Consider the following 72,089-nt stretch of genomic DNA (forward strand, 5'->3'; position numbering starts at 1 on the left):
TTGTCTGGCGACCTTGGATGGCTAGGATTTGCATCTAGGATTGAAGGGTGGCCGTTGATAGTCTCACGCCTTCGTTTTGGTAGCCGCATAGGGAAGGCCGGCATGGTATGGCGCGGCAAGGTGGTTGGCATGCCATTGGCACATGTGGCATGGCATTCCTTGGCGCGGTTTGGCGTGGACAAACTAGGGTTTTGGGTCAAAGGTTACCATGAGTTGTCTGGCGACCTTGTACGGCTAGGATTTGCATCTAGGATTGAAGGGTGGTCATTGATCGTCGCACGCCTTCGTTTTGGTAGCCGTGTAGGGAAGGCCGGCACAGTATGGCGCGGCAAGGTGGTTGGCATGCCATTGGCACATGTGGCATGGCATGCCTTGGCGCGGTTTGGCGTGGTCAAAACTAGGGTTTTGGGCCAAAGGTTACCATGCGTTGTTTGGCGACCTTGGACGGCTAGGATTTGCATCTAGGATGTAAGGTTGTCCCTTGATCGTCGCACGCCTTCGTTTTGGTAGCCGCACAGGGAAATCCATCATGGTGGGGCCAAGGCAAATGGCGCGGATGGCTTGGCATAGTGGGGCCAAGGATTTGGCACGGACGGCTTGGCATGGTGGGGCCAAGGAAAGGTGCGGTTGGCTTGGCATGGTAGGGCCAAGGGTTTGGCATGTCATTGGCGCATGGTGCGGCTAGCATGGTTGGGGCCAAGGTAAGGTGCGGTTGGCTTGGAATCGTGGGCCAAGGGTTTAGCATGATGTGGCTAGCATGGTTTGCCATTGGCACAGTGGTACGGCTGGCATGGTTAGCATGCCTTGGCGCGGAGATGTGGCTGGCATGGTTTTCCATTGGCACAGTGGTGCGGCTAGCATGGTTGGCATGCCTTGGCGCGGAGATGTGGCTGGCATGATTTGCCATAGTGGTGCGGCTGGCATGGTTGGCATGCCTTGGCGCGGAGATGTGGATGGCATGGTTTTCCATTGGCACAGTGGTGCGGCTGGCATGGTTGGCATGCCTTGGCGCGGAGATGTGGCTGGCATGGTTTTCCATTGGCACAGTGGTGCGGCTGGCATGGTTGGCATGCCTTGGCACGGTAGCATGAGAATTAGGGTTTGGCATAGATGATGTCGGTCAATGTTAAGGGTTCTGACGTGGAACATGACACATAAAAAAAAGGTACCCTCGTAATTCTTACGTAGGCATGCTGATCGATTCAATAAATGTGCTAATGGTCATAATGACATCATTTCATATGTGCGGTTTTACGAATTTAACCCTAAGCTAAAAACCACCATCAACATTAAGACCCCTGCTTAGCTCGGAATGGGAGCATCGTTGCGAGGTAAGCATTAGATGGTGAAAGGCAATGACAAAAATCGAAACAACAAGTCGTGAAAAGATCGTCAGGAAGGTCCGACTAACCTTTTTCGAGAGGTAAAGAGAGTTTGTGCTTCCCGTGTTGGCAGCCTTGCATAAATTGTACTGGTGGTTCAGACCGTGGAGTGGTGAGATGAAAATCGTCGGCTTAGTCTGGCCATGCATCACCTTGGCTGGGTTAGGGAACATCGTGATGTTGGTTTGGCGAGTTTGTTAGTGTTGGCGCGGCAAGGCATGGCACGAAATGATGGTGCAAGGCATGACGCGGTTTGGCGAGGAAAGCATGGCGCGGACGGTGGTGCAAGGCATGACACGGTTTGGTGAAGCAAAGAATGCGCGAACGGCTTGGACCAGTAGTGGCTTGTCTTTGCGGGCATGGTTGTCTCTTTTCCTTACGTGACTCACATAGGAAGTTCTTTCCTTATTCAAAACCCCTCAAGTGTTACGCCCGTAGAAAGGGGGCGTTATTCCTTCTCTTCATGTCACCTTCTCGGTTTTTTTTTTTCAAGTCTCGGTGCTGGTGGCAGAGAAGTAACAATGCGGGTAAGCGTGTATTAAACATGTACTTCCGCGTTTTCTCACCAAACCCTAATTTACCTCACGTGGCCAGGCATTCCCTTATGTTCGCTAGTAGAAAATGGTTTCATTAGAATCTGATATCACGCCTCAATCCACGGCTGGTAGGAGGCTTTCCTTATCGGGACCTCATCGCTCTGCTGGTTATAAGAGATGATCTTGAATCTTTCATTTGCACAGGTCGTGCTGAAATCGTGTATATCCTCTATTTTTTCTCTGGTTTTGTAGCGCATAATGGTATCTTCCAATGACATACATGTCTCCAATTTTTCGGGGAGAAACTTTGGAATCGACGAAAACCAGTCTTCTTCTCATGGGGAGGCGTTGAATATAATTGAATCTCTGTTTCGTGAAGCTGGCGAAATCATTCGGGACATACCTTTGGAGAAAGAACGGGAAAGAGGCGAAGCATCACAGTGCGTTGGGAGGATTTGGTGCAACAAAACCTCTTCATGGCCCACTGTTAGGGCGGGACAGTTTGCTTCTCAGTTGAAACGGCGGAAGACCGAGCTTGTGAAACTTTTAGGGGAAAATCAACATAGTTCCCCTGTCCAGGACGGTGTCATAACCCTTGATTCTGATGAATCGAGAAATTCTCCTCGAAAGGTCGCTAAGAAGACTTCCGAGGAAGATGACGATGTTGCGGTTGATGAAACTGAAACAACTTTTGGAGAAGATGGCGAAACTGTTGTCGGTGGCATTGGAGAAGTCGTGATGGCATATGCTGGGTTGGTTGCCGAGGCGGATGTCGGTAAAAATACGGATGATGTTGCTGCTGAGACGACTTCCAGGTGGGATGTTGAGGCTGCTATTGCTGATGTGGCTTCCGGATGGAACCTTTGCTTCCCGAAAGATTGTTGGGGAAAGTGTTTAAAAAAAAAAGCTCTGACCGAGGCATTGGAAATTCACACATTAGCTTTCTATGACTAGCTTATTCTTCTTCATTGTTTCTATTCGTTGCTTAGTTGTCCTGATGTTTTGCAGACTTTTCTTTTATTTACCTTCCTTGTATTCGCGGCGAAGTTAGGGTTTCTTCAATTAGCATCCCGCTTTCGTTTTCTGTCTTCGAATAAAACTTCTCATTTTTTTGTCTGAAAGACCCAAGCCTTCCCTTAGAATGGGTTGGTGTTTCTGGTTGTGATTGGATGGTTAATGGCTTCTCAATGATTTGGGATTTTTTTGGTATATTTTTTCTGAGATTTGGAAAACTCATTCGGAAAGAAATGTATGCCTTTTGAATAAAAATGGAACCCTAAAGAAGAATACAAATGGTGCATTCATATTGGGGAAATACAGATATCAAGCGGGAGGAGAAATTGCTGAAGAAATACTAAAGGGAGAGTGCTGGAAGAGGGTAGTACAACGTTTAGGGATTGAAAAGATTGAGCCATCGCGAGTGAACTATCACACCTCCCAGCTTGTCTGTGTTGATGAGCTTGCAGTAACCTCCCAAAAGGACGTCTGCCACCAGATATGGCTCGTCTTCTTTTTCCTTGGGTGAATCGGTCCGAACAGCTATCTTTACCGTCATCTTCCCAACTTGAAATGAGTTCACTTTGACCACCATATCTACGTTTTGAAACGAGTTCGGGTGTTGTGTAACCGTTTGAATCTTGGTCTCGTCAGTTTCGATGGCAGCTTCCAAATTCTTTGCAAAGCGTTTGAATGGCTCAGCGCCCCACTCACATCTCGTGACAGCGTCAACTCCAGTAATCGTGCTGAGTCCCCATGAAGGAATAGGGGAAGAAATGACTGGTTGTAGAGAAGATCGTTCAGCCAAACTTACTTGCGTTTGGAATCTATGAGTTAGCGCCAACAGCTCATCTCCAGGTGTTCGGGTTCTATCGGTAACTCACCGATGCGGTAGCAAGTGGAACGGTTTATTGGAGATTCTTTCGGGCATTGACATCGGTAGAGAGGATGTTCCCAATTTCGCCTTGTTGTCGAGTACCCACAAGTGCCCCAATATCATGTCGTAACCCAGTTCTTTGACAATGTGGAATTTGCTATGTGTTATAGCGTCTCCCATCTTGATCTCGAGGTTAATGTAGCCATGCATGTTCAAGGCTTCCCCTCCCGGGTTCTTAATCACGGATGGGGAGTGGGTAGCCTCTTGTTTCGTAAATTCCGCAGCTTTCAGAGTCTTGAAAGTAACAATGTTGAAGTCATATGTCGTGTCGATTAGCGTGTTGTCGAATTCAATACCTCTTAAATAGGACGTGGTCAGCAGTCCCCAGTTGTCCTTTCCGATTCCTCTCGCTGAGAGAGCTTGGTCTCTTGGCTTGGCTTCCGTGGAGGAAAAAAGCCGTTTGCCCGACACGACACGATTGAGAGCCGTGAAGACATCTTGGCGCTGCACCTTGGAAAGGTAGAGAATTTCGCATACGTGTTGCATCATGGATCGCACATTGTCGTGCACGGAGTCCCCAGACACTCCACAATTCCTCACCGGAAGTGGGTCTCGATGTACTCCCTTGTTCCCTAGTTGAAGTTCCCCTGCTTGTATCTTTTCTTTGAAGATATGATTCATTCTGTTGCAATCACTGGTTGGGTGGTGAACAATTCTATGGTAGTGGCAGTATTTGGGGTTTGCCATCTCGGCCTCAGTCAGTGGGCGTCTAGGAGATGGTAATATGATAACATCATCTTGAATCCATGCTTCTAAGATATCGATCACCTCCTCAATGGGAAATGGTAAATCCATGGTATTTCCTTCAGCTTCGTGATGACGCATGGGAGCTTTAGCGGCGGCCTTCCGTGGAGGAGTTGCTCGTCGTGCTGGTGCTTCGCGTTTAGGCTGCTGGTCTGCAGCTGGGGCCTTCCTTTTTCCTCCTTCGTTTATTACGCTCACCGAGGAGGGACCAGCGTTGTACTGTTTGTTGATGAGACGTTTATTCTTGCGAGTTTCGCGTACGTCTTCGGCTCTGGTTGGTCTAGCTCTTTCTAATAATATTGGTTATGTCGTTTCTGATCGCCTGGCAGCGTCATGGAGCTCAGAGAATGTCTGGAAACGCAGGTTCTCTAGCAAGGCGCGGTAAATGGGAGCCATACCGTTGATGCATGAATTCACCAGTTGTTTCTCGGTCACGTTTGGGTCATGACAGTCTAGTGCTTGAACCCTGAATCTCTTAACAAAATCATTTGGATGTTCGTTGTCCCGTTGGTACATCCTTCCTAGGTCCGAGAAGGTAACTTGTTCAGACACAAATAAGTACTTCTTTTAAAATGCGGTAACCATGCCACCCCAGTTGGGGATGCTGTTTGGCGCGATGTTTTTGTACCATGTATACGCTCTTCCGGTAAGAGATTTCGAAAACTCCCTCAGACAAAGAACGTGATTGTATTCATGTTAACCTAGGGACTCCAAGAAGCGAGAGACATGCTCGCGTGCACTTCCGGTGCCATCGTACAGGGTGAATTAATGAGAGAAGTATCCTTTTAGAAGAGGAATTCTTTGTATTTCATGTGGGTAAGGAGGTTGATGCTGATGCATGTCTATTTCATCATTCTTGATTCGATTCCGGAGAAGTTGTTCCAGATCCTCTCGTATGACAAAATTGAACGGCTGACTTCTTTTCAATGGGGTTATGGCACGAATCTCCTCGTCCGCGGAGACGCGTTCCACCGAGGTGCTAGCGTCGGGGGCGTTTCTAATCGGCTCTAGAGGGCGTGACTCACACGGCAGCCGCTCTGTCAGGGATTTGAGAAAGACGAGTACTTCTTTCTGTGTCGAAACCATATCCGTTTGGGCTCTAGAGAGAACCTCATGTTGTTCCATCAAATCAGTGATGGTGATATAGGGTCGGCTTCCTCTGGTTCCTCCGGTTTCTCGTCCTGTTGGTGGGGTAGTTGGAGTCTTAGTGGCGGTTGGAGGTGCCATGTTTGACGAAGCGTTATGAGCGGTAGCGGCAGCTCTGACCCTGGTGACTGGTGGCGTAACGCCTTAAGGAGCGCTTTCAGTACTGCCAGGATTAGCAAGTTGCGCAGGGACATTAGAGGCGGCAACGGCTCAGGCCCTAGTTATCGGCGGTGTTACACCTAAAGGAGTGCTTTCGGTGTTACTGGGGTCAGTAGGTGGCGTAGTGATGCTGTTGGAAGTAGCGTCAACACCAGGGACAGATTCTGCATTGGTGTTCTCGGCAGCTGATCCGGGTCTGTTGGAGTTGGAAGTGAAAGGTGATATCGGAAATTTGGAAATCGATATTGCAACCGAGAGATTGATCTCCCACTGTGGTCGCCAATTGTTTGAGAGTGAAAACAGTTTCTGCTGGTTTCGGTAATTTCGTGTGATGTGGGTGAGAAACAAGTCTAACCCATAAACAATGTACTGCAAGGGAGTACTTTAGGTTCGAGAGATCAATCTGTACAAGTACGGCCTAAACCAAAAAATGGTTGTTCCAGACTTGCTTCGGTCACAAAGTGGAAGAGAAGGGTTGGTTTTGGGGAGGGAAGCGAAGAGAGTGTTGAAACCAGAATAGTTGATTCTGGAAGAGTAGTTGTTTTGTGACTTGTATCAGAAAGTGGGAAGCTAACAGATGGGAAAGCTAGCAAACGTTTTCTGATTGTTGTATGCTCCTGACCAGAACTTGTTGTCGGTGGAAATAGGTAATACCTATTTATACAAGTCAAAGTGAAACGTACTCCGGTCCCATTAAGAAATGGGAAAGAGAGATTTCCTGTTTAGTCCAATAAACCCGATCCGGATTAGTGGCTAGTCCAGCGGGAGACAACACTTACTCCCTAGTCCAAAAAAGATTTGAAAAGAGTAAAATTACTCTACTAACCCTAACAAATAATATACTATGTATGTTAGTAACATATGTAATATGTAGTAACATATATACTAGTATTAATACTAGTTTACTAGTATACTAGTATACATATGTAATATGTAGTAACATATGTAACTAGTATACATATGTAATATGTAGTAACATATGTAACTAGTAATATGTAGTAACTAGTAACATATGTAATATGTAGTAACTAATAACTAGTAGTATACTAGTATTAATATGTAGTATGTAGTAAAATATGTAGTAACATATATAGAACAAATGTAGTATGTAGTAACATATGTTACAAGTATCAATATGTTATATACTGATACTACATATTAATATGTAGTATGTTATACATTGGCACTACATATTAATATGTAGTAACATTATTAATATGTGGTATGTTATATATTGATATTACATATTAATATTGATACTACATATTAATATGTAGTATGTTATATATTGACACTACATATTAATATGTAGTGTCATATTAGTATGTAGTATGTTATATGTTGATATTACATATTAATATGTTACTAGTATACTAGTTACTATTAGTACTACTAGTATACTAGTATAGTACTAGTTACTACTAGTAAACTAGTCTACTAGTACACATGTTACTACTAGTATAGTAGAGTAGTTACTTAATACTAGTTTACTAGTATACTAGTATACATATGTAATATGTAGTAACATATGTAACTAGTATACATATGTAATATGTAGTAACATATGTAAATAGTAATATGTAGTAACTAGTAACATATGTAATATGTAGTGTCATATTAATATGTAGTATGTTATATATTGATATTACATATTAATATGTTACTAGTATACTAGTATAATACTAGTTACTATTAGTACTACTAGTATACTAGTATAGTACTAGTTACTACTAGTAAACTAGTCTACTAGGACACATGTTACTACTAGTATAGTAGAGTAGTTACTTAATTTACGAGTAACATATTCTTTTTACTATTAATATAGTACATATTGATATGTAGTATGACCATATTGATACTATTAGTATGTAGTAACATATTACTAGTAATATTCAATGTGTTGATACTAATTAGATCTGTAAGGGTGTTTTAGGCATTTAGAAAATACACTTTATAATCTTCACAAAGTTTTTGGACTAGCGAGTAAATAATCTAGTCCAAAAACATGTTTTTGGACTAACGAGTAAATATTTTTCGTGGGTGGACTAGCCATTAACTGGGTCATGAAAAATTGGACTAAATAGTAATTCCTACAATGGGAAACGGGTGAGTAAATGGGTGGAGGTGGTAACCGGTAACGCTTGGAATTGATGTTCCATAAAAGAAAGCGTTTCACCATTACTCCTTGTATTTACTAACCGCCTCATCCTTATGACACTTTCTTATAACGGGCATAGTGTACGCCGCACGCTGTAAACCGCCAAACCAATACCCAATGAGCATCCCCCAGTTTGTGACATGCGTTGATGTCCCAAGTGTTTTCGTGGAAAACATGTAGCACGTTGTTGTTGTCTGGCAAGTTGAGCTTGGGAGACATTCCGACTCGGTGGTGACCTTCGACGGTCGAGATTTTGCATCTTCAGAGGAAAGGTAGCCGTTGATTATTGCAACCCTTCATTTGGTAGCCAGTGGCATGAAAGCATGATCAGTATGGCTTTAATATGGCCTAGTTTAGGCGCGGCCAAAAGTTAGGGCCAAAGGTTTCCATGCGTTAGCTGGTAACCTTGGACGGCTAAGATTTGCACCTTAGATGAAAAAGTGGTCGTTGATTGTTGCAGGCCTTCGTCTTGGTAGCCGAATAGGGAAGGCCAGCATGGTATGGCGCGGCTAGGTGGTTGGCATGTCATTGGCACATGTGGCATGACATGCCTTGGCGCGGTTTGGGTGGCCAAAACTAGGGTTTTGGTCCAAAGGTTACCATGTGTTGTCTGGCGACCTTGTCATACTAGGATTTGCATATAGGATTGAAGGGTGGCCGTTGATCGTCGCACGCCTTCGTTTTGGTAGCCGCATAGGTAAGGTCGGCATGGTATGGCGCGGAAAGGTGGTTGGCATGTCATTGGCACATGTGGCATGGCATGCCTTGGCGCGGTTTGGCGTGGCCAAAACTAGGGTTTTGGGCCAAAAGGTTACCATGCTTTGTCTGGGAACCTTGGACGGCTAGGATTTGCATCTAGGATTGAAGGGTGTCCGTTGATCGTCGCATGCCTTTGTTTTGGTAGCCTCATAGGTAAGGCCGACACGGTATGGCGCGGCAAGGTGGTTGGCATGCCATTGGCACATGTGGCATGTCATGCTTTGGCGCGGTTTGGCGTGGCCAAAACTAGGGTTTTGGGCCAAAGGTTACCATGCGTTGTTTGGCGACCTTGTACGGCTAGGATTTGCATCTAGGATGGAAGGGTCGCCGTTGATCGTCGCACGCCTTCGTTTTGGTAGCCGCACAGGGAAAGCCAGCATGGTGGGGCCAAGGCAATTGGCGCGAATGGCTTGGCATAGTGGGGCCAAGGGTTTGGCACGGACGGCTTGGCATGGTGGGGCCAAGGAAAGGTGCGGTTGGCTTGGCATGATGGGGCCAAGGGTTTGGCATGATATTGGCGCATGGTGCGGCTAGCATTGTTGGGGCCAAGGTAAGGTGCGGTTGTCATGGCATGGTGGGGCCAAGGGTTTGGCATACCATTGGCGCATGGTACGGCTAGCATGGTTTGCCATTGGCACAGTGGTATGGATGGCATGGTTAGCATGCCTTGGCGCGGAGATGTGGATGGCATGGTTTGCCATTGGCACTGTGGTGCGGATGGCATGGTTTGCATGTCGTGGCGCGGAGTTGTGGATGACATGATTTGCCATTGGCACAGTGGTGCGGCTGGCATGGTTGGCATGCCTTGGCACGGAGATGTGGATGGCATGGTTTGCCATTGGCACAGTGGTGCGGCTGGCATGGTTGGCATGCCTTGGCACAGTAGCATGAGAATTAGGATTTGGCATAGATGATGTCGGTCAATGTTAAGGGTTATGCCGTGGAACATGACACATAAAAAATATACCCTGGTAATTCTTACGTAGGCATGCTGATCGATTAAATAAATGTGTTAATGGTCATAGTGACGTCATGTCAGATGTGCGGTTTTACGAATTTAACCCTAAGCTAAAAACCACCATCAACAACAGGTTTTTATCGTAGATTTATCAAGGATTTTTCCAAGATAGGATCACTACTTTGCAACTTATTGCAAAAAGATGTGGTTTGTAACTTTGATGAAAAGTATATGGCGGCATTCAATCGTTTGAAAGAACTTTTGATTTCATCCCATATCATTAAACCACCGGATTGGAGCAAGCCTTTTGAGCTCATGTGTGATGCAAGTGACTACGCGGTTGGTGCGGTGCTTGAGCAACGTGTGGGGAATATACCTCATGCTATTTATTATGCTTCTAGAACGTTAAATGAGGCCCAACAAAACTACCCAACCAATGAAAAGAGTTGTTAGCTATTGTTTTTGCTTTGGAAAAGTTTCGCTCTTATCTAATTGGTACAAAAGTTGTTGTCTTTTCTGATCATGCAACACTTAGGTACTTGCTTGTAAAGAAAGAGGCGAAACCGAGGCTCATACGATGGATTCTACTCTTGCAATAGTTTGATATTGAAATCAAGGACAAGAAAGGAATTGAGAACACCGTTGCATATCACTTGAGCCGTCTTGTTGTGGACAAGGAATCTATCCCATTGCATGAAAGTTTCCCGGATGAACAACTATTCTCAATTGCCTTTGGAGAACCATGGTATGCCGATATTGTCAATTACTTGGTGTCTAAGCGAATACCAAAGAACTTGTCTCGTGCTGTGAGGGACAAACTCAAAAGGTTAAGTAACCAATACATATGGGATGATCCATATTTATGGAAACAAGGTAGTGACCAAGTATAACGAAGGTGCGTTCCCAAATCTGAATTTAATTCTATCTTGTCTTTTTGTCACTCATATGCTTGTGGAGGACATTCAGGAAGTAGGAGAACCGCTCAATAGGTACTTGAAAGCGGTTTCTATTGGCCAACCTTGTTCAAAGATGCATATATATTTTTTTAAACTTGTGATAGGTGTCAAAGAACAGGCAATCTAGGTGCTCGAAATCAAATGCCACAAACTTTTTTTTTCAATTTATTGAAGTTTTTGATGTATGGGGTATTAATTTTATGGGTATTTTTGTCAACTCCCATGGGAATTATTTTATCTTACTTGTTGTTAATTATGTCTCGAAATGGGTGGAAGCTAAAGCTACCCCAACTAATGATTCTAAAGTGGTTTCAGATTTTGTACAAGCAAATATCTTTGCAAGGTTTGGAATTCCAAGAGCCATAATTAGCGATGGGGGTTCAAACTTCAAAAACAGGTTCTTACAAAACTTGTTGAAGAAGTACAATGTGTCGCACAAGATTGCAACACCTTATCATCCACAAACAAATGGACAAGCCGAGGTTTCAAAACGAGAGGTGAAATCCATTCTAGAGAAGACGGTGAATCCAATAAGGAAGGATTGGAGCATGCGACTTAATGATGCTTCGTAGGCTTATAGAACCGCATTCAAGACACCTATTGGGATGTCTCCCTTTAGGATTGTGTATGGTAAACCTTGTCACTTACCCGTTGAAATTGAGCATAAGGCGTTTTGGGCTATTAAGCAGTGCAATATGGAGATGGATGGTGCTGGAAAGCAAAGGAAGTTACAACTCCAAGAACTAGAAGAGCTTCGCAATGATGCATTTGAAAGCTCACACATTTACAAGGAGAAAACGAAGGCATTTCATGATATTATGATTTCTGAAAAACAATTTTTTGTTGGGCAGAAAGTGCTTTTTTTTTAATTCTCGCTTGCATTTATTTCCCGGTAAATTAAGGTCACGTTGGATCAGACCTTTTATTGTTACTAATGCATTTTCTCATGGTGCAGTAGAAATTCGTAGTATTGCTACAGGAAAGGAACTTAAAGTTAATGGGCATCGGTTGAAATCATATTATGAGAACTTCACTTCCGAAGTTGTGGAAGGATTTAATTTTGTGGATGCACTCCCTCTGGAGGAGTCATAGAAAGCAAGGAGATAATCGGGCTGACGACTTTAAACCAAGCGCTAAATGGGAGAGAGCCCGTAGGATGAGTATTTCTTGTCTTATTTTTATTTTCTTGTCTTTTTTTTAGATTTTTCTTGTCTTGCATTTATTTTTTCTGATTTCTTGTCCCATTATCATGTAGGATTTCCCACCTTGACTTACTTTGGATGACTTAATTTACATTGAGGACAATGTAAAGTTTAAGTGTGGGGGAGTGGTTAAGCATTTGCATTATAAATTTTTCATGAAATTTTCAACTTTTGTGAAAAATAGTGAATAGAAAACTCCAACTTGTGGTTAGTTTAGAGTCACATAGTATACATGTCGCTAAGATTACATCGAGATTCTTATAAGAGTGACTGAACTTAGAGATGACAGAGCACATGATCGGGTTTCTTACTTGTATGAGAGTTAAAGTTGGATTTAACCATGCCAGTGGCAAATGAGGTGCAGACTGAATTCGGTATTAGACTTTTGATCCCCTATAGTGGAGACTACCCATGTTACATCATGAGAGGCACCGACCTTCATTTCTTTGTACGTGTATAAATATGTGCTTTTAGAGTGTGTGTCACCGTACATAAACTCCGGGTAGAATGGTGAGCTACCTAACCTCCCACCAATAGAAGCACTATTTTGATCTCTTGAGTGCTATTTTATCAATCATGATGGTGACATCGAATTGCTAACTTACATACCACTTGTAATCTTGTTCGCAGTTAGCACCATCCACTTTATCTCTCTCTACACCAACAGGTCCATAGAAACACCATCATCATCAACAAGAAGAGCATCACAAATTCGAAGGAAAGTTGAAGACGTTCAAGGTTTACAAGCAACGGTACAGAAATGAGCAGATTTCATATTCAAGTATAGCAACAAGATAAGGAGCAGAATTTTTACAAGTTGAAGACTATTGTACAAGAGTGAAAATTATGAAGAATGAGAATTCAAGAAGTTTATGATATCGAGACATACAAGTTGTGAAGAATTGATCGGTAAAGTACTTACACCATGGCTTTTGTACTTGCATTTTTTATTTTATTTGTTTGTTTGTATTTTATTTTCTCTTGTCTAAAAAAAAGACAAGAGAAAATTTGTTTAGGTTCATTATTAGTTTTAGTACTTTGTTTTGTTTTCATTTTGTTTTTGTTTATTTTTCTTGTCTCAAAAAAAAAGAAGGAAAAAAAATTCATTGCACATATGTTGGTTTGTTTAGTTCGTTTTTGGTTTTGTATTCATTCAATAAAGCCAATGGAAGAAGAAATATCTATAATGAAGTTTCAAGCAACAAGGAATTAAAGGAAAGATTTAATTTGTCAAGATTCTATGAAGTTCAAGATTTCATCATCAAGAGTTGAAGACGAAGATGAAGACAAGGATTGAAGACCGAAGACATTTCAATGGATGTTGTGAGAGTGGTGCTAACTTCATGCTGAACGGATAACGAGGTAAGTAGCATCTTCCCACCTTCGTTAAGTGGTTGATTTCCTCTCTTAGAGATCGTCAAAAAAAAGGATTTTCAAAATGAATAAAATATGTGGGTTTTTAAAACAATTCGGAGGTTTTTTGCCTTCTTATCATTCAAAATGTCGCAGGATTCTCTCTTCGCTCCTACCTTGACACATGTGTGACCCATAAAATGATATTTATTTGTGAGGCAGAGTCGAGACTTTCGATCACTCCGAACCCGAATTTCTTTCGAGAAGGGATGGTTATTTCTCTCTCAACTTTTAAGGATGAGATTGTGTTCATTTATGTGTCTAACTTCTTATGACTAGTGTGCAGAATCTCTACGTCTTCTTAGCACATTGGATGCTATCATTTCGGAGAACTTGTAAGTTGGAAAAGTAGGTTTTGTAGGCATACCTCTTATAAACCTTCACGAGACTAAAACTCGTCCACTAGGGACACCTAGGGGTTCAAAGGCTTGGCACACATGCTAAGTTTGACCGTTTTCTCAACGACACGGAGTTGTATGTATGTTTTAGATTTAGTTTTGTTTGATTTGCTCGAGGACTAGTAAAGTCTAAGTGTGGGGGAATTTGATAGGTGTCTAAAACACCTACTTTTATATCTAGTATTTATGCTTTCTTTGCGACTTTTCTTGTAAATTATGTATCTTATGTTTGAATTTGAGTTATTAGGTACTTTGGAGTCATTTGGAGCGAAAGAAGAAGAAAATGCTCAATTGGAGCGTAAAGGGCGAAAAGATCAATCGCAGGCGAGTTACATTTGGAACCAGTTAGGATGTGCAAGATGGAGGTGAATAATGAACTGATAGTTGAGCAAGAGAAGGCATGAGCTGCCAGTTTGCTGAATCTGACATGCCAACTGAATTAAGGTGTCCCTTATCTGCCTCACTTTGGTGGATGTATCCTCTCTATTATATCAGACCTAAATTTCAGAGGGTGAGATGATTGGATTTTATTTCTTTTCCTCCCCCTGAAATGAAACATTGGTGGCTGCTCTGTCCGAGAGTTTAAGAACTCAGAGAATGAAATCGAGAGATGCAGAGATGAAATCAAGGAAGTGTTAGGGTGATGACTGAGATGAATTCGAGATCTGATGAGAAGGTTCTGAGATGATTTGGATCGAGAAATTAATAATGATTTAGGGTTCCAATGAAGAACAATCTTAGGGTTTTCTGAAGATGATTAAGTGGATGAGTTCTGGTGTTGTTATTGAATAATTGAGGGATCGAGCTAAACAAGGAAGAGATGGTTGTGTTGTTCAGATGAGACAGTGACGTTATTGGAGAAATTACCTTTGCTGCTGGTAATTTAGGTCAAGAAAATGGAGATATATGCTGCTGTGATGAAAGATCCATGGGGATTTGAAGTTGTTTGAATGGAGAAGAATAATTGAATAGATGGGTCTGTGTTGGTGGTGGTTTTGCAGTGGTGGATAGGTTGAATTGATAAGAGATATGTCCTGTGATGTTTGCAGGGAAGAAGAGAGATTTGGTGTTTGAATTCAGGCAAGGGTTTGATGGAGCTGGTGATCTGTGGTGGTTGTAGCTGCTATTGAAGCACAGGAATGAAGATAAGAAGTATGAATGAGTTTCTGGTGGTTTTGCAGCTGTTGGTGGTAAAATAGTGATGAAAATGTAGCCTGATGTGCAGTTGCAGTTGTAAGCAATGGCAGATTAAAAAACTGGTTTAGATGTATGTCTAGGATACAGGGCATCAGAGGAGATGAAGCAGTTGGAGCTATTTCTGATGAACTGTGCTACAATAATGGGCATTCTGGAGTTGAAGTTACAGGAAATGATGCTGAGTTATGATCTTAGTCTTGAACTGAGCTTGTTTAGCATGGGAGCTGAGAAGTAATGGCGATGTTTAGGGAAGTTGCACCGCAAGGAATGACGAATTGCAGCGTCTGTGTTGAAGCTATTACAAGGAAGTGATGAATGGATGTTCTGCAATTGGGGTTTACAGCAGAGCAGTTGAGCTTAATGTGTGCTGAGGACGAGCAACTGGTTCAGGTGGATGGTGTTGGTGCTGTTATTTTTAGTATGAGCTGCTGGTTCTGGTGGTAATGGAATAGATCGAATTGAAATGGTTGCTGTTGCAGTCAAGACATGACTCAAGTTGGTGGTACTGATATGAAGATGTATCTGGTAATAGTGAGTTGCAGAATGCAGTGATAATGCTTGAGGCAAAGTTGGTGTTGTGGTTGCAGGTGTAAGTGCAACTGCAGTAAGAAGAAATTGGTGTTGTTAATGGAGTTGTTGTCGAGGTTGAAGAGATGATTGTGCTACCTCATTGCAGGTGGAATAAGAAATGAATGTGGTTTGTAAATGAATTGAGATGTGCTGCTAAGGAAATTGAACTAAGCTTGAGCTGGATTGCAGCAAGGAATGGAGTTAATGGGAGTAGTGGCTATGATGCAATGAAGAAGTTGCAGTTGGTATAAGTTGAAGGTTACAGGGGAAGGTATTGTACCATGAGTGCAACACTGAAGATAAAGATGGCGCATCATTACAGTATGGCCTATGCAAATGGCTTAGGCCATGGCAACTCAGACTAGTTAGCCTTGTCAGCTCATCTGACTTATGCCCTGACTCGGTCTGCTTGACCCGAGTTAACTCAATTGACCCAAGATTTGACCGGTGAGCGGTTTGACTTTACTAGTCACCTGGGATACCTTTTCAGACTACTTTGCCGTCCAACTTCCAGCCACTTTACCAGTATTCCGGCGACATCTTTTGGGACATATTTTCTACATGGGTTTTTCTCACTTATGGGCTTGTTGGACCAGTTTGACTTTGGGCTTTGAAGACCTAGTTTTGGAAAGATGAAAAGAAAAAAGTTTCTACTTTCTTTGGGATGACGTATTACTACTTGGAGTTTTGGAGGAGCGCGGCGATTCTACTAGGGTTTGCCTTTTGTTTATTTTTCATTTCATTATTTTATGAAAATGATTATGATGAACTCCATTATGATGAGTAACTAAACACAATTATTGGTTATGGGATAAAAGTTGATTCCCCAAGTATGATATTTGAATCAATGGATTAGTTTTGTCTCAACTTTATTATTTATGATTCATTGTTAATATTGTTGCATGATTTGAGTGCTAGTTTGATTGAGTCCGGAATCAATTAGATTGGTCTTTATTTCTATTACTAGATTAGGTTTTATTATACGAAAAAGTGATAAATTCCTGATTACAAGTAGCATAAATGTGAGTAGTGCTTGTAGTGATATATCCTACTAGTCACATATGAATCATAACCTTTGTTAAATCGAATTAGTGCTTTTACACGTTCGGTTGCTTTGATTAGTCTTATTCCATAAAACTTATTGCTCTTAGGGAGTTAAACTTAATTGTTCTCTTACACTTTAGGTTGCTTTCTAGGTAGAATTCACATATGCATCTTTTAACGTGGTTGTGATGAAATCAGGGAATTAGTGTGATATTCTTGCGATCAAGGTATCCTATGACTTTTAATAAATGAGAGATTAAAATATCAATTCTAGTCATTGATGAAAATACATGTTTGTGAATGAAACTATCCCATGATCAATATCTCCTCCTTATTGATTATTCCATTTATTTCATTTGCTTTCAATTCATTTTTATTGCTTTGATAAAATCAAAAACCTCCCTTGGTTACTAAGAAACTGAAATTGTTTAACAACAAAAGCCTCTCTGTGGGAACGAACTCTTTCTTATCACATACTATATTTATATCTAGTTGAAGTGAGAAAGTGAAATTATTTTTGATGCATACGACTGCGATCAAGCTGCTTAAATGCGATGTTTCACATGCATCGAATACATACAATATTTTATATTGGCCTCACAAACAACTTTGTTGTTTCACCTAATAGCGCCATGCTATTCTCCGCGGCGGGTCCCACGACTTGACCCACTTATTCGAGACATCAAACATGTCACAAACTGGGGGATGCTTACTGGGGTATTGGTCTGGCGGTTTACAGCGTGCGGCGTGCAACACGCCCATTACGAGAAACATGTTAGGAAAAGACGGACGGTTAATGATGATTGAGTAGTGGGTAAAGGTGTGATCGCGCAATGATCACCACCTCGTACACAACTCCATTACTCCACTACTTAACTTCCTCCACTTCTTATGAGATCAGGTTTGCGCTCTAATGACTTGTATATATAGGTTTTCAATCTATTTTCAATGGCAAGGACACAGGTGTTATCAACACAAGTAGTCAGAAACCATTTTCTGATACACAAGTCATAAACAACCACACCTTCATAATTCAACACTCTGATCTCAAACACCTTCTACGCTTCCCTCCCTAAGATCAACTCTTCTCCTTCACTTTGTGACCGAATTGAATATGGAACGACCATTTCTTGGTTTAGGACAGGGTCTTACAGATTGATTTATCGAACCTAAAAGCATTCCCGTGTTGTGCATTTGTTTAGGGTTTGAACTCGTTTCTTATCAACACACCCCAAATTACCAAAAACAGCAGAATCAGTTTTTACCCCAAAACACCTACGCAACAGAAGCTTTGGACGAAGCTTCATCTCAGGCCATGGGCATGTTTTAGCATGCGTCAAGCTAAAATCACGGGGAGTTACATATGTTCTAAAATCGGTTGTGGCATGAACCAATACATCGATGAAATAAGGAATGCAATCTTTTGCAAACCGTGGCTACACGGTTCATGAATCTCGAGTGAATCAAACCGATTTTGCTTCAATTATGTATTATATACTTCTATGAGAATATAAACAGTTGAACAACTCTAGAACTAGTTTCATTTGAGTCATTTGATCTAGTTATGGTTAAGATGAATAAGGTTGATATGAAAGTGTTCATATGGCTAACTTTGGTTAACTATTGTTGAGTCAAAAAGGTGTACACGTTTAGGTACGGTTACTCACATCTAAATGAAGGTACATTTCATTTGTGTGTAACAAGCTAAATTCGATCTAACAATTGAAAGATATTAGCTTGAGTCTAATCAGGTTTTCATCTAACGATGAATGTTGAATGCTTTATTACCAATGTAACATTGATTGCAAACCCTGATTTGAAAACTATATAAGGGAAAACTCTATCAACTGGGAAACCTAATCCCCACAATTCCCGTGTGATTTGTGGTTTCCTCGTTAATAAAATTTCTGGTGTATGTGTTATTTCTTTTCCGCGTTACATTTTTTTATATAATAGAAATATCACAGGTTGTGTGTTAAGTTCAATCAGTTCTTGAATCCGACCTTTGGGTTGTTCATTGAATTGATTGGCACTTGGATATTGGTTTGTGATGCCGTCCAAGTTATTTCTCTTATTCAATCAGGCTCGCAAATTCCTATTTGTTTGATTGCGGATTGAATTGACAAATTGAGATATAAACTCTTTGATATGCTTTTCTAAAGATTGAATCTAACTGTCTAGTTGATTCTCTTAAGAGTATATTGGAGTTTGTCAATACAGATTTCTAAGAAAAATATTGGGTGTGGTTGTTAGACCCCCGCTTTTTTAGAAACCAAGATGGACCTTGAACAAAAGTGTCGGGCGAAGTGGCTCCACATAAACGGAAAGACTTCCATTAAGGAAATTGTTATAAGATCTTAAGAGTGTTGCCCAAATATAATCCAGTTTTTATGTCTTAATTTCTATAATCATCAAGTAAAGAATAAATTTAAGTTTTAATATTTATCTTACTTTATTAGTTTAACTAAAACTAAAATGTAAGTGTAATTAAAATGTAAGCCTGGATTAAGAATGTAAGCTTAATTTTCAGCATTACCTCTTAAATTATGTAGAAGTCAAATTTCAAATTCATTAACAAGTACGCTGTTTGATATAAACTTTGGATTAATTATTAAATAACACTTGTGCCATTTTAAAAGATATAAAACTAGAAAATAATAATTTAATATAAAGACTTTAATAATGAAAAGCTCAAACAATTTTCTGCATCTCGTTTTCCTTCTTTATTTCACATAACTTCCAATCAATGCGCTCATGAATAGAGTTTCCTTTATTTTTGTGACTAGTACTTTTCTTTGCATTTAGATTTATTTTCCTTGATTCTCCTTGTTTTGAACTCTTCTTTTCCTTTTTTGAGCTGCAGGTTTGACTTGACGAATATCTAAAACTTGAAGACTTCTTTATTTTTTACTTATTTCTTTATAACTATCACATGTCTTCTTAATAACATCTTCAAGTACTACTTCGGAAAAATCAAGCTGGGTTACCGAATCAGGTTGGGTTTGAAATTCTGCCACTTGAAGAAAATTGAGAAATTTTTAAAGATTCAGAAAGAGAAAAATAGAGAATCTTTGAGTAAAAATTTTGGCGTAAAAATTTTGGCGTAAAAATTTAGTTTGGAAATTACTTGTATAAAGGAGAGAAAGAACTAACTGTTAGCGCTAAACTTTCCGCGAGCGTTATTAAGTATAATGCCAACTACGGAGCCTTTATCGCTGACCCTATAACCATCATCGCTTGATAAAATATCCGGTGCTTATACATTTTTCTATCCGGAAAATGGGTCATTTGTCCAAATATTTTTAAAACATGGTTCAAATGGACAAGTAAAAATTAGTATGGGTGAAATGGACACCAAAAAAATAGCAAGAATGAAACTGGATTCATCCTGGCTTAAACTTAAAAAAGAACGAGGATGAAACTGGATGCATCCTTATGTAAATTAAAAATAAGAAAAAGTATTTCAAAATGGGTAGGATGAAACTGTTTACATCTTGGATATTTTTACATTCTTGTCCATTTAAACATATCAAATTTTACATGTCTTTTTCACCTAGAAATTGTTGATTTTGGTCTTTTTAACCAATTTTGTGTTTCCTGTAATGATACAGCTAATTTTCCAAACCATTGGTGTGGCAAATGAAAAGTTTTGATGTACGCCGTAAGAACCGGCCTAAGCGAGGGTAATAAACATGGCCTACGGGGTGATAACACCGGGACTCGTAACAACTAAAGCAGGATTAGTGACACTTCACCCACTAAAAACGTTTTAATTAAAATTATTAAACACTTTAACAAGTTATCCTCATTACTACACAATTTTTCTTGTGTGAAAGTTTGAAAAAGAGTTGCGGATGTATTTTAAGCAACAAAAGAACAAACGTAGTGACGTGCATAATTTATGAAAATAACGGAATGAAGGTCTAATCAATGTGCAATAATTTTAATAATTTGGTTCCAGTAGATAAGTAAAAGTTTAGTTCGGTTAGATAGTTTCAACCACATGGGAAATTATTGTTTGGTCTTTTTTAGGTGGTTCCATGACTATTTGGTCAAATGGGAAAAAGCATTTCCGGTTTGGTTCATGACTATTTGAAAATATAAAATGGAATAAAGCACCCTTTTATACTATTTTAGAATTAATTAACTTTCCTATTTTCATAATTATTTGAGTTCATGCTCTTTGATGAACTCTGAATTTCCTACTTATTTTCTTGTAGGAGTTCATTCTGTTTGATGAACTATCGGGAGTTTGGTAATATTTTTTATAGATCCGAGTTCATTGATAGGTGTAGAATACACCCTACTTATAATCTATTTTTTATGCTTTCTTTGCTATTTTTATTGTAAATTATGTATTTTACGCGTGTTTTTTGTGTTATTAATTACTTTGGACTCATACGGAGGAAAAAAAGAAGAAATCCTCCAGATTACACAAAAAGGGCAAAACTGTCATTTACCTGGAGAACACTATTGGGAACGGAATCAAGGTTAAGGGGCTGCCATTCCAGGGTATCCCTAATCCTAAGTATGGGTGTAAATAACTGTCCCAGTTGGGTAGCCCTTATCCAAGTTGACCAGGTGCCTATATCCTGCCTCAATTTGTAACCCTAACCTAAATCGAGAATAATTTTATACTCTCAATCATTTGCACCTGAATGAGATAAAGAGAGGAAAGAAAACAGTGTTGCTGCTAAGTTGAGATCGAGAAATTGGGGGAAGAAATCAACAAAGAGTGAAACTGGGAGTTGAACCAGATCGAGAATAGCAGAGATTAATCAGATGGAGCGGAATTTGAATTAGGGTTTGGTTTGAATTGAAATCGCTGAGCAACTGATAAATTTGGGTTTGTGTTGGTGATGAAGATACAAAAAAGAAATGATGGATTGGATTCTGATTTGGGTGATTATGGGTTGTTGTTGCAGTTGATTGCCATGGGTTTGTTGATTGATTTGTGTGATTATGGGTACCAGTCTGTGGAAGGGTGAAGACAAGTTGTTGAAGCCGAGATTCAACTGGGTGTTTGATGTGGAATGAGTTTCTGAAGGTGATAGTGTTGCTTCTGTTATAGGGAACGATGAAATACTTCTTGAAATGAGTAGATGTATGTTAGGTCTTTACAACTAGGGGATAGGAATACTATGAAAAATAAAGGGTATGGATAACACTATAAAACTGTGGGATAGGATACTCACTATTTTCATCAAAATTCTAGTATAAGACAGAGGAGAAACAACATCCAGGGTCTTTATGACAACAATAACATTTGGATATAGGGTAGGGATAACATTGCAAATTGCTTAACTGTCCATTTTGAAACTCTTCTCACTACCTCTTGTCTTGTTATTAATAATGACATTTTTTATCTTGTTTCCTCCTCTGTTACTGATTTTGAAAATGTGAAACTTATGGAACCTCCTTTTGAAGTGGAGATTCATGATGCTTTGTTTGGTATGTTACCAAATTCTAGTCCCGGTCCAGATGATTTTCCGGCTTGTTTTTTCTAAAAAAAAAACGGACCATTGTCAAAAATTATGTTAATGATAATGTTCTAGCCTTCTTCAATAGTGGTCACATGTTAACAAAGTTTAACCAGACTTATATATCCTTAATCCCAGAAGTCATTCATCCTGCTGGTCCTGGTGATTATATGCCTATAAGCCTGTGTAACATTGTTTACAAAATTATCTCTAAAGTCATAGCTAAACGTATAAAACCTATCTTGGATAGACTAATCTCTCCCTATCAATATGTTTTTGTTAAGCAACGGTTTATCTCAGATAACATTCTTATTGCTCATGAGATAATACCTGCCATGAGGAAAAAGAAAAAAAGTAAAACTGATTATTTGGGCCTAAAAATCGACATGTCCAAGGCCTTTGACCGGGTCGAGTGGAATTTTCTTATTGCCATTCTCCAAAAAATGGGTTTTTGTGGAGGCTGGTGCAGCCTCATTTACCAGTGCATCAGCACTAGTCAAGCTGTTATCCTGGTAAATGGGGTCCCTTGTAAACCTTTCAAACCCTCTCGTGGCGGAGGTAAGGAGACCCGTTGTCTTCTTACCTCTTCATTCTCTGTATGGAGTCCTTCTCTAGAACTCTTTCTAATGCAGAGCAGAGAGGTTTAGTCACGATATTTAAAATAAATACAAACTGTCCCATTATCAGTCATCTACTTTTTGCGGATGACTGTTTGATTTTTTCCAAAGCTAATGTAACTCAAAGCCGTAATCTTTTGACCATTCTTGAGGACTATGATAGATACTCTGGTCAGATGATAAATTTCTTCAAGTTTGGGATTTTTTTTGCTCCCCATATTCAGAATAATCAAGGCAGAGACATCATAAATATTCTTCAGGTAAAAAAAATTAGATTAGATGACAAATATTTAGGTGGGACTCTCTTCACTAACAAATCTAAGGTTGCTTGTTCTGAAAATTTGTATGATAAAATAGAAGGTAGACTCAAAGGTTGGAAAAGTGAGTTTATGTCTCCATTAGGAAGAGGTATCATGGATAAAGTTGTGCTTAAAAAGGTTCTGGTGTACACAATGTCTACTTTCATCTTACCTAAAACCACTGTTAATAGAGTTAACAACATTATAAGGGATTTATGGTGGGGTAAACTGGGCCCCAAAAAGGGGATGTATATGGCTGGTTGGAGGGGTTTATGTAAAACTAAGGAAAAAGGTGGGAATGGTTTGAAAAAACTTGATCTGGTGAACTTATCTCTTATAGTCAAAAATGGGTGGAGACTCTTCCACCAGCCCAACTCTGTGTTTACTAAAACTATGAATGGGAAATACTTCCCTACAACTAATCCTTTCCATGCCATTTTCAATGAAGGCTCTTCTTGGGTATGAAAAGGGGTTTATAAAGGCCTTATGATTATTAAAGATTTTAGTATCTGGCAAATAGGAAATGGCTGTCAGGTGCATATTTGGAAAGATAAGTGGGTGTCGGATGAGGAAGGAAAACCGATAATCCTTGAAAATCTAGACAATAATATTGATTTCATACTTGTTAAAGACCTGATGACTAATAATGGATGGAACATAGAGGTGCTTAATCAACTGTATGAGTGGGAGATGGTTATTAGGATTCTGACTATCATCCCGAATAAGAATTAGGAAGATCTTTTAAGATGGATTGGTAATCCACATGGCAACTTTACTAGTAAATCTTCATACAATCTCTGTGATAAGAAGACTATTCAGCCTAATGATTTGTTAGCTAAGAAAATTTGGGATCTAAATGTCATTCATAGAATTAAATTGTTTATTTGGAAAACGAAAAATAATCTCTTACCTTTTTAGTGGTTATTTGGCTAGGTTCACTAACCATGTTGACCCTATTTGCACTCTATGTAAGAATCACCCTGAAACTGGTGACCACTCCTTAATGCATTGTAGCTTTGCTAAGGCTGTCTGGACTCATTACTCCATAAATCTTGAAACTGCTAGTTTTAGTTTTAATAATTCAGTTGATTGGTGTAATAGCCGTTTCTCTAGAGGAATTCCCCAGACCCAATGGGGTTCTTGGGCTAGTATGTGTGCTATAATATGTTGGTTTATTTGGAAGGCTAGACGCGACACTATTTTCAAATATACTAATCCTTGTCCTAGATTCACAGGTAATCAGATTGTTATCCACCTTAATTTATCTATACTACAACAGTCTGCCATCCCTAATGGCACTGATACCAAGGGAGTCGAAGATCCAGACCAGATAACAATTCAAACTGTCTCCTTTGCCTGTATGACTGCTCATGATTCTGTGACAGCGCTAACAAGAATTGTTGTTTGTATGATAGGCCCTACTGGAGAATCCATTGGCAGGAAAACCAGGGGTATCATGACACATGGAAATGAAAAAGGAGAATCATAGCTTCTCAAGATGAACTGGACTGGGCTTTGCAAGTCGATATAAAAAATTTCAACTTGTTGGGAGTAAACAACAAAATCACTAAAGCTATGGAAGGTGGAAAGAGAAGTACTAGCTGGAGAACTAATGCTCAATTAGATAAATTAATTTTGAATTTTAACTCTTTTAAAAAATTTATATGTAAAACCCTTAAGCATGGTAACTTCCCTGACTTCCAAAGACTAGCTAAAATTGGAGGAAGGTCTCAAAGTCTTCAACCGTGGGAGGAAAGTTTTCTTTCTATCTTTTATCATTAAACTTATTTCTTATCTATAAAAAAAAATGTTAGGTCTTTACATGGAGAAGAAATTGGCCTGAAATTGTCCAGAGAGATGCTCTATAAACAGCCGAAAGTCGGCCAATTTTCCACTTCTACGAGTCAACTCGGTACCGGCGATGATCTGAGTCAGGTAAGCCGATGACCGATCCAAACCAGCGACTCAGACCAGTCAGCCAATAAAGACAGTTAACTCAAGCTGACTGGCTGTGACTAACTCATACTTTGACCCTTTTGACTAGCAGATGATCTTTGGGTCATCGGTTAAATTTAGCGGCACGCAAAAGAGAAGAATCTTAGATGACCGACAGTGAATTCAGGTGGCTTTTTGGACGGATTTCGGTGATCCCATAGACTTTTCCGGCGACTAAAACTAACAGAATTTTGTGTGAGTTTTTCTCATGGGCTTGAGGACTTGGATTTGGAATTGGATGTGGAACTTGACTTGAAATTGAATTTGGAATAGAAGTGGAGGAATTTTACAAAGACAAGGACTTGGAAATTGAATGGGAAAGAGATCTTAATCCTAAGAAAATTGCAAGCAAGTTGAAGCCTATAAATAGAGAAGTTTTCTACTTTTCTCTCTACACTTCTACACACAACACTTTGGTTTTTGCTTGCTTTTTTCTTATTATTCTTTGTGAATTCCAAATTATGTGTGGCTAATTTTATTATTGATTGGAGGATGAATTCCTACTTCTTGACATGTTTTGAGTTTTTTTTTAAATCTACTTTGAAGCTTTCACATGATTATCGTTTGTTTTTACTAATAAGAATGTTTATGCTTGATTGATAGGTCATTTAGGTGCGCAACTAAATTGATTTGTTAATTGATCTAAACCTAGTAAAAGTTAGGGGATGAGTAATCTCTTCTTGACTCTTTACACAAGTAGAAAACACGAGACTTTGCAGAGGGATTCCGTGGAGCAATTATGTGTGAAAACAACGTTAGCAAGTAGACCTTGATCTAAGAGTCTAACTACTAACATCAACCTAATAAATTCATGAATATTAATGCGTTTGACTAAATTACATCTTGAGTGATCTACTACTAGGTGGTTTAGATAAATAGAATCTGGTAGTCGAGAACATTTGTATCTGGTGATACAAGGAATTTAGGGAGCACTGATCTAGCTGCTATACTATAGTTAGTGATAATCTGTGATTAATAACAAGTGGATGAAAAACATAACTTGAATTATTGATTTGCAACGAAGAACGAGTCCTTGATCTAACTTCTCTTATTGAGTTTGACTTACACTTTTGATTACGTTATTTACTTTCTTTTGCAAACTTAAAACAAGAAAACCCCCATTTTAGTGACATTATAAGACAACTAAAACCTCTTGCTCCTCGTGGGAACAAACTTAGCTACCACCATATTACTTGTTAATTAATTGGAAAAATATTCACTAATTTTTTGTGGGTACGACATGCATCATTCATCCTTAAAAATGAACAGACAACAAAAATTCATTATTTTATGAACAAAAAACAGAGTTCCTTCTTTCGAATGAACATCTAATCAAAACCACTAAATCAAATCTGAAAACATAATTCACTCTTTAAAATGAACACCGAATCAATTTTCATTATTATGAACAAAAATCAGAATTCATTCTTTCAAATGAACGCCCAATCAAAGTTCATTCTCATGGACAAAAATCAGAGTTCATTCTTTTAAATGAACACCCAATCTTTATTCATTATTATGAACAAAAATCAGAGTTCATTTGTCAAAATGAACACCCAATCAAAGTTCATTGTTATGAACAAAAACCAGAGTTCATTCGTCAAAATGAACACATATCAAAAACAAACTAATTCAAACCTAGAACACAGTTCATTTTTTAAAATGAACACACAAATAAAACAAAGTTCATTCTTTCGAATGAACACCTAATACTTCAAGATTTAAAACAGACTAGTTCATTCTTTAGCATGAACACACAACAAAAATTCATAATAAACAGAGTTCATTGTTTCGAATGAACACCTAATAATTCAAGATCTAGATAGAGTTCATTCTTTAGAACACAAAATAAAAATCAGAGTTCATTTTTTCAGATGAACACCTAATAAAAAGATCTAAAAATAGAGCTCATTCTTTAAATCTTCATCATCTTCAACAAAAAAACCAACAATAGCAGAGAAGAAGAACACAAAAAATCTTCATCGTTCATCATCATCTTAAACGTCAAAAACCTATAAAAAACAGAAGAAGAAGAATTATTTTCATCATCAGTAGCATTGTCGTCGTCTTTCATCATCATCTTCTTCATCATCGTCTTCATCATCTTCATCATCTTCATAAGCAAAAAGAAGAAGAAAAAAAGAGAGACAAAGTATATCTGAAAATAGAGGAGAGGGAAAATAAATATGAAAATGATTCCCTTCTCTTTTAATAATTGAGTATATATATGGTTCCAAAAAGGTATTTCTGGTACTACCAAAAGACAATTACATCATACATGATGTCATCCCCCGTGGGTGTTGTTCATCCTAGGATCAAACAATAATTTCTAGAAAACAACAATATATATTTTTTAAAAGGACCAAACAGAGAGTTGACTAGTTCTACATGACCAAACTAACTCTTTTGTATTGTTTCTATGACTATATGGTAGTTTACACCACAAAAAATCTAGACACTTGCATCTCATTTTTTTTTCTTCCATGATCCCTTTTCTCTCAGATTTAAAAAAAAATTATAAAATAAATCCATCTTTTTTCGTTGGATCTTAATTAGGTTTATATATTTGGATTACAAAGTTCATTGTTGATAGTAAATTCAGAAGAAGAAAAAAATGATACGAAAAATAACTACAATAATTTGGATGCATCTTTATTTTAAGGTATATTTAAACGTTAATAGCATTTTATATATTAAGGGTTAGCATCTGAATCTTTCATTAACTTAACTATGTTATAACTTCCAACGTGGAATTGTTATTATCTTATTAACCTTATTAACAGCTGTTGAAAGGATAATTTGATACAAGGTTTAGACGTCCAAGTCACAACAATGGCTACACCTTTTTCTAGAATGATAAGAGGAACCTTTACATTGTACTATCTTCCTCCTTTTATAGATCTTTTCTAAATTTTCCACTTTCTATGACATCATGCCACATGTCCTTAAAACATTTTATTTATTCTTATTGCCCTTTCTCATAATATAGTCTCGAACTTTCTTTTAATTCCTTCCTTATCCTTTACATTCATAGACATACCCATGGGGATTTGGGCGTCAGTCCTCAAGTCCCCATTTCACCCGTTGGGTTTGGCCACTCCTTAGGGATTACCTTGTCGTCTGAAAGTGTAGTTATTTTTCATGTATCACCAATGGTAACAATGGCTAACATTTACTTAATGACGATACTAATGTCTAATTTTAAATGTGGCATCAAAATAATCACTCCGATAAAATCTAAAAACTAAACGGTTTTCCATTTTCTTACCAGACTTTTCTTCTCTCTGCAACTCCAATAGAAGGATATGATATACGTATGAACACCAAAAAAATGTATTAATTCGTAAAGGGTGCATGAACACCAACAAAAAAAAAACCTGAAAGAGGAAAGGAGTTGATAAAACGAAAGACTATGCCGTGTAAGATAAGAGGTATTTCAGTCAAACATTATTAGCTTTACTAAAGATAACAATGTTTAACACCAAAGTATATAGTTAAAGAAGTATACTAGAGATCCTTAGGTATAAAAGAATTATTTATTTTTACATATCTTCTAGACACATGAGGAAATATAATGAGGGTTATTCAATCAATTTATTGTAAAAATAAAGGTGGGCGTAAAATTGTAGATTATATTGATGGAATTTCTAGCGAAGTTGACTAAAGCTTAATATCCTAGATATCGAACAAAAAAGCTATCATGAAATAGAAGTAGATATAATGAAAATTGTTAAAGTCGAACATCAACCTAAAACAACCAACAAGTATGGAAGCAATGTTAATATAACCTTTAGTAGGTATCACTAAACGAGCATGAGGACTCTGGGAGTTCATTTTGTGTGAATTTTATGTGAAAAGAAGGGGAAATCAATTACACCACCAAATTTTTTCTTCCTGCAACTGTATGGATAAAACCTAATACAATTGCAAGCAGACCAACTTAATGATCCTTGATAATATATATATATATATAGAGAGAGAGAGAGTTTATATCTCTATATCTTCTCAAACAGAAAGTTTATACTCAAGAGTTCGTGTAATGACCCGTCCTTTTACGGATACTTTCCCCACTTAGACACTGCGGTTATCCAGCAGTGTGGGGTTTTCAACGGGCATCGCTGTGGTAATCCAACAACAACTTCCCGGGAGGTCACCCATCCCTGGTTTTCTCCCGCCGGAGCACGCCTAACTGCAGAGTTTTCTGCCAACTCTGGAGCCAATTGTGATGAAAAGGCCTCGGTATAATGTAGACGTTCCTTGCCTCTTGTGAGACCAGTATCTGGCATAACGGACTAGCATACTCTCTCTGCCAGATACTGGTCTCACAAGAGGAAATCGTCTACATTATACCGAGGCCTTTTCAGCACAATTGGTTCCAGAGTTGGCAGAAAACTCCTCAGTTAAGCGTGCTCGGGAAGTAGCAATCCAGGGATGGGTGACCTCCCGCGAAGTTTATGATGGATGATTGTAGTATTGTTCCTTAAAAACCCCATATTGCCAGATAACCGCAGTGGCTAAGTGGGGACAATATCGGTGGAGGGACGGGTCATTGCATTTCGTGAACCTGATTGTTAAGAAGAGTACTTGGACGATCTCAAAAATCAATATCCAAGATCAATCTAGTCGTATCCAAATAATCAAATAAAAATTCTTCCACGTATGAAACTTGTTATCTATTTTTCAAGATACGACTTCCACAAGAACGAGCCTCGTAATTGATCACAATTGATATGAACATATCTACTAGAATTTAATACGTACTACTTATGCTAATCTTATTATAAAGATAAACAATATAATGGGGAAAGGAAAAAAACACAAGACATCAGAAGTTTTGTAAACGAGGAAACCTCAATTGCTAGAAAAACCTCGGGACCTCGTCCAGATTTGAACGTGGAACTATATTAATCCGTTACATACACTATCCTATTATCAGACTTCGGACTGGAATGTATTTAAGATCGAATTTACCCTCTAAGAAATTCATCAGCAGTCGTGCTCCTTACGTCTCTTGAACCTCGTAAGTCTCTACGCAATTGATTTCCTAAGCTGACGTAATTTACAGCCTAAGAGTTGTTTCAGCCCAAGTGAAGACTTTTGATATCAATGTGCCTCTAACAGATAAACCTATTCGACTTCCCTTTATATCGAGTAGATCAGGGCTTAGGAATATATTTGTAATAGACAAAGCTAGCAAACCTCACAAATCTGAATCACTTACACTTGGTTAGCCGAGAAGCCTGTATTATTAACCAGCACTCAAGAATAATCATGAACTAACCAATTGAGAATAGTTTTCAGATATCTATCTTGAGGAATCACAAAGTCTGAGACGAAGAGAACTTTGCGATTTCTATCTATCTGGCTCCTGAAAGAGATCACTAAAATCTTGATAACAGAAATAATAAGATCGGGATACATGAAGTATCAAGGTAAAGATATTCGAACCTGGCTTCACGAACACCTAAGTGAAGTCTTTCAATCTTATACTTAATTATGTTTCTCGAGAAAACCTAGGTTAATAGATGATGACTGTAACAATCAACTAGAACAAAGAAGTGTCAAGGATTGAACTTTCCTGGTTAAATGAATCTCTTTATTTATAAAATTTCAAGACTGAGGGTTTCTTGGAATTCAAGCTAAGATAACTTGGGATTCAAGTAAACACTTTCACTATATAGATGAACACTAATTAGGGTTTCAAGTAAGCATTTTTCTTGAAATCACATAGAAGAATATACATTGTAATAGGGGTCGGTTCTGGAACCATGTATAATGATTGTTCTTGGAAAATATGCCATTCGAAATTATAAGCAATATTGTTTCCATAATTTTTGCAACATATACACACAAGTAAATATGTGCAAAAATGTATACACAATCAGTCAAATCAAGATAATGAGTTTAGAAAACCTTGTTTTAAAGATGAACAAACACATTAATATGAAGTTGTGTAAAAAATATCCACATCTAGAATCTGTGCAGATAACCTTCCACCCAAGCTTTGTTTTAACTTGTTGTTGTTATTTCTTGGCTATCCTTCAGATTTTTAGTGCTTGATTTGGGTTTCCCAATATATCCTTTGCAATTTTGAAGTTTAGCTTGGGGATTCATTGGCTGTTAGGTGCAAGTTTGTTCATTTGAGAAGATAAAAATGCCCACACTTTTACTTTCGGTGATTTCCTCCAACCAAGTTGCTGCAACAGGTTCTTCTCTAGCGACTTGGAGCTGATTGGGCTCACTATCTGTTTACAATTTAATTTTTACTTGTATTTATTTTTATGTAGTTTGTAAATTGATATTTTCTCTTTTAATTTCATTTTTTAATAGTTTTAATCTTGTTCTACTTAATCCGATAGGCTTGTCCATCTGTAATGAAGGAGTTTTCTCCTATTCATATGGATTTGTCAGTGGTGTTGGTAGTGTTGATCTAGTTTTAGATTTATATGTATTAGTCTTATTAATGAAAACTAAAACAACAACAACTTATTCAAGATCATCTTCAAGTTCATACATTACTACAATAGATACCACATATCCAAAGCCAAGTTAGCCCGTCGATTCGTTTCGTTAAAGGAACCAAAAGACTGATTCACATTACTAATGCTACTTTAGACACTTTGGTTGCTATTTGAGACACTTAAGATACTTGGTTACTTCTTGGATATTGTTACAATTGGGTCATTTGTTCCTTGATTGGATTAGGCAATCTAAAATTTAAAAACTTCAGTTCATGTTATTTACATTTTCTGATGATCATTGAGGTTAGATTTGTTCCAGTCATTGCCCCGTGCTTTGATTCATATTGGCGTTCTTTTGAACATTAGTTTGAACTAGATATTTGATCCTCTCCTTTGCAAAAGAGAAGAAGGTCTCTTGAAACAGTTTTTAGCTCCAAAACGATAGAATGCATGGATAGAAAAAATTGGTGGAGATACTACTACTTGCATGATTATTTTATGATCTTGGAAATCTTATGTAAGGTACCTGATTTCCTAAATAAACTTTCTCATCATGTGTACTGAGGTTTGCCTCTTTTCCGCAAAAAAAAAAAAAGAAAAAAGAAGAATTTGTACAAGAATATGCACAACTAAAAGATTATGTTGGTCTTTACACAATGACAATTGTTTTAGGGTCTTGGGATTTACAAAATTATTTCTATGACTTTAGGGTCAAGAGAGTAAGACCAAGGTTTTCTAGGGTCATAAGAATAATCGACCCTTACAACATTTGGTGCTCGAGCCCGACCTTTGGAAATACGCTTACGTTCAATATTTTAGCTACTAAAGAATCCTCTTGATATAAATTATGTTTCCTTTTAGAATTTATGGCCTCGAAGACCCATCTCACGACTTTAGGATTAGATCGAAGGATATTTTTAGAAGACCTTGGCGATCAGGTTAGTAAAGTTCTTATCTTATCCTTTGATAAGACACTGTTCACATCAGACATATGGGCTCGGCTCAGATAAGAGGTATAAGGTTTAAGTTCTACTTATATGGTAGTAGAATTTTTCTTTCTATCTATTCCTAGCTACGTGTGTGACGGCCCGGAAAATTTTTCCCTTCCGATCGGCTGTGAAGTTCGGTCAACCGGCAAGTTCCAAATCCTCCGAGCTGCCATTTGGGGTGAAAACCAGTTTGTAAACAGGAGTAAAAGTTATTATTTATTAAACAATACACGAAAGTTTCATTCCTATTATCAAAACATTTAACCAAAAAGTGTGGAATACAAATATCAACATGAAACCATTTTAAACATGACCCACACTTATCTAATTACAATACTCTTTTTACAAACAACAACCTCAAGAAGAGAAGATAACTCTTTTACAATTCAAAAGAGAGTGAAACTACAACATTAAAAAAATATAAAACCATTTTTCTTAAACCAACCCAGATAACATGGATATATATGAACACAAAGTGATCTACTCACTTTGACCCCCAAAGCTCAATGCACTAAGCTTAAGCAAGCTTATTACCTCAAGCCGACCTCAACCTCTGTGGAAAACAAAACAAAACAAAACAAAACAAAACAAAAGGGTGAGCCACAACCCAGTAGAGAGTTAACGAAACGAAAACACGAGTACAAAGAATGCCCAAATACGATAACAATAAGAATTCAAATCATTTAAAGCATAAACAATGCGTTAAGTTGTTGGGCACATCCAAATCGAATTATCAAAGGCCTTACAAAGCCAATACAAAATCGGAATCATTTAAACCCAGTGAGTTCGCAATAATCTACTGTGAGGGTCCTAATAACCATTTGTCGAAGTTTATCAGAAAACTACCTTATCGTCCCGGACGATCTTCCGCAGGTCACCATTAATATGGATTTCTCCTTATGGGCCCGACAAACTCATCAGTAGGGTTCGTAACTAAAAGGATGCTCAACGAAATTCATAAATAGTTCGAAAACATCGTTAAATACGAGTATCGAACAAACCATCAACAAACATCAACTTATGAACCATTGAAGCAACTTACCTTAGAATTTCCCACTTAAAACAAAATCATAAATACAGGTAAGTATCAATTCATAGAACTGAACATAAATTGATAAACATTAGGTGCATTGAAATCAAAAGATTTTGCACAAGAAATTTATTTAAACCACTTTTATTCAAAACTTACCATGCGCTTCATATCAAATCGACACTCAACAAAATATAACACTTTGGAAACTAAAACATGTCTCTTTTCATACAAAAATCATTAGTGTGCCATTGGAAAGCTAAGAAACCCCACTTTGACATAAAAATGATAAACCAGGGTAAGGAGGCACATAGTTGTGTTTAAAATTCTCAACAAAACAGGACATATGTGCAGTTCTTCATAAAACTCAGTTTTGATAGTCTGCAATCAAAATCTCGTGCAAAATTCATTATATAACGGAATTTGGAAAACTTGGTCTTGTTAGAAATATGAGAGAGTCCTATTTGAAATAAAAATCATAAATAGAAGAAATCAGGGATAAATCTGATCTAAAAAGTCTCAAATAAACAGGACAGGGACCAAGTTCTTCAGAAATTACAGTTTTGGAAGACTATACTCAAAAATTCACCCAGGCTTCATTACTTATTGGAATCAATTGATTCTTGGCTAGATTCAAAGAAGAAAACGCCCTCTTTTACATAAAAAAATATAACTAAAAATAATAGTCATATGAACTGGGTGAGATTTAACCCAAACACAGGACAGAGAATTGTTTCTAAATTGAGATTCAAGAGAAAGTAGAGTTCAATTCTGATAGATTCAAAATACCCATGGATAATTTTAGATGTAATAGAGTTTAAATATCAAATTTTAAGAATACTAATAAACTTTTCATGAACCCTAAAATCAGATTGAAGAGGAACAATCACAAATACGTTTTTAAACATCTCTAATTCATCACATAGACTATCATAAGAGCATAAAGAAGCTTCAAATACCATTGATTATCGAATTAGAGAATCAAAAATTATAAAAGCAATTCAAAACAGTTTCAAAGATGAACTCCCCCTACCTTTTCAGCAGCAAAATCTCCCAAAAGAACCAATTCAAGTCAATCGATCAAATGATGTAATTTAAGCTTCAAAGTCAAGTTTCAAAGAAAATATTTTGCTGGAGGAAGAAGATTACGAGTGAAGATAATGATTCTGTTTTGATAACAACATTCAGTAGATAAAGCTAATATTAGAGCGAGTAAAAAGACTGAAATGCCCTTCTTTTGATTAAACTTGACACACACCTAAGATAGGTGTCAATTTGTCACATTTTCGAGTTTTAAAACTCTATTAACGTTCGTGCAAGCTACTGGCAGGCTCACGCAAAGATAAGTATAATGTTATCAAGCAAAACCAAGTGTTTCTTAACCGAAACACAACAACAACTAGATTTAATGCACCACATTACGCTAGTTCTAGTCTTCCAATCCAAATGGATTGGGCTCGCACCCTAATATTTTATGAAAAGGAACGCCGGTATTACAACGTGGGAGCCTAGTTAGCAATTCCGGTCCATATTCGGTCAACGATTCGTAATTCAGAGATAGTTAGGAACTGTATGCGCATGTGTATAATTCATTTTAGAGATAAAATTTCGGCACAAAAAATTCAGCATGCATTAACCCGTGAAAGAAAATCATTTTTCTTGTCTGGTTCTATGACTTTATGATTTAAAAGAACTGTACATATGATATATGCAATATAACCAGCAAATAACATGTACATCGGTAATATAAACCTTAGATTGACGTATGTAACATAATAATACAAGTCAAAAATGTGATATAGAATGGTAATTTGGTGATAACGTCGCAAAGTATTATACGAACCATATAGTTTGGTAATTCGTAAATACGCATATGATTTGTTTTACGCTGGAAAATTTTCGGGATTATGAAAATACAGAATGGACAGTACAAAAGGACCCATGAATTGCGAATTTACTAATTATCTAGGCATGGAAGTGGTGAAATGGGTTCGATTCATAAAGAAAAATAAAGTATGATCCTAAATTATTAGGGTGAGCATGGTCTGGACCGGTTCAAAATTCTCCTCATCCGAATCCAATGTATGACGAATTTCAATTTTGATATTTGCATTCGATCTAACATCCCACGGTCGGATGCGGATGATCAAATTGATTTTCTTTATAAATAATCAATATACATGATGCAAGTAATAAAAATGACTTAAGATCTCACTACCATTATCATGGTTTCTAAAATTAACTCAACTACACTCAATTTCTACTAATTTTTGCTTTACTAACGTATTATATACCAGTAAAAAAAACTCATCCCACCAAATACTAGTAAAATAACTCACCCCATCAAATACTAGTAGAGAAACTCGTCAATTACATATAATAATAAAATTTCTAACTTTATCTTTCTTTATAATAAGAGACTCCAAAAGAGCCGTATGGCATCACCACAATTGTTTTGATTTGTGGTGAAGCCACATCATCTTTAGTTTACACGTCATTTCCATGTCATCATAGCCTCTTTGTGGTCTGAGAAACACGCACCTCTTCAAGTTGATTCTTCTAAGAGTCACAGCTGCTTTACGAAGCGATGCAACTCTTGGAAGGTGAGTTTTCGAATGTTATAAAGTTATATATGACCAGGGGAAGAGGGTTGACTAACCATAAAGCGTTATAATTTTTCCAAATAAGTTCGCATCTTCAGAAGGGCGGCTCCACAATCCATTTGTTGTGATTGTTATGAAGCAATTCCATGAATACAAAATATGTTTTCGTACATAAATCACGAAGATAACTAGAGATTATACTCGCGCGCAGGAATAACATTGATAATATTGTAACAAGTACTGTGTATATCGACAACAAATGATACCGATTTGAAGATCAACCAGATCAAGAATCCACTTGGTACGTCCACGTTTTCCTTAGATGATTATTTTGTTGGCATGTAAAAGTTGCACACTGAAGTCACTTGAAAGTGTCAAAATGAAAACTAGAAAGCATGTAAATTAGATGTCAGATAAAAAGGAGCGTGCTCTTAACATTAGTCAGTCCCCTCGGTAACTTGGATTGATCCATTTCAGAATATGCTATATGGACTTCGGTCCAAATTAGAGATCACCATTATGAAAATATTAACTGCATGGTGAAGTCACTGAATCTTTACTGCATATCCATAGACTCATAACTATTTAAACATGCGCGTCTATATACATACTTCCTTTAGAAACTCGGAAGGAAACTACGCATCTTTTCATACCTTTAATACAAGTTTTTAGGGAAACCAATTTTCTCAACATGATAACATATATATACTCATCTATAACTGTCAACATCCATCAGTCGGCACTGGATAAACTTCAATTATTTCATTTGTGTACACAACCTTTGGAGACATCCCATCTTTTGGGATAACACAAATCCTAAACATATGCAGTTGCCTGACGCGCAATTCAGAAAATACAGTGATTTGATAGAAAATATCAACGACTCGAATCTAGACAAACAAACCAACAATCACGAGAAATTTTTGTCTATCAATTGCAAGGCATCATTGGATTTTGAAAATTACGTATATTCAGCATAATTATGGACGGGGCATTTGCGACTCCATCAAAAATAAAGTAGTGATTAATGTTTTAATGTTATATATCAAGAGAAAGAACAAGCACTTGGAGTCTTGGACAGTTAGAAGAAATTTCTAACAGAGACATACAAATGGAGGAAAGATACACCACGCGGGAGTATACGAGGTGAAGAATATTCGAAAAGTGTTACAGTGAACCGAGATCAGAATTTATCTCTTCATTTATTAGGCGAATAAGTCCGTTAGAAGTTTATACATCCGATTAATGGGTATGTACCTAAGAGAATAATAGGTGGCTCGAGTAGGCATTTTTTAAAAAAAATCGGAAAGGATTTACCGTGCACATCCAACATTGGGGGAGGAAATCAGGACCTTTAATGGAGTTGTTCATCAACATACTAAAAGAACCATATACCTTGAGGAAATCAGGACTATTAATGGAGTTGTTCATCAAAGTGACAACTTGAGGATAGAACTGGATTGGATTAGATAAACGGTTTCCGGGTTCGTTAAGATCAATATGATTGGTTATAGTTAGTATTTGGGTGTGATTAATTTGTAATATAATTGATTTTAGTATACGTGCAGGAAACGATTAGAAAAACGTTATCATCATAAACAATCTACGTTTTGTCCGAAACAAAGCTTCAAGTTACTTAGCTTCCGGAAATAAGGCATTTCATTACAGAAAATTGAGGCTGTGAAGCAGTGGTAATGGAAAAGAAGAAGAACAAATACGAATTATTAAAATTAAGGAAAACATTAAATAACTTGGGCATAACAGACTGTAACTTCGTTTTGAACCAAATTTTTATGTGTGAATCAATAAAGAGACAAAAAGACAGTAGCCGAACAAATATAGTGATAATGATAAGAATTGAATTTGGATCTTATATCTTAGTGTGGAAGAAATTCAATCCTGTGCGAATGCACCGGGTTAGATGCTTGTCTATTATAATAGTGCTAGGAAATCTATATGCTAGTATTTCAACAAAACAACTAATAGTATTTTCTCTTTCGGGATTTAGTCGTCAATGAGTTGAATTGTATTAACTTTTTTTTTTTGTGAATTGGTTATATATTAAAAGAGAAAACTGAAACTAGGAATCAACAGACTGACCCTAAAAAGGAATGAAGTGTCGGTGATTGTTCCCATCAAGGCGGCTGACGCCCTAAAGTTGCAACCTGCCAACAGATGATCTTCCTCGAAAAAAACCGAGTTTACTAAAGCTAAACTTGACAAAGTATTAGACTTACAATTTAGTTTATCTAAAATTAAAATTGTAGAAAGAAAATTTGGCATGATTAAACTCTGATGAAGAGAAGATTTGAAAGCCTCTTTTGCCAATCGATCTGCAGCCTGGTTACCATCTCTTGGTGTGTAGATAAATCCTAAAAAATTATCACAACCAGATAAAAGAAGCATAGCTTCTTTGAGAGTCGATTCATTCTGCCATTTTACTAAGTTGTTATTCCCTTGTGTAAAAGCCAAAATTCTCTCGCAATCCCCTTCAATCCAGAAATACTTTAGGTTCATCTCTTTATCCCATTTAGCTCCCTGCAAAAGAGCTAATGCCTCCTCCTTTTCTGGACATGTTGCTCTGAAGAATTCTGATTTTGCTCCTTGAGTGTTCCCTGCACAGTTCCTTAAGATTAGCCCAAAACCAGAAATCAAGGATTCTGAAACCCAAGCAGCATCAAAATTGATGTTTAATTGGTTTGCTGATGGAGGATTCCAATAACAAATGGTTTTCTCAATCTGATGTGAAACACTAGCTCTACTCATATTTGCGTCCTGTGCAGGTTTCCAAAATTGTAAGTGTCTCAAATTTGCAAGGCTAATGCTCAAGGAAGAACTCGATTTATCTTCGAATATTCTGCAACACCTCTCCTTCCATATCAACCAACATTTTGTAGTTGTTGAATGTATGTCAATTGAGTTACCTGTAACACTCATCCAAACATTAAAATAATCTATAAAAGGAGTTCCAATTCCCAAATCAGGACACATACCAGCCATAGGAGGTAGCATCCACAAAGACTTGGCAAAGGAACACTCAAAGAACAAATGAGACGGAGTTTCAATTTCAGAATTACAGAAAATACAAGTTTGATCTCAAGAACCAATGTTGTGTCTGACAGGAAAGGGATCATGTAAGCATTTCCACAAAAACATTTTAATTCTTTGAGAGATATTAATTTTCCAAAAGTTCTTCCAAAAAGTGTGTGTTGCCTCGGATGGAGCTACATGCATATTAAGATTTTCATAGAAAGATTTTACTGTAAAGACTACATTATTGGTTAATAACCATCTAATTTTATATTTTTCTAAGCCATCTTCCTGAGATCTAAACAAGTTAATGTTTAGGATTTTCTGGGCAATAACATGAGGGAAAATAGTAGAGATTGTGAGTTGGTTCCACTTATAAGTATCAGGGTCAATCAAGTCTGATACAAATGTCAACAAGGGTTTTGTGTTGAGACCATAGTAACTTAAAGGGAAATCTAAATCATGAATCCATCTATCGTTCCAAATACTAATAGACTGGCTATCCCCTACCTCCCAACATATGTGATTTTCTATGAAAGACAAACCTTGCAAAATGCATTTCCAAATCCATGATACATTGGGTTTTTTATTTATTTTTAGGCCAAAAATGGATTTATTCCTATAATACTTAGACTTTAACAACTTAGTCAACCAAGAGTCTGGTTGTGAGACCAATCTCCATGCTATCTTTGCTACCATAGCCTTTTTCATTTTTCCTGCCTCTTTGAAACCCATACCTCCTACAGAAGTTGAATTACAGAGGAAATCCCAAGCCATAGGATAATGACCCCTACCGTTAGAATCTTTCCCCCACCAAAAATACCTTTGAATAGCATTTATCCTTTTTATTATCTTTTTAGGAAGAATGAAACAACCTATTTGAAAAATAGGGAGACTAGATAGAATATATTTATTGAGGATTACTATACTCGCATGTGAGAGAATTTTGCTCATCCAACCTTTTACTCTCTCTTCCATTTTCTTGACAATAGAGTCGAAAGTTTTGAGCTTAGACCTATCAATGAACAAAGGAGCGCCTAAATAAGAATCTTTAATAGAAATTTTCTTAATCTTAAGAACTTTTGACATCATTCTGTGTAGTTTAGGATGGGTATTTTTAATAAAGAAAATGCCAGATTTATTGAAGTTTATCATCTGTCCTGAAGTTAAACTAAAGGTTTCTATGATATTTAGAATATTTTTACAGCTTTTTAAATCTTCTTTAGTAAATAAGAGACAGTCGTCAACAAAAAAAGATGCGACACAGGAGAACTATATCTAGAAATCTTAATGCAATGTACTAATTTTTCCTTTTCTTTAGGTAAGCCTAGAGAAAACTTCCATACAAATCAAAAACAGGTAAGGAGACAGTGGATCTCCATGCCTTAAACCCCTAGTTGGTTTGAAAAACTCTCCTGGACTACCATTAACAATACAACAATAGAAGAGGTAGATATACATTGATTAAAAAGTTGACAACATTCACTACTAAAACCTAAAGCTAGCATTGCCCTATTTAAGAAATCCTAATTTACCCTATCAAATGATTTTGACATATCTATCTTAATTCCCAACCCTCTTATTTTTGATTTTTTTTCTGAAGTGAATAAATTACTTTATGTGCAACTATGATGTTGTCATATACTTGTCTTCCAGACAAGAAGGCCGACTGAAATGGAGAAATAATTTTATCCAAAAGTTTTTTCATTCTATTTGCTAATAACTTAGATAGGATTTTATAAGGTGTATTACATAATCCTATAGGTCTGAAATAACTAGGATCAGTTGGATTCTTAATTTTAGGAATAAGGAAAAGAAAAGTTTTGTTTAAGTCAGGATTTAAAGCTTTTGACACAAAAAATCTTGAATAAAGCTGACTATCTGAGAACCTACCAGATTCCAATTGTGTTTAAAAAAACTTACTGGAAACCCGTCCGGTCCTGGGTGACTTATTCTGTTTCATAGACTTGACTACTTCCCAAATTTCCTCTTTGGAAGGAATTTCCATCAGACTAGTGTTATCCTGCTCATTTATTCCTATCGTTAAATGTTTAAAAATCCCATTATCATCTCTTACAGGAGTGGCTGAAAAGAGATCCACAAAATAGTCTTTTAGGACTACCTTAATCTCATTTTTATCCACTTTTACCTCACCATCAGGAGCTAGCATGCAATCTATATTATTCATTTTCCTTCTTTTCAAGGTCTTTATATGAAAATACTTTGAATTTCTCTCTCCTAGATTAACAATGTTATCTCTAGATATTTGTTTAGCTATCTCTTTTTCTGTATCATAAAGCCTTTCTAAATGATGAAGTTTTTCATTTATTTTTGATTGAACTATAGGAGATAAACTCTGTTTGTTTAGTTTTTCAATATCAGACAACAAATTCCTAATCTTCTTAGTTGGTAGCCCAAAAACTGATTTTTTTTCCACAATAATAATTGCACACCCAATGAGTCTAAATTATTAACTAAGGCTACAGAATGATTACTATCCGAAGAATTCCAATTAGGATGAATAAGATCAATGCAACTCTGCTCTTTGAGCCAAGTATCAAAAAATTTAAATGTAAAGAAATGATATTTGACTAGAGCCACCGTCTAACAATAACACCAGGGGACAATGATCTGATCCCACAAGAGCTAAGATCTTGAGGATGGAATTTGGGAATCTAGAAGTCCATTCCACATTTTCCATTCCTCTATCTAGCCTTTCCTGAATGTTATTCGGAACATCTTTGTGATTATTCCAAGTGAAATTACTTCCTGCAAAACCTATGTCATCTAAGGCAGACTGTTCTAATAGTCTTTTAAAGGGATCAGCTTCACTTTCAATAAAAGGGAGACCTCCCTTTTTCTCACATTGATTAAAAATTTGATTAAAATCACCCAAAACAATCCACACCATTTTCTTATGGTTAACTCTAGTTGAGATTTCCTCCAGAAACTTCCAAGAGTCTATTTTACCAGGTTTATATGGACTTCCATAAAACCCCGTAAATAACCATTCTTGTTGAGCAAAATTAGTTTTGATTAAAACGTTTATCATATGATTATTTGAGTGAACTATTTCAAAAGGAAAACCGTCAATCCAAGTTATAGCTAAACCACCTGCTGTACCTGCTATACCCACATGATCTACGAAAAATATATTAGGGAAATCAACTAAAATTTTCCTTACAACTGATCTCTTAGATTTTGTTTCAGATAGGAAAATAATATCCGGTTTTTCACTGTTAACTAGAAAGTTTAGATGTTGTTTTGTCTTTTTATTACCACATCCCTGGGTATTCCAGGCAATGAATTTCATGGTCAAAATGAATAGAGCAAAATACCAAAAAACAGAATTCCAGGAAATTGTAGAAGATAAATCTAATTTATTGTGTTTATCTACTATGATTAGCAAGCACCGTGGAAGGAGTAACAACATGAAAATCAGCAGACAAATGAGGAGAAAAGATAAGGAATTATCCAATTAGAAAGGCATACGAATCATAACAAACAATAATAAAATAATTCAAATAAGAAAGGGGGATTTTCAGAATTTGTGTACCTGGATTCCCTTGATGTTTTCAGTTGGGGCAGCATAAATAAGCAAATCGATCATTTGAGGTTTGGAGGGGAGGAAGTATAACTAGACACCAAAAGGATTGAATTTGAAATATCTAAAATTAATTTCCCTATATCATCAATTCTTCAAATTTCATTAGGAAACCTCCAGCAAGGATTTCCTCCAGAATTAAGGATTTCCTTCTTAAGAAAAAGGACACCGAATAACAAAAATTAAGTTAAGAAAATATTGAATTGATCTTGATAATCCTAAGACAAAATTAATCCCACAAAAGAACGACCACCAAATGAACCGGACAATGCAGAGGAAGCGTATTGTATAAAACTGAAGTGAAGAGAAAGTTAGAAAGGGGGACCACGAAGAAGATTTTTAATAGAAAAGGTGAACCAAACCAGCCTAAACTTTGGATTTTACCAAGAGAATATATAAAAAAATGTTTCACTAAACAAAGACCACGTGTTACGAATACTAGAATCCACAAAAGACTTGGATGCCTAGTTAGCAATTTTCCGAATCATTCCCGAACGTATCTGAACTGACTGAATCCGAATGATATTTCCGAATTATTTGAACTCCGAATCTAATTTCCAGATTATATGGACCTCATGAATATTTGGCGAACGCATCCGAACTGACCGAATCCGAATGATATTTCCGAACTGGAACTTTGTTTGATTTTGTATATACTTTATATTTAAATACGGTTATTCAGTTAAATTTTAGATTGGTAGTTGTTTAACTAGTGTTTATCTGTTGATTTTTGTTTAAAAGTCTTTAATACATTTATGCGATTAAATTGTTTACTTCTTGTTAAATAATCACGCTAAAATATTTTTTTCCATCTTATAAATTATATACAAATAAAATTAATCTCGTAATAATGTCATAATACTTATCAATTTATTATACGGAAAATGGGTCATTTGTCCAAATATTTTTAAATCACGGTTCAAATGGACGAGTAAAAAATAGTTTGGGTGAAATCGCCAAAAAAAAAGTAAGGATGAAACTGGTTTCATCCTTGCTTAAATTTAAAAAATAGCAAGGATGAAACTGGATACATCCTGTGTAAATTAAAAATAAGAAAAAATATTTGAAAATGGGCACGATGAAACTGGTTACATCCTGCCTATTTTTACATTTTTGTCCATTTAAACAGTATCAAAATCTAACTGTCCATTTCACCCAGGAATTGTTGATTTTGGTCTTTTTAACCAATTTTGTGTTTATTATATATGTAAGCCGAACTTTAAGTGCCGAACTCACATTTATAAGACGAATAGGCACGTACGCATGCCGTTCCGAATTACCGTCCGAACAACGAACCGTTGACCGGATTTTTGACCGAACGCAACCTATCCGAATCCTTATAATTCTCATGCGTATGCCGTCCCGAACTACTACCCATATCCCGAATTGCTAACTAGGCTTGGATGATATATCTTATCGCTGCATCATGAAACGTAATCGTCAAAACGATGAGGATGAAAAGGGCCCAGAGAGTAATCAATTTTGACTCTTTCTTTTTTCCATTTTTTAGAAACAATTTTTACTTTTTTTTTTTGAAAACAAACACCATTACTTCTTGAAATATAGATATCCGGACTCAGCCGGAACGTAAACTGAACCGGAATAACACTACAGTGAAGAACATCCAGAGATGAAATCATCCAGATCTAAACAAACTGAATTAAATTAAGAATTCACAAGAAACTCCCAAATAACAGGACACTGGGACAAGTCTAATATTGATTTGATCCCAGTTTACCAATTCTATTTTGTTTTGTTACTGATCCTTCGAACTTCCCCAATTGTATTAATTTGATGTTATGAAAAACTGGAATAAAATCTATTTTGATCCACACTATTAGCGCTTCTATATTACCATCTTTTTTTTCTTTTTTTTTTTGGGTTTTGCATCTTGCTTACGGTGGTATAAACCCGTTATGCCTCTTTTCTTTAATTAGTTTAATTTTTTCTTTGTCGATTAAAAAGAGTTAACATAATGGACAAGACGACCACATCTAAAAAGAATAACTATTAACTTAACAAATGTGGGACTGATGTTCAATTCGTTGGATTTTAACTCTGCACCAGCATCAAATCCATTAGTATATTGAGCAGACAACTATTAACTTAACATATGTGAGGATGATGTTCATCGGATTTTAACTCTGCACCTGCATCAAATCCATTAATATACTTACCGGATAGCCACCAATTAAAAACGGACGGGCCGTTTTTTTTTCTTTTTTTGACTTAAAACGGACGGGCCGGTTAGTACCCATGGATTCGATCCGATATGTTCACCCTTAGTAAATTAGGTGAATGGCCCAGGCCTGATTCATACTCATCAACCCCAATATTAGCTGAATTATGGGCCTTGGTCACCAGCCAGTTTGCTGCACTTCAAGTTTCAACTATGACATTATTCATTTTGTTATGGCTTTGACTAGTTATGATTATAAAATAATTAATTGGGGATTATGTATTTTGTTAGTAGATATCATGTCGAGCACATCAAGTACAATGATCGCAAATACATCTAGCTTCTGGCTGTTGCATAGAGGTGCTGCCAGATCATATAGGTATCCATAACTAGCTAGCACCCTTACTGTTCATGTATAATGCACGGATTTTGATCGTGAACCCCAAAATATGCATGCATTATAGTGAGAATCAAATATGTTATGATCAATATTGTTCATCATATCGTTCATATATCCTTGATTGAGTTGACTATTTATTTATATACTCATCAAATGCAGAAACCAGAACATGGACTTCAAAGAAGAATGGAGAACTAATTCCCAAGAATTAAGGTTGGATTATTATACTTGATTAATATTTTATTCTTTGATTATTGGTGGTTAATAATGTGTTGGAGACAAATAAGTGTCTATAAAAGAAAATTCTTGTCTAGTTTCATTTCTCATATTCTCTGCTGCACAACAAAACTCCATATTTCAATTCTAAACTAATATTTTTAAAGATGATGAAGTCACGCACTAATTTTTTATTGTTTGCTACTCTACTGGTTGTTCTTATTGGAGCTCTAGATTTTAAGGTTTGCAGTGGAGCTCTGCATGAAGCATCATTGAATCTTAAGTTTTACAAGCATACTTGTCCTAAAGCAGCGCAGATTATAAAAACTGCTGTGGATGAGCATGCAAAGGCTAACCCTTTTTTGGGTGCAATGCTACTTAGAATCCACTACCATGATTGCTTTGTCCGGGTACGTATATATAGTCGAGTTTTATGTTGTTGGTTTTTTGAATTTTTGAGTAACAGTGCATCTCAAACTCTCTTTTTTTTCAATGTGTTATGTTTATAGGGATGTGATGCGTCACTATTGCTGGATCCATCAAGTAAAACAAAGCCAGTAGAGAAACAAGCTAGACCTAATCTATCTGTACTCGGATTCGATGTTATCGATGATATAAAAACTCAAGTAGAAAAGGCCTGTCCTCAGATTGTTACATGTGCTGATATCGTCGCATTAGCTACCCGTGATGCTGTGTCATTCCAAGTAAGTTCGTCCACCGTTTAAAAAAATCCTGTCTGACAATGTTTTGTGACACTTAATAATGACGACTTTCTTGGACACTGCAGTTCAAAAGACCATTGTGGAAGGTACCCTTAGGAAGAAGAGATGGAAGGATTTCACTTGCTTCTGAAGTGTCACCCAATTTGCCTTCTGCTTCATCAAATTTCAGTACCCTTTTTAATCTCTTTAGTCGCAAAGGTCTCAGCAATCTTAAAGATCTTGTTGCTTTGTCAGGTAAACCCGAATTTCGCTCCGCTCCGTTCTGTTCCGTTCCGTTCCGCGTATATGTAAATTTTGATCAGTGCAATTTTAGTATATGATTCTATCTCTGCTGACATTATAATTTCACATGAAATGAACAATGTAGGTGCTCATACTGTTGGAATCGCACATTGCGGTGTGATATCAAGAAGGCTCTTCAACTTTACAGGGAAAGGTGATACAGATCCATCTCTCAATCCGATTTACGCGAAATCCTTGAAAGCACAGTGTTCCAACCACAACAATATAGTAGAGATGGATCCTAGAAGCTCGACAAATTTCGATAACCATTATTATAAGAATCTCTTGGAAAAGAAGGGTTTGTTTAACTCTGATGCATCACTTCTTACTGACAGATCTTCAGCTAAGCTAGTGAATCATTTTCAAGTTGGTGATAAATTTTTACTCGAGTTTGCTAAATCAATGAAGAGGATGGGAGCTATGGATGTACTCACTGGAAAACAAGGAGAGGTTAGGAAGAAGTGTCACCTAAGGAATTGATACTGTCAAGCTTTAAAGTTCTTGTGCATTTTGTACTGTACCACGTATCAATTGCCGAGATGTCATGATACTTATTTTCGTTTTGTAATCATGTTTTGATTTGAGATTTAAAAAAATATGACAAACCATTTTATTGTTTATTGATCTCAGAACGTGCTTCGTAACAGCTAATTTTATACTGTTCCACTTTAGATGAACGTGTAAGGTTATTTTTTTGTTCCACATTACTAGTTTTCATACTTTCCCAGAAAATTACCAATAATACCTTAATATTTTGTCTTGGAATTATAAGTTTCTATTTAAATACACTAATAGTAATTAATGTTAGAAGATTTTTCTCAAGGGCATGGATGAAAATTTTTCATATCTCTCCATTTCTTAATCTACGTGAAAACGCCCAAAACATCATCTAAAATTGAACGGAGGGTGTAGAATTTTGATGGAATTAGATGCTTTTCAGGTAGACCTCCCTTGATTGTTTTAATCTGGTACACTTACCTTGATTTTTTTGTTGGATATAACCTAATCACAAAATGGAGAAATTTTGGCAATAAAACATTACCGCAAACCTTGTGTCGATTATTCCAAAAACAGATCAAATTGAAAAAGTGATAATTTTTTTTTTTCTAAAAAAATGAAGGAATAATTGTTTTCTACTTTTCATACTTGATTGCTAAGGGCGGGTATCAACTTTGCTAGGAATGATACAAATTCATAAATCCAACAATTAAGATTGTGTTGTTTTATATGGATTGTCACCATCACTAGTAAAGCTGGTTCCCTTCTTTAGCAATCATGCTCTTCATGGTGGAAAAAACACTTTTCACCTCTTATTTACATCATTTTGGAAGGAAAAGGTGCTTTTCATGGTGGGAAAGCTGTCTTGCATATATAACTTAGCCTTTGTGGATTATTTCTGTAACCTTTGATCTCCCAGGCTTCGCCTATTTTCTTTTAATATAACCTTTGTATTTTCGAAAGAAATGATGGGAAAAAACACTTTTCACCTCTTATTTATTTCATTTTGGATTGGAAGGAAAAAGTGTGATGAAATATTCTAACCCAAAATTCTTGCTCTAAAAATAACATTTATAATACAATATTATTTCCCCAAAATAATTATACATTGTCAAATACCGCCTTGCAAGTGATATGCAAGTATAGTACTATATCTAGCTTATGATTTAGCCCACTATTTATGTTTTTTGGTTGAAATCTTTGTTCAAGACTACCTAATGAGACAAATTAGCTAAAGTACTAGCAACCAAAGGGTAATAGTTCTTGTTTGTTTATTTTTAATTCTACTGTTTTTAAATTTCAAAGTAATTTGGTAAGTTTGCTTGTCTTGTTTATGGAGCGTGAATTTTTTTTTTTTAAGCATGCATTTTATTGATAGAAGATTAGGTTACAATTTGACGGAAAATAATTTGATTAACGTGAATTTTATTATAAAGCAACTAGAGAGCTATTACACAAGGTATGTGATATCCATAGATTCATTAGTTACAAATGGATCGATATTTCTGGAATCTTCATCACCATGAAGGTCCAGCCGAATGAGGGCAGCAGTCTCTCAATCAAAATTGCGTGGGGATAGACGTTGGAATTGTCAGAGAGGATATGGTTTTGGGTTTCGAGAGTCGGTAGGCCCTCTTTCAATACTTTCCAAAAGAAAAATTATGATTTTGGTGGGATCGGAGGTGCCTACAGGAACTTGGTTTTTGATGGGGGTTGGATGCAATTGATCTGAGGCGTTATTCTGGCATTTGAGTCCAGATGCTTAGGTGTAAAGCCCATACGACACCTTTTTGTCTTCTTTTTATTTTCCTGGATCTATAGTGAAGCCTTTGACTTGAGGTTTTAGATGGATGCGTTCTATCTGAGTCTGAAGCAAAGTGAGGAACAAATGATGGTCTAACTTAACTATTACAATTATATTATCAAATTTAACTATTCCAATTATTAAGGTTATAAGGTTCTAGATCAGGATTAAGAATCTAAAATAATTAATTGATTAAGTTTACAATTATAGGTAACATTAAGTAAAATGAATTTTTCGGTACAACAGACTTCTATAAATATACTATCTAAATTATCTACATCTGTTATACTAATAATTTCGAGAAACTATATAGAAATTGGTTGTTTCACCGACCCATTAGCATCTGATTAGGATTTTTTGCATGTTTCTGTGATAATAATGTAGCAATTTCCTGGTTTCCTTAAAATTGGTAATCAGGAGGATGATGACTTGAAACTGCACAAAGAAGTTGAAACTACGATGTATATCAAAGAAAAATGGAAATGATCTTGAGAAAGCTCATTAAAGTTATGAATAGTGCAACCTGTGATTCTCAAATAGATACCCTCAAGGTCACAGATGGCACAAAAGTCGGTGATTCTCAAATGGATAGGTATGGCCAGAAGTTTGGTATGTAAGAATTCTCAGATGCTCTCGCTAATGGGTGATGGTATAGTATGATATTTCCAGACAAGGATGCTAAATCTGTTGAGACTCGGAAGCAGACTTCCCCTGTAAAAATTCTGAAAACGATTACAACTATTGATCTCAAGAATGCAGAAGTGATAAAGTCTACAAATCGTGGTTATAAGAAGATAGAAGTGGCTACACAGACTTCTAAATCACCAGAAAGCTAAGGCAACGCTAGTGGTGTCTCTAAAAAGATTGATGAAGCTTCAGTGGAATATATGAAGGGTTCAGATTTAGTTGCAGCAATAAAATCTCCTGAAAAATTTCCTTGCAAGAGATCAATCTCTGAGCCGGTTGTGGTCCATAACATAGTGAAATTGGTAAAAACATGTTAGAGCATTGCTCGTTGGAACTCACAAGTGTTTCTATATCAAGCTTGTTGTCAAATTTAGTTGATCAAAACTATATCTTGATTTCTAGTCTATAATTAGTTAAGTCTCGGATTAGGATAGAAGTGTGTAGTTGAGAATCGGACATCATTGCATTCTACCGTTTGAAGTCGAATATCAACCGAAGCTTTTGGAGAACTTCTTTAACAAAAGGTAAGTGAAGACTGAACCACCTATTTCTCAAGTTATATTCATCTTTCTATCTATGAGACGTTGTGGCATGACTAATTATATTATTCCAAGCATATCAAGAATTCGAGTCAAGTTTATCTTGGTAATTAGTTCTCGAAATATACATGACTAAGCTTAATGAATATTTGTTCATACTTGATGAATTTCGGTTAAGAACAATTTATTGTTCGTAATCTAAATCGTGATTCAAGATTCTTATTCGAAAATATCCTGGAATAGTGATATGTATCATTGATGTTATTTGGGAATGTTTCGGATTAATTTAGAGAGAATTATATAACTACTGTAAATCTGGATACAGGACATTATGCATACCAGTTCACATACTGGAGAAAACTGTTATAGGTCCGGAACCGTAGTACATGTACTCAATACACGTAGCGGAGTAGTTATATGTCGAAAGTGACTTAATAGTACGCATACCCGGTATCCATACCACAAAAAGTCTGTGAACTCGTGAACCTAGAGTGGTACACATTCCCAGTATGCATACCGTAAAAGAACTGTTGGTTTTGAAATTGGAGTGGTATACATACCCGGTACGCAAACGGGAAATATTTTGTGATTTCCTGAACTCGCTTTTGTCTTAAGGGTACACGTACCATGACATAAACAGTCAAGAACAAGGTAGAGTACACGTACTTTCCCCATCGAATATTTTCAGATGGACATAAAATTATTTCTATGAGATAAATAACATTTGAATAATCTCTAAAAATACTATATATACATGATTGATCACATTGTTAGAGCACTGCTCGGTCGAACTGGCAAGCGTTGATATCTCAAGCTTGTTTGTCAAGTTTAGTTGTCAAAACTATAAGTCTTGATTTCTAGTCTACTTATAGCTATGTCTTGGATTAGGATAGAATGTGTAGTTGAGATTTAGACTTCACGGCGTTCATAAATTGAAGACGAAGAACTACTAAGGGGAGCTTGTAGAACTTCATCAACAAAAGGTATGTGGAGAATTGAACTCATCTATCACTCAGAAGTCTATTTATATTTTATCTCCTATTGAGATGAAAGTCGTACAACTATATAGACTTTACTTTATACACATTTGATATTTAGATCTGAGTTTAACTCGCTTACATATTTCTATAGACTTTACTTTATACACATTTGATATTTAGATCTGAGTTTAACTCGCTTACATATTTCTTGAAATATGTGTTCGTAAGCTTTTTCTTTAACTAAGTTCATCTTTTATTTTTGATGAATGTCAAAAGATGATCATGTGAAAATCTCCTGGTAACATCTTACATGATTTCTGTGAGACACTCATTTGATGTAGACTCGGAATATTTTGTATTGATCATTTGATCACTTGAAAATTGCTTTGAAGCTAATAGTTTGTGTGAGACAGCTATTCTCGTCTTCAAAGAATGTTTCAATCATTGAAACGGGAGTTTAGAATAATTAACCTTTAATTGGATATAGCACAGTATGTGTACTTGTATGCTAACTGTTGCAAATGTATTCCAAGTCCGGAAATTGAGTATGCATACCCGTATGCGTACTGATTCAACGTCATTTGAAGTCCGGGAACTATAATATGCATACATGTATGTGTACTGGTTTCAAATGAGTTCGATCATGAACGACAGTATGCGTACTTGTTTGCATACTGGCGGACAAGACCAGGTCCGGGAACTTAGGTATGTCTACCCGTTTGCATACTTGAGTGGGTTTACTTCTAAAATCGGTTTACCCATGAACAAATACATTTATATAATAAGGAATGCAATCTTTGCAAAGCGTGGCTGTAATGTTCATGAATTGATTCGAGTGAATCAAAACTGATTTTACTTCAATTGTGTCTTGTATACTTCTATGAGAATATAAACAACTGAACAACTTTGTAACTAGTTTCATTTGAATCATTTGAACTAGTTGCGATTAAGATGAACAAGGTTGATATGAAAGTGTTCATATGGTTAACTTCGGTATATCATAGTTGAGCCAACCAAGTGTACACGTTTAGGTACGGTTATCCATATCTAAACATAGGTACATTTCATTTGTGTGTAACAAGCTAAGTTCAATCTAACGGTTGAAAGATATTAGCTTGAATCTAATCAGGTTTTCATCTAACGGTGAGTATTGAATGCTTTGTTACCAATGTAACATTAATTGTAAACCTGATTTGAAGACTATATAAGGGAGAATTCTAGCAACTGGGAAATCCAATCCCCACACCTCCTGTGTGATACTAGTTGCGACTAGAGTCGATTCTCGTTTAACCTAGGTTTTCTAAAACCATTATAGGTTAACAACTTAAATACTTCATTGGGATTCTGAAGCCAGACCCAACTATTTTCTCCGTAGTTGTGTGTTCTGATCTTACTTTGTTCTATCATATTGAGCACTACCTTCTCTAAGATTTGCTCGAGATTTAATCTCCGATAGGTAAGATAAAAAGTAATCACAAAGCACTTCGTCTCATTCTTTGTGATTCCACAATATATTGTTCTGCTACCTTACGGTTAAAATTATTGTGAGGCGATTGATATTACCAGGCCGTTCTTCGGGAATATAAGTCTGGTATATCAATTGGTTCCTGCTTACCTTGATATATCAAAAGACGAAACAAAAACTCGTAGGTATTTCCGTGGGATACAAATTTATCTATTCAATAGACTATTCTGTGTGAGACAAATTTGTTTATCAAGTCTTCGGCTTTGGGTCATGATGTGTTTTCAAAGTTGTTGTAGTGATATGATTCGTTCAATACTTGTGAAAGCAGATTTTTAGATTTTTTTTTAATAAATAAAAATAGCAAACTAAATTAAAAAGATGTTGTGAAAATTATGGAGAGAATGGGGCTAGGATTCCACCATTGGTTGATATTAGTGATTGAATAAAACAATAATTATGCAACTCAACATTCAAATTGATTCTAATAGTATTGCCTATACATGTAGATTTCCAAAAGAATAGATATTAATCGAAGCATAATATATCAAAACCCTAAAGCAAGCATATTCTATCAAGAGAAAATACACCTATCTAATCAGACTCATATAAACAATTTTTAGTTCAATGCAAAAATCATAATGGAGTTGTTGTAATTAATTAATAGAGATATATCACTTTTACCAAAACAACGGCTTCCTCCATAGCCTCAAGGATTGGTTTTAGCTCATCATGATGTTGGAAACACGCTCAAAAGTTGATTTCATTGCTCAAATAGGTGTACAAATGATGAAATGGAGAAAATGATGAAAATTAGGTGTTTGTAACGTTTATAATTGGTGCAAAACACTGTTACAAAGAACGATAAATAAGAACTGTTGTTGTTGTATCTCTGCGACCCATGTGGCTGTCGTTGTCACTGTTGATAAACGACTGCCTCTGGTGGTCTTTTGTTCTTCGTGTTCTTGGTGCAACAGCAGAAACAGAGTTCTGAAAACTCTTGATTCACGCCTCCTGAGATCTCCTCTCGACCCCAAACTCCTTGTCCTCCCTCTCTGCAACACCATAACCCTTTATATATCCAGTAGCACCAAGAAATCTCGCTATAACTCAAGATAATTCTCTCTTAACTCGGCCTTGATGAAAAATATTCTGTGAATATTTTCTTCCCTGATTTAGCTTCTCACGTTGTTTCCCCACGCCAAATTACTCTCAACGCATCCAGTCATTGTCCAGAAGTGTTCCAACATGCAGCAGCCACGCGAAAATCTCTTGGTCACTCAAACAGGACTCGGAATGGAAAACCAACTCGTGATGCTCTGATTTCATATCTAGGGTTATCTAGCCAAATTTGATCAAAAAAAACACCCATACCAGCCCTGTTAGGATATATCACAACTACCCATGAAGTTTCAGCGATTGAATCGCACAAAAACTCCTCCAAAATCCGATCGAAAAATATGCATGTGAATGGAAACGTTTTCCCGCCAAAATATTTTTTTGAAATGTTGAAGATGAAGTGCCCCTATCCTTTTTTGGGGTGCGAATAGCAGATGGGTGTCGAGGACAAATTTGGGTGTTGAGGATGAATTTGGGCTACGCATAACCTTGGGTGTCTCTTAGCCAAATCTGGGGTCCGTATAGAAATTGTCCTCCAGGGGTCCAAATAGCACTTTTTGAGCAACTTTTTCCGCACAAGTGTATTTCTCCAAAAACACCTACACTAACATAAAAACACCATAATAAGTACAAAATCAAGCACTAGCAATAGAGACACTGAGGATAATTCAGACACAAAATGTGTCTATCAAATACCCCCAAACTTATTATTTGCTAGTCCTCGAGCAAATCTAATATAGAAAATAAAAATGACTACACTTAGCATGTGCAGCAAGCCGTTAAACCACTAGGTGGCCCTAGTGGCGGAGTGTTGTCTCCGGAGGCTTTACCATAGGTGTACCCACAAGACCTTTACTCCAGGCCCTAGCTATCTACGCAGAACCTTGGAAAGCACTAAAGAATCTCCTTGGTTGGCATACTCTCATTGACTACAGGAGGAAGTACCCTGATGCGAAATTCCAATTGATGTACACGAGTTTGCACTCAGCATACTAAAATTCATATATAAGTGACAGAGCTCTACTCAGATAGTTTCTCTACACCATAACCGGAGTCAATCAATCACATGGAAAGATTAAGAAGATGGATAAAGAGATGGTTAAAAGTGAACGGTGTTTCCCATATCTGTCTAAAGGCCTCTGCCAAGGTGAACCTATCCTAATGGACTAAGATACCGGTCTGACTAATATCAACGCAACTGGCATATACAAGGGGACCAGTGGTCGATAAACCTAACTCTAGGTCAACACAACTGGCATATACAAGGGCACCAGTGGTCGACTTTATTGAATTTATTCCGGTTGGTCTAATTGTCTGGTCTCTTTTTTTTGGTATATCAATCACTCTATTCTACCCTAGCAAAGGTAACAACTTGAATCATGTGCCCCACCAACTCACTTAAAAAATAAAACCAGAAGGATTAGGATTCAACGAGATATGGCGAAACTACCATGTTTTTTATTTTATTTTTTAATTCTAACACCTGAGCTTTGTGCTTTTATGAATATACTCTTTAGATGTTTCCATCTAATCAGATTGGTTCCTCAACTCCTACAACCAAGATGTTCCCATCCACTTAGATTGGTTAGTGCCAACCTTAATAAGAATAAATTTCTAGGCTTTGGAGTTATTTATTGCAACTAAAAGCTAACAAAAAGTTTCTTCCCATACCCCCAAACTTAAATCTAACATTGTCCTCAATGTTCTAAAGATAAAATTAAAAGCATGAACAAGGAGAAATTGTTACCACTTGAAGCAAAAGATTTAAGGAAAGATATTAACGTGTTGCATGAGTACCTCCCAGGAAATGCTAAATTTAAAGTCTTTAGCTAGACATCAAATACCTCAAAAGGGATTGTCACCTTTCAAAGTCATATATCAATAGTCGAAACAATTGTGGGTCCATAAGACCAAATAGAGCTGACACCAGTATGAGACAACTGCACTGATTCAGAAAAATGAAAAGAAGGAGCACGTCCTCAGCTAAGGTTTCTGTCAAGACAACTGGGTTTATCTGTGGTGCGTAATTGAACTTTATATGTGTGTCTCGATAAATAGATTCATCCGAAAAATGGGTCTCTAATACCTGGGTTACCTCTTGGACAGTATCAGAAGGATCGGGTTGCGGAGTCTGAAAAGACTCAAGTAATATCTCAGATGTACAAGGCTCGAGTCCAAAGTTAGGGACTCTAATTAGGGATACGATACAATCACAAGAACCATCACTACCCCCAAACTTAGGGTTCACAGACAAACCTCTAACTATTTCTTGAATTTACGGATCTTCAGAGTCCTTAAAATACTTAAGAGATTCTTCTAGTTCTCTACCCCCAAACTTAGGGTCATCATTATTCTCAGAAAAACCTAAAACTATTGCCTGAATTTCTGGGTTCATAGAATCTTTAAAATACTCAAGAGATTCTTCTAAAGATTGATCACATATCTTATCTAAGAGAATGGTTTCCTCAAAATCATCTAAAGAATCTACCAGTAAAGTGTCAAGCCAGTTATCTTAAACCAAATCCTGAACTAAAGTGCTAATCATATTTAGTTCTTCTAAATCATCGTTCTCAGAAGGTTGTCTAGTAACATTAAAGACATTTAGTTCAGTGGTCATATTACCAAAGGATATGTTCATAATCCAGTCCTACAGTTGATGACAGCGTTAGCTGTGGCTAAAAATGGGCGACCTAAAATCACTGGGATTTGACGACTTGGGTCCTGAACAGGCTGGGTGTCTAGAACAACGAAATCCACAGGATAAATAAACTTATCAACCTCAATCAGAATATCCACTATGACACCACGAGGGACTTTGACGGACCTATCAGCTAATTGTAGTGTCATTTTAGTCGGTTTCAACTTACCGATACCTAGCTGGGTGTATACATGATACGGGAGTAAGTTAACACTAGCTCCTAAGTCAAGTAAAGCTTTATCGACCATGTGATTACCAATCGCACAAGATATGGTGGGGCATCCAGGATCCTTATACTTAGGGGGTGTTTGGTTCAGAAGAATGGAACTTACCTGACCAGCTAAAAAAGATTTCTTATGGACATTAAGCTTACGCTTTCGTGTACAAAGATCTTTAAGGAACTTGGCATAAGCAGGCATCTGCCTAATTGCTTCTAATAGCGGAATGTTGATGTTCACCTGCTTAAATGTTTCCATTATCTCGTTGAAAGTCGACTCCTTCTTTGTTGGGCTAACAAATGTGGATATGGGGCTCTAGGCACAAAGGTAGACCTATCAGGAATTTCTTGGGAATCCTTAGAGACTGTTTCAGTTTCCTCGTCTACGGGCTCCTCTTGGGAAGTAGAAGGTGGAACTACAGTATGTCCACTAGGCATGGCTACCTTATTGTCTACCGTTTTACCACTCCTAAGGGTTGTTATCGAGTTCACATGGTTTGATGATTTCTCACCAGCTAAAGATATTTGATGGACTCCCCTAGGGTTGGGTTGTGGTTGACTAGGAAACTTTCCTTTTTCTCTCAATGTCTCATTTATCTGACTAACCTGGGTTTTCAACTCGGAAATAGCCTGAGAGTTAGCTTGTACCATCTTTTTATTTTCATCTAATCCTTGTGCAACCGATTGCTGAAATTCTAAAGTGTTCCGAGTTAACAAGGCAAGAGACTCTTCTAAACTCATGATTTTCTTATCTGAAGGGATCTGAAACTGTGCCGGAGCTGAAGGATTCTTAGTATAGCCAAAACCTGGGGGAACCTGAGCATTACTAGACTGACCTTGATTCTGGCCCTTGGACCAAGAAAGGTTTGGATGGTTTCTCCAGCCAGGGTTATAGGTTTCTGAATATGGGTCAAACTTCTGTCGGTTATCAAACCTAGTGTTGTTATAAAGAGCATTGGCTTGCTCTTCAACAACATGGCCTTCCCAAAAAGGCTCATTTCTTCCACTACTACCACTAGAATGACCTAATTCTAAGGCTTCTAACCTTTTGGCTATAGCTGCTATTTTGGCATCTGACTCATAAGATCCTTCTACCCTATTAACATTTCCTCTACTTAGAAGAATTGTTTTCTGGGGTTCCCTACTATTTTCCCATTGTTGGGTCTTATCGGCGATTTCATTCAAAAATGTCATCGCTTCATCAACAGTTTTATTCTCAAACCCACCTGTGCATAAGGACTCAACCATGGTTGTTGTTGAATAATCTAAACCCTCGTAGAGGATCTGAACTAAACTAACCTTCTCCAAACCATGATGAGGACATTGAGATATCAAGTCATTGAACCTTTCTAAGTACCTATATAAATATTCTCCCTCTTGTTGGGCAAAAGTACATATTTGTGTCCTAATAGACGATGTTTTATACCTTGGGAAAAACTTATGTATAAAGGCAGAAGTAAGTTGGTCATAGGTTTCAATTGACTCATAGTCCAAACTGCACAGCCAAGATTTGGCTTTATCTTTTAAGGAAAAGGGGAATAACCTAAGTTTCAACGCATCATCACTTAGGTTTTTAATTTTCAGAGTACTACAAACTTCCTCAAATTCCCTAACATTAAAATAGGGGTTCTCATTCTTCTTCCCTAAAAACATTGGGAGCATCTAAAATCCCAGGTTTCAGTTCATAATTTTCCTCGGTTTCAGCTAACTTGATACAAGACGGACGAGAGGTCCTAGTTGGGTTTAGCAAAGCTTTCAAAGTTGCCATTTCTGGCACTACCAAAGGACTAGGAGTACTAGGGGTACTTTCCTCACGAAGAGACAGATTCTCAAAACTGAAGTTTCCAAAAAGGGGCCTCTCAAAAGAAGAATCTTCGAGCTCCCCGCCTTCACAAGAAGAACTACTAGGTTTTTCACTAATCAAACGACCTAGAGTGTTTTTTTTCCAAGCCTGTTTAAAAACTTCGGGCATACACTAGAAAAACAAAATCAAAAAGAAAAGTCCTAAAAAGGAAGGGATGTTCTATGCAAACACAATCAAGGATGACTCCACCACAACAAACCTACTGATTTCTAGCAAACAAAAAGTATGATGGCTCCACTTAGATTATTTCTAGACCAGCTTCTAATCCTTCGAACGGGAATTCGTTACAATTTAAGCAAACCCCTCTGGAATCAATCCGAGTTAAAGTAAGTTGAATAGAGGCGAGGGAAGCTCGGTCGAGCTTTGATACCCAAGGCCTCACCGGTATTACAAGGCGGCGCAGTCACGCGTTCAACTTACAGAAACCGTCAAGAACTTCGAAGTATGCTTAAAAGAGTAACCAATACTTTTCGAATAACTTTCCTGTTAAGCTCGTTACCCTATCGGTCTCGTTCTAGTTAAAATTTTAGGCTTAGGTTCGCGTTTGGTGTCGTTTTCCTAAGGGGGCAAGAAGAGAACGGTGATGAAATCCGAACCCTTATCTTGTATGGCTAGTCCTTTCCCTTTACTAGGAAATTAAAGCAACCGTTTTCAAGTCCTCAACATATATGCATACGAAGGAAGACAGTAACTCGCTGACAGGGGATTCGCGAGTATTTCGACAAACTTACCTCCTGTACCAGACGGGGGATGAACCATTGTAGTCGACTCGGGCCACGACTCCTATGTCATGTACGAACCCGAGGGGCCGAGGTGATATCGTAATCACCGTCCTTCTCTGCAAACAATTTATATTTAAACACCCTTCCGTAGGGTTTAAAAATAATGTCCCAAAATTTAAATTCCAAAGTCCAAAAATATAAAGTGCAAAAGAAAAAGAAAGTCTAAAAAAAATAAAAATCTACAAAAATAAAAATGTCTCTTTTTTTTTCTCTCTTTTTTTTTTATAAAATAAAAAAAATCTTCTTCTTTCGCTCCTTCCGCTTTGCCTTTCACTCGAAGTCTTTAAGTATTCACCAAAAGCTTTGGCAAAATTTTCTTTCATTCCAAATTCCGAATTCTGTAAGAAAAAGACAAAAACCCAAAAACGTAAAGAAGAACAAATAAAATAAAAACCTAAAAAAAAAATCTAAAAACTCTAGCCTAAAGACAAGTCCCCGGCAGCGGCGCCAAAAATTGATGTGTTTTCAAAGTTGTTGTAGTGATATGATTCGTTCAAGACTTGTGAAAGCGGATTTTTAGATTTTTTTTAATAAATAAAAATAGCAAACTAAATTAAAAAGATGTTGTGAAAATTATGGAGAGAATGGGGCTAGGATTCCACCATTGGTTGATATTAGTGATTTAATAAAACAATAATTATGCAACTCAACATTCAAATTGATTCTAATAGTATTGCCTAAACATGTAGATTTTCAAAAGAATAGATGTTAATCCAAGCATAGAATATCAACACCCTAAAGCAAGCATATTCTATCAAGAAAAAATACACCTATCTAATCAAAATCATATAAACAATTTTTAGTTCAATGCAAAAATCATAATAGAGTTATTGTAATTAATTAATAGAAATATATTACCGAAACAACGGCTTCCTCCATAGCCCCAAGGATTGGGTTTAGCTCATCATGATGTTGGAAACACGCTCAAAAGTTGATTTCATTGCTCAAAGTAGGTGTACAAATGATGAAATGGAGAAAATGATGAAAATCGAGTGTTTGCAACGTTTATAATTATTGTAAAACACTGTTACAAAGAACGATAAATAAGAATTGTTGTTGTTGTATCTTTGTGACCCATGTGGCTGTCGTTGTCACTGTTGATAAACGACTGCCTCTGGTGGTCTTTTGTTCTTCGCGTTCTTGGTGCAGCAGCAGAAACATAGTTCTGAAAACTCTTGATTCACGCCTCCTAAGCTCTCCTATCGACCCCAAACTCTCCGTCCCCCCTCTCTGCAACACCATAACACTTTATATATCCAGTAGCACCAAGAAATCTCGCTATAACTCAAGATAATTCTCTCATAACTCGGCCTTGATGAAAAATATTCTGTGAATATTTTCTTCCCTGATTTAGCTTCTCACGCTGTTTCCCCACGCCAAATTATTCTCAACACATCCAGTCATTGTCCAGAAGTGTTCCAACATGCAGCAGCCACGCGAAAATCTCTTGGTCACTCAAACAGGACTCGGAATGGAAAACCAACTCGTGATGCTCTGATTTCATATCTTGGGTTATATAGCCAAATTTGATCGAAACAAACACCCATACCAGCTTTGTTAGGATATATCACAACTACCCATGAAGTTTCAGCGATTGAATCGCACAAAAACTCCTCCAAAATCCGATCGAAAAATCTGCTTGTGCATGGAAATGTTTTCCCGCCAAAATATTTTTTTGAAATGTTGAAGATGAAGTGCCCCTATCCTTTTCTGGGGTGCGAATAGCAGATGGGTTCTGAGGACGAATTTGGGCTACGCATAACCTTGGGTGACCCTTAGCCAAATCTGGGGTCCGTATAGCAAATGTCCTCCAGACTCCAAATAGCACTTTTTGAGCAACTTTTTCCGCACAAGTGTATTTCTCCAAAAACACCTAAACAAACATAAAAACACCATAATAAGTACAAAATCAAGCACTAGCAATAGAGACACCGAGGATAATTCAGACACAAAAATGTGTCTATCAGGTCATAGCAACTCTTAGTTGTGAGTGAGATCATCTAAGAGAATCAAGTGTGTAGAGTCCTGCAGGGATTTAGAGGCGTAAGGAACGCGACTGTACCCTAATAATTGTGAGATTGGTTAGGTCTCAACTAAATTCCAGTCCGAAGTTAACTTGTAGTAGGCTAGAGTCTGTAGCAGCTTAATACAGTGTGGTGTTCAAATATGGACTAGGTCCCGGGGTTTTTATGCATTTGTGGTTTCCTCGTTAACAAAATTTCTGGTGTCTGTGTTATTTATTTTCCGCATTATATTTTCTATATAATTGAAATATCACAGGTTGTGCTTAGTTCAATCAATTAAATAATCCAACCTTTGGTTGTTGATATAAATTGATTGACACTTGAACATTGGTATTTAGTGTCGTTCAAGTTGTTTCTCATATTAATCAGGCTCGCGTATTTCTATCTGTTTAATTTGCTTATTACATTGAGAAACAGAGATATAACTCTTGGATGTATTTTCCTTGATTTGAGTATGAATGTCTAGTTGATTCTCTTGGAAATATATCGGAGTTAGTCCATATAGATTGCCGAAACGAAATATTGGATCTGGTTGTTAGACCCCCGCTTTTTCACGCATTATAACCTGTGGTTGTGATTCAAACTTAAATTTCTTAAGTGTTTATGAAATTGATCAAGCTTATAGTTCAATCGGCTATTCTCGGCTAACCGTCCATTAACAATGTCTTATACACGGTTCGGTTACGGTTCATCCTAACCAGAGTGTATATCTTGTTATGTTAATCTCATTTCAAAGATTCATCTAACTGTGGATATTGTTTGCTTGGTTCCAGATCTATCTTAGATTAAACCTAAAGTAACCTATACTTTGAAAGTCTATATAAGGTAAACCTCAAGAAACTGGGATCTTTAAATCCCGACGCTATTCTTGTGTATCCTAGTTGTAAACTAGAGTCGTCCTCTTCCTAAAACCTTATAGGGTTTAGCGACTAAAAAGACTTCTTAGGGATTCGTGAAGCCAGGTCTAACTATCTTTTATCTTGATAGTTAGTGTATCCTGATCTTGTTTGATTGTTGAGCTGCTCACTCGAACAAGATAGATAGAAATCTCAAAGTTCTCTTCGTCTCAGACTTTGTGATTCCACAGGTTTAATACTTGTGAGGTGAATAATAATCTAGGATTCTCTTCGGGAAACGTAAGTCCGGATTTTGAGGTTAGTTAGACTCTGTCTATTGCTATCGACTTCAGTCTCACCTTGATCTACGATCAAAAAGAAAATCACACATATAGGCTTATCTGTGGGAGGCAGATTGGTATTGAGTTGAAGCAACTCTTAGGTTGTAAAGGACGCCATCTAAGGGAATTATTTGCGCAGAGTCCTGCTGGGATTCAAGAAAGTAAGAAGCGCGACTGTAACTGAATTTTTGTGAGGGTTTAATTAGATCTCAACTACATTCCAGTATGAAGGTAATTGGTAGTAGGTTGGTGTCTGTAGCGGTTTAATACAATTTGGTGTTCAAGTCTAGACTAGGTCTCGGGGTTTTTATGCATTTTCGGTTTCCTTGTTAACACAATTTTGGTGTCTGTGTTATTTCTTTTTCCGCATTATATTGTTTATTTTTATGATTGAAATATCACAAGTTGTACGTAAATCAATAAAAATAGCACTAGTCCATAAGAGGCTATAAATTACGTTTTTAAATGACAAATTAATTATGTGATTAAGGTATTACAAACAAATCATGTCATATAGTATGAAAATAGTGGGTCCCTTCATTTAATGCAAAAAAAAACCGTTATTCTCAAATGTGATAAATTTGTAGGTGCGTGATTTTTTATGAACCATTATATCACGGAACAAATATATCGGATATTATAAGTTTAAATACGCCCCCGTTGATATTTTGTTACGCACCACGGAAATGGCTAACCACTTGGCATAGACATCGACTTACTTGCCATAAGTCCCTAGAGCCATATCGTTCCTTTCTAGCCACACCACAAAAACGGCTAACCACTGGCTTAGCACAAACACCGGCTTGCTTGCCATAAGTTCATACCATAGATCCGTATCGGTTCCATTTTAACAAAAGAGTTACTAGGAATTACTAGGTAGTCCAGGAAACCCAGTACCGGTTACTCTCTAATCCACCCCTAGAATAAAATTATCCGCTGGTCCAAAAACATGTTTTTGGACCAGAATATTTATTCCCTAGTCCAAAACGTGCGGGTCACACAAGACAAGTTTTTCAAAAGTACCAAAAATACCCTTTCTGCAACTCCACGAACAAATCAAATGCAGTTTCTTTCTCTTTTTTTTCATCTCAGATTTGTTTCTCTTTGGTTTTCTCTGCTCTTGCGTTTTGGTTCATCACAGTATCTGGTAGCGTCTTTCAATTAGGCTCATCACAGCTATTATCTCGTAAATCATTTGTGCTTCGAAATCAGATTCGAACAAGGTATTTATCTCGTAAATCATCTTCCTCTGCTGTTGTTCTTGGAATGTTGATGAATAATTAGGTTTATTCTGATCCGATTTCTATCAGAATAGTTGTCTATGATGTACATTGTTATCTTTCTTTTATGATTTCAGTTTTGTGATGATTTACATTGTTCAATTCAGTTTCCGTTCGATTTACATTGTGATTTTTGTGTGTTTCAATTAGGTATCTTAAAATCGAATTAGGTTAATCTCAGATTCGAACAAGGTATGTTACTATAATCACCTTTTGTCTGATGTTGTTCTGTTTTAGCTTATTTGTAATCTGATATAGGTTTGTTTTACTGTATTTTTTGATATAGTTTTGTTTTGTTAGATAGATCGTGTAGTAATTTTGTATTCTCTTTTTGATATAGCTGCAGTTCTTCTATTTATAGAAGATGAAACTCAAAACATATTGATATGTTGTAAAATATATTCTACGTGTTACATACCAATACGTACTGCATATAGCCTGCAAATATATCTTACTAAAATACAGTAGATGCCAATACATATCAATATGTATAACGTATAGGAATTCAGAGACTTAGTTATTCTACATGTTACATACCAATACGTACTACATATAGCCTGCGCTCTTAGTATGTATCGTGCAATACAGTAGATGCCAATACATATCAATATGTATAACTTATATCCATTCAGAGACTTAGTTAATTTTTGGATCATTTACAGGGTTAACATGTCTGACGTTGCTCCCAAACCAGACTTCTCCATCTATTCTCATGTATAAAATAAGCAATATCATTTTGCATATGAGGTTACATCGTTTTCAACTTTAGAGGATTTGAAATTTTGCATCTGTAATATGTGGAGATGGTTGACTCCATCGACTATTCTGGTTAACTATTTCCAGAATCAAGCTATAGTTCTTATTTTTGCCGATGTAACACTCCAGGGCATCTCTGCATTACATTCTTCAAAGCAATCAGCTTTCTTTGATTTGCACGTGGATGTAATTTCAAATGGCGCGTCTAGGCGTATGGAAGTTGACAGTAATGCAGACTTAGTCGTCAGTGCAAAGAATATTACGTGAAGAGAAGAAATTACCTGCGTGTGCGTTCGTTGACTTGATCAGGTTTGTATCAGTTTCCTTAGTCACAGTACAAGCTTATATTAGTTTTCTTTTTGTAACAGTATTAGCATATATGTTCTGTTAATCTACGTATATTTTTAGTATAACAGACTTGCTATCCCCTTGTCGTGTAGGATACGTATGATGGAAATGATGTCAGAACGTCGTGAAGAGAGTCTCTTGATGGACCCAGAACTGCTAACCCCTACGTATCAAGCCTTGCTTGAACTACACATCCAAATTGGTCGTCCCTGGAAAGTTAGCCAGTTAGATGCTAATCGTTATGAAGTGCATTCTCCAAGGTTAGCGTTTACCCCTAATCTCTATCATCTGAATGTTATTTACTTTCTCTTTCTTTTTTTTAAGTACCATGTTTCTGTGAGAACATATAAATATGTACTGTGTATATTAGGTGTACTAAAAAATAACACATGAATATGTACTGTGCAAATCTCATATGGTAGATCTAGAGAGAAAAACTTGTACTTGCCAACGATGGCGCGTTTATGGTTTTCCATGCTCGCACGCTACTGCAGCTATTACTAGATCTGGAGGAAGGATTCTTGATTACGTTGAAGATTATTTCAAAGTTACCACTTTTCGTAAGCTATATTCAATAGCTATTAGACCCGTTCCTAACCACGACAGGTATGTGTCTTTAATCAGTACATTTTCATATTTTGCATAACAATATGTAATGGTAGATACCACTTACACATGTAATAGCAATTGAAACTGTCAACATAAACCTACTTACATATGGATGTTACATACTGATATGTAATGGTAGATACCACTACATTTTTTTATATTTGTTTTTCAGGAACAATATACCGTGTACATATTCATATGTAGTTGTGGTTCATTCCATTTATATGATACTGTTTTTTTCTCACAGGACCGATGAGTATCACGTAGATGATATCGTTCTCCCAGCAGAAGTAATTAGGTCTCCACCAGGCAGGAAAAAGGGGAAACGTATTAAGTCTGCATATGAGACTAGTAGAAAATCTTTCAAATGTTCAAACTGTAATTTGAAGACTCATCACAAGAAGGCAACATGCAATCTTATCCGACAGTATGAACTTTCTGAAGAATGATTTTGTATCAGGTATGTATTTCAGTCAAATACATATTAATGTCTTAATTAAGTAAGTTTGATACAATACAATGTACTTTTAAGCAAGTAGTGTTCTGATTTCTCTTTTTCTTTTATCACAGTCTTGAACGTGCAGCAGAATGTTATATCGATGATGTTGCCAGATTCCTTTTCCACAATTCTTTCCTCTAGCCCTTGTTCTATTCTACCGTTTTTATTTTTGATTTTGTCAGTACCAACTGAATTTGGTTAATAAGTATTTCATTTACAGTACATACATTACAAGTGTATTGAAAATACTGTTTTTGTTGTTTCTTAGAACATCTTTTGGTTTTTGAAACATTATAAGTCTATCAAAATGTAGTTATTGTAGTTATTTTCGAATAATGAAATGTGTTGTTAAGTCTATCAAAATGTCAGTATCTATCACCAGTAGTGAAGTATTTACATACTGAAATTACATGTCAGTATTGTAGTGTTAGTATCTACCACTACATACTGATATGTAGTGGTTGTAGTGTAACCATACTAGATGTTTGTAACAAGAAAACAATTAAATATGTACTGGTTTGTGGTTTAACCATCTTCCACTAAGATTATTTAGAACATCTTTTGGTTTTCCAGCTGCTTCACCATCTTCACGGGTGTCGAGGGGGCAGCGCCCCCTCGTATCAACAACACAAAATCATGTTTAAGTAACACAATTGAAATATCACTACATTAAAGTTAAACCCAAATTCAAATTAAAAATCACTACATATTAGATATATGTTTTTGAACATTCTTGAACTCATGAAATGAAATGAAACCAAGATAAAAAGAAAAGAAAATAGGTAAATAGTGATATGTACTGTTAGATTACTTTTAGCAAGTAAGACTATTTTTGTGTCATCTGCCAACTGATTTCTGGTGGAGATGCTTTCAGCAATTTGCATGCTAACGGGACCCTTTTGTTACGAATCTTCGCTTGCACTTCTTCATCATCTCCCAAAGGCACTCCCACATATTTTCTTTTTGACATCATCTTCATAAAATGCATCACAAATAGTAGACAGTCTGGCGATCCCCCTTGTTGAGGTGCTTCACATTCATTCACTATTACATTCTTCATTGTTACTTTGTTCTTCTCCAGCAAGTACACGTTGATAGGTACGTACATGTAATCTGCCATTTTGCAGGCGTGTGGATAACAAATACCTCCCCATTCAGCCTTAAAAGAATTGTAGTGGTTGAACACCATTTTTTCGCAGTTATACTCAAGTAGCGTCCAATGAAGATTGTGGTGGCACATTGGTACAAGAATCTTCTTGATACTTTCATCCATCGGCAATATTGGTTTGTAAACAGAACTTATGTAGATGAATCAGCTTAGCAAAATACGTTAGATTACGCTTGTGGATCTGCAGCTGACTGTAGACCAAAAACAACATAAAAAATAACATTGAAAGCATTGATTAATGAAACTCAATTTTTTTAAGATTAATAGAAAACATCAAGTTTCGACACCAAATGGACTGTAAAGGATCACCAAAATAGTGACCTTACTGCAGATACTAAATCATTGAATGCTAAGCTAAGACTCAATCAATCCAAGAAAACAACTTACTAAAAGAAATACTAACCTAAGACTAACTCAATCTAAGGAAACAAATAACTAAACTAGCACCTGCATACTGAAATTTAAAGCATCAACCAGTCATCCCCCAAAAGACCTTCCTCTTCCAGTTCTTTTATTATTTTCGCCTGCATTTGTTCATAAACCCTCCGTATGGCGGGTTGAAGAGGAGTAAGATCAGTTGTCATAATGCGCTCGCATTATTTTCGCTTCCCTAATTTTTGTTTCTCCCTTTGAGCTTCTTCCTTCAATTATTGAGCCTTTTCTTTCAGTTCCAATTCCTTTTTCATCAATAGCTCCATCATTTCATAGTCTTTTTTATCCTTTTCTTTCTTCAGTTCCAGTTCTTGTTGATTAAACAAGTGTTTCTTTTCAATTGTAGACTGGAAACTACTCAGTATGCCTGCAATATTCTTATGTTCATGCGCTTTTTGGAGTTTATCTTTGCTAGTGTTCTTATCTTCATGCCATATTTTCAACGGAGAAACTTAAGAGTTATGCCTAGCAAACACCTTGATAACATACTTTCCTCTTGCATAATCTTAAAACTGCAAATTATAAAAGAAAATATAAAAGAAAAAGAATGAATATCTTACCACGTTCTCAATCGGGACTCCACTTTTGGGATCTCTCTCTATAGATTCACATGCAGCATGAAACTTAGTTACAACAGCTTGGATCAGACCCCAATGGCATGATAAGCCATTGGCTTTTCGAGACTCATCATAAGTTCCCATGTTCTCCCTCCAAGCAACCAAAATACGACTCCACATTCTTTCACTTGTCTGATCTTTCCCTACATTCGAATCGACAGAGACGTAGAGATATGCCTTTGTCAGCGCGATGTCTTCAGTTGTCGTCCAAAGTCGACGAGGACGATTGGATTGGTGAAGGATTGGTGAAGGATTATTTCTTTTTCCTTTCTTTTTTGTTACTGAAGTTCTTAACGACTGAGTTTCGAAAGGGGGAAATGGGCATTTATATGACTTTGGAAGGAATACCCAACCCCATATGGTTGTTCAACAGTCGATGAAAACGGACCACTGAATTGATTCATACCAAAAGGAGGGTATTGTACAGGAAATTGTGGTTGTTGAATGAAATGATGATAATGGGTTTGTGCGGTTACAAACACAGTATCCGGATCGGGGGAAGTTAGAGGAACATGAATATTTTCATTTTCCTTGTTTGCTTGTTGACACTCGATCGACATAGGGTCTGACATACTTCACCAACAACTGCCCAAAAATTGAAATATTAGATTCATGCATAGTACAGACAAACCCCAGCATACAAACAACCAATATATCAATCAAATAATAATTTTTTAATAACCATATGATTACTCTAGAACATGATATTAGCCCTGATATTAGAAATCAACCAGGAAAACAAACTAAAAACTAAAAATATTATGAAAAATATATTCAGATGTACAACTTTGTTACTTTGAATACGTAACAAAACTTTAATCAATATAGGTTGATTACATCTCATCCAAGGGAAAAACTGGATGATAATTAAATCTACCGAATCTGAAGGAAAAAAAAAAGAACGGCATGAAAACAAAATATTGAACCTCACCAATCTTTTCTCTTTATCTTAATTTATATCAAGCGACTGAATAAAGAAAACTGGATGATAATTAAATCTACTGAATCTGATGAAATAGGGTTTGCATATTCTTATCTATTTATAGGCAAATCAAGATAACTCATGACCTAGTTTTTGGAGGGAATTCTGTTTACCAGATTTATGATGCCGCTAAAATAATGGAGGGAGTCAAAAAATTCTTTCATTAAAAAAAAAAATCAATATTTATAGCTTGGCAAAGAAAGGTTCAAAATACTATAGGGTTGGAGAAAGATTTTTTCCATTCCTTATATTTAGGGAAAATTGTTAAAATATAGGATAAAGGATGTCTTCCCACAATGCCACATATGAATTTGACCACGTGACCATTGGAGAAGCTCTTAGGTAGCAGATTTCTCCCCTGCTGATATTTTGGCAGAAAAATAGGGATTATTAATTGAAGTTCTGGTTTGCAACTCCGAAAATATTTCGGCATCGCTGTAGGATGAAAATTGGATGTAAAAAAAAATATATTGAGAAGGAATGGGAGAAGAACATCTAGCGGTAATAATCTCGGTCAATTTTTTTTCCGATTTGAACCCTAGCAATTTCAGTTTGGGAGGGATGAAATCAAAAGAAAATCATTTTGGGCAGGATTATTCCCGCTTGGTGTTTTAGAATAGTTATAAATTCAACCCTAAAATTAGTTCAGAGATGTTAAGAGATACATCTTTTTTGGGGGATATCAGTTCTGAGATCAAAAACATCCAAGGTATATCATTTATATGCTTATCTATAGCTAAATAACTTATAAGTTTTGATTTGAAAGATGCATGAGTTTATATTAGACTCTTTGATTAAATCTGAAATTGGGTTACATAGGATTGATCTAGTTTTGTAATAATACAATCTAATTAGATTATGTTTGATTGAAAAGATGTATCGATTACATATTAGATTATCTTTGATTGAATCTGAAATTCGATTACATATAAAAATATGCTTGTCTGTATCTAAATAACTTAATATTTTTGATTGAAAAAGGGTTTCAAATCAGACTATCTTTAAATGAATCTGAACTTAGGTACAGATTTCATGTATTTGGCTAAGACGGATAAGTCGGATGTATTTGTGATAACAGATGGTAATAGTAGTAAGACACTAGGATTGGTACTACTACTTGTTCATCTTATGAGATGTTCCCGGCCCCAAGATTGTCTTTGTTTGATAATGAGAATAGCAGGAGTAATAATGGTTTTGTTTCATTTTGAACTACTGCTAACTATCTTAATTAATTTGTTGTTTACGGAATGGTTTCAGATACCATTCCTCCTAACCAGGTGCACCCATTAATTTAAGTACAGAATAAACTCAATGTAAAACCACAAATAGTTGTTGGTCCAAGGTGTGTAGATTAGGTGGAACGGTAGATTGTGAGCTAGTACATCATTCTGTCTTTGAACATTCATCAATCAATTTTGTCCTATTTTCCTATGCGTAAATAAGATGAAGTGGAAACCCTTTTCAAATCAGACTATCTTTGTTATAGTTTTAGACATTAGGTTAATTTATGCTATGGATCTTTTTTTCTTTTCTTTTTATGTGTCATCTTTTTCTTTTATTTTCTTTGGTGCATAATTTTTGTGATTAATGTTTCTGCGATCTGCACAATCCATATTTTATAGTTGGGTGATTTATAAAGTAAGCGAACACAACATCTCTCAAAATGAGTAAAATTAGCACCAGTAAAATTAACACCAACTATGTTGTCGTGGTTTCCATACTTCTAAAAGGCTTGCTTTAGAGTCTGTCAATTATTCACTTGTTCAGGTTCCAAATGTTTTTGGATGAGTAATGCTTGCTTCTTGGTGTCAGTAAGCTTTAACTGAAATGCTCCGGTTGATTCAGTGATTCATGTTTCATGTTACCAAAATCTTACAACAATATCTTGCCATCAGAAATACTCCCATCTCGTTGTCCAAAATAATCATAATATACTTCTGTAAGGTTGCCCATTCTGTTAGCCTTTACTGGCATACTCTCAATTGATTTCTATGGAAAACGGGTACTAAACCATGAACCATCAGACCATACAATTGCATATTTGACTACGTTAGATACTAAAATAATTTTTTTTCTTCAAAAGCAAGCGGTTTAAAACTGAGATGTTGAAATGCTTTTGATTTGCTATTAGCTGCCTAAGTATAGATAAAAAGGGTAGCATCTACTAATGTTCTGTGGTGTTTAGTTAACATATGTGGCTGATGTATTATTATTCTAAGAACCTAATGGAATTTTATGCACTTATCTTGTCAGTAGAAACCTCTTCTTTATTGTCTCAAGGATGTCGTCTTTGGATGCAAAATTGTGCAAGTATTTGATGCATTATGTTGTCACAGGAAAAGGAAAATCCCACTGGTACGATATATAGGCCAGATGTGTTTCTGCAGACACATAAAGTCACGCCAGATGATAATCACTCATCCTCTAAATCACTGGCACCTGCAAAACTAGTAAGTTATCCCGTTTTATGTAATATTATTTATTGATATTGATGATATCAGTTAGTCTCTGACTTTAGTTAGCTTCTATTAATGTGTAGGCATTGGAGGCATATGATAAAGATCCTTCAGCACAAAAGTGTTTGGGAACCAACGATGTTACCAAGGTTAGTGGTGAAGTTATTGTCACATGAATCTTTTTGCTTCTTGCATTTTCATATTGGATGGTGATAGTGATTACGTTTCTCACTTATAGTAATGCTGACTGATTTGGTTTGCTATTGTTTTTAATCTCTTACAATCACATTGCCATACTGTAATACTTTACTTCTGCATCTGTAGAACTGTCTTATTTTATCTTTTAGTAGTAATTGCTTCAAGTAGCCAGCACCACTATATGCTTGAAGACATAAGTGCTAGACTGCAATTGGAAAAATTTGTTAATAACTGAAGTTTCCTTCTATGTGTAAACTGTTATTGCCTCGTTGCGAATTACCAGTTACTTTCCATCTGTACAGTTGTCTAAAAAAATGCCCTTGTGTGACATTAATTGTTTACCTGAATTTCAATGAATTTGAATTTGCTTCTTATATATGGCTAGATATTTGGCGCTGATCGAAAGGGATACATACGCGCAATTCTAAATC

General features: G+C 36.6%; 2 protein-coding genes and 1 long non-coding RNA gene across 3 annotated transcripts in view; 2 read left to right on the top strand and 1 right to left on the bottom strand.

Moving 5' to 3' along the window:
- Window positions 1-38,043: 38,043 nt before the first annotated feature.
- On the bottom strand, window positions 38,044-42,924 carry LOC113345369. Its single transcript, XM_026589139.1, has 2 exons — window positions 42,616-42,924; window positions 38,044-38,953 (listed from the first exon to the last, which is right to left on the bottom strand). The coding sequence occupies exon 2, from the start codon at window positions 38,793-38,795 to the stop codon at window positions 38,091-38,093; it is 705 nt and encodes a 234-aa protein (XP_026444924.1). The 5' UTR covers window positions 38,796-38,953; window positions 42,616-42,924; the 3' UTR covers window positions 38,044-38,090.
- A 2,701-nt stretch (window positions 42,925-45,625) lies between these two features.
- LOC113345456 (peroxidase 24-like) lies at window positions 45,626-46,942 on the top strand. The gene is made up of 4 exons (XM_026589234.1): window positions 45,626-45,868; window positions 45,968-46,162; window positions 46,246-46,414; window positions 46,548-46,942. Exons 1-4 carry the CDS (start codon window positions 45,626-45,628, stop codon window positions 46,940-46,942), a joined length of 1,002 nt encoding a protein of 333 aa, XP_026445019.1.
- Window positions 46,943-69,518: 22,576 nt separating this feature from the next.
- Window positions 69,519-72,089, top strand: part of LOC113345353 — a 3,119-nt gene continuing 548 nt past the window's right edge. The window contains exons 1-4 of the long non-coding RNA XR_003358098.1: window positions 69,519-69,713; window positions 71,341-71,454; window positions 71,544-71,609; window positions 72,044-72,089. The exon at window positions 72,044-72,089 is cut by the window's right edge and continues 144 nt beyond it. This is a non-coding gene — a long non-coding RNA (uncharacterized LOC113345353). The remainder of the gene's footprint in view (window positions 69,714-71,340; window positions 71,455-71,543; window positions 71,610-72,043) is intronic.

This window comes from Papaver somniferum, unplaced genomic scaffold, assembly GCF_003573695.1.
Source record: "Papaver somniferum cultivar HN1 unplaced genomic scaffold, ASM357369v1 unplaced-scaffold_81, whole genome shotgun sequence".
Classification (NCBI taxonomy): Eukaryota; Viridiplantae; Streptophyta; class Magnoliopsida; order Ranunculales; family Papaveraceae; genus Papaver; species Papaver somniferum.

Bases quoted from the DNA above. Each gene is read 5' to 3' on its own strand.
- LOC113345369 (XM_026589139.1), bottom strand. From the start codon at position 38,795: ATGAGTAGAGCTAGTGTTTCACATCAGATTGAGAAAACCATTTGTTAT.
- LOC113345456 (XM_026589234.1), top strand. From the start codon at position 45,626: ATGATGAAGTCACGCACTAATTTTTTATTGTTTGCTACTCTACTGGTT. The intron at 45,869-45,967 runs GTACGTATATAT...TTATGTTTATAG, and splicing joins ACCATGATTGCTTTGTCCGG to GGATGTGATGCGTCACTATT. The intron at 46,163-46,245 runs GTAAGTTCGTCC...TGGACACTGCAG, and splicing joins GTGATGCTGTGTCATTCCAA to TTCAAAAGACCATTGTGGAA.